Source organism: Dipteris shenzhenensis, chromosome 21 (assembly GCF_047967505.1).
Source record: "Dipteris shenzhenensis isolate YYH24624 ecotype China chromosome 21, Dip_SZ_1.0, whole genome shotgun sequence".
Lineage (NCBI taxonomy): Eukaryota > Viridiplantae > Streptophyta > Polypodiopsida > Gleicheniales > Dipteridaceae > Dipteris > Dipteris shenzhenensis.
The window spans coordinates 48,223,223-48,295,311 of record NC_141616.1 but is presented as its reverse complement, the minus strand read 5'-3'; positions in this window follow the sequence as shown (position 1 = coordinate 48,295,311).

Genomic DNA, 72,089 nt, shown 5'->3' with positions numbered 1-72,089 from the left:
TGTGACACTATTGCTCTGTCATAGATTTTGCTGAAAATTATTCATTTCAAGAACAAGATGAGATACAAAGTGCTCACTGGTACAATAACTGTAGATAACAATTCTGATGCATATCACGTATAGTCATTTGCTTGATTCTTCCACGCTTGATGCCAATATGCTTGCTGACTCACAAGAGTCCAGGTCAGTGCAACGCACATACCTTTTCTACATTTCATATGATAGGAAACATGACACCTTATTTGTGCAGCATGCTTTTCTACTGCATTGGGAATGGCTGAAACATGAAAATCCCCATGCAAAAAATACAAAACAACATTGGGTGTGGTCAGATGGTGCTGCCTCTCAATCTAAATCAGCCCGTGGATTCTACTTCGTCTCAAGGTTCAAATCCCTAACCGCGGTCTAGACATGATGTGAAATTTCTTTGGGTCTAGCCATGGCAAGGGTGAACATGATGGATGTGGTGTTGTTATTAAGCAAGCTCTGTTTAAACACCAATTAGTATGCCCTCAAGAAAAACTCAATGATGCCCATGATGTTGTAACATGGCTTACAGCCAACCTCTCCACAGGCACGTATTCAACACATAGCAAACAAAGCCTTAAAATTGTAGTACGGATAGTGTTCCATGAAGTGAAAGTGGATGAAGTGCAAAGGAGAAGCCGGCACGATTGTGAGGAAATTAAAGGAGTTCATGGTCTGCACAGCATATGGGGCTTTTCAAACAACCAACTGATTAAAACAAGAAAACTTTCTTGTTTCTGTAGTGCGTGCATCATAGGGGATCATGAGGATTGTGAGAACATTGCAACTGTGAAGACATGGGAGTGAGTTCAAGTTTTCCCTCTACGTTCAAATGGAGTGACAAACAATAGAGAGACAAATGACTCGCCATAGTTTAGGGAGAGTTTTGATGACCTCACTGACTGTCTGGAAGAGGGGGATAGCTGTGCAGTTGTCGCAGCATTTGGGGAGAATGAGGAAGATGACCCATACTTGCATAATACCTAAGCACAAGGTTGAGGAAACATTTAAGGATAATTGGGGAACAACCTATGAGAAGTGGGATGTAGTGGTCGGAGATTTTTGGTACAAAAAAACATCCAAAAGAGGCCGCAATTACGAACTGCTACATAAGAGTCCACAAACATGTATGTACTCTCATCTAGTAAGAGCTCTTAAGTTCCAACTAGATGCAACCTGTGCCACAATGAAAGAAGGGTAAGAGTGTCTTTAAATTGGATTTAGACATGCATGAGCACATCTTGGGGTGTCTTGGAGTGATGGACGAGGATGACTGAGATAGAACTAAGAAAATGTAGTCTCATTGCAAGGAAACAATATTCCACTTGTCCTAGAAAATGGAATTGTATTTGAGACTATGCTTCTTTTAGTATATCCCAAACAACCATGATGCTGGTTTTATTAAATTGAGTTTTTGTAATTCCCAAACAGTAAATCCCAAACAGTAAATCCCAAACGGTAAATCCCATGCTTGTTTTTAGTATATCCCAAGAACCACTGTGCTGGTTTTGCATAACAAATCCACACATCCACAAATCCATTCATCTTGTAATAATAGAATCAAACCACCATGCTGGTGGCTGTTAATATCCTAGTGTAACCAACCACCACATTGGCGATCACTTATCCTACACTACTGCTATGCTATCCTAAAATTTGTTGCACAATACTATACTAAAGGAGTCCCCTTTAGACTGTTTATCATTTTGTTAACCGTCAGATTTCATCCCATGCTTGTTTTTTGTATATCCCAACAACCACTGCGCTAGTTTCCCATAATGAAACCACACATCCATAAACCCATTCATCTTGTAATAATAGAAGCAAACCACCGCGCTGGTGGCTGTTAATATCCTAGTGCAACCAACCACCGCGTTGGCGATAACTTATCCTGTACTACTACCATGCTATCCCTACACTACTGTCGTGATATCCTAAAATTTATTACAAATTGCTATACTAAAACAGTCCCCTTTATATTCACTATAAGACATGGGCCTCTTTTTAACGTTGTCTTTTGACTCTTCACGAGCATGGGCACGAAGATCGTCGATACGGTTGGCGGATGGGGGAAGGTGTCGGTGTAGATGTCAAAATAGCCATTGGTATGGTCGTTGGTATATCTATCGGTATAGGGGTTGATATATACCAACCCCTATATAGACATATATACCGACTAACACCAACCCTTGCATCGACGCTTTCACCAGTGCACGGGTGCATTTTTCCATACTGATGTTTTTACAAAACGTCATTTCCAAGGGTCCCAAAATAATTTTGGACCACAAGTTTGGTCATTTGAAAGATAAAAAATATAAGAGTATGTGCACCAGAATTGAGATCAAAACACTCATATATTGATAGTAAACTTAATAATCATGCATGCAAGCCTAGTGGTGGTAACTGGAAGGTGAGTAATTATGGGTCACTACGGTGGCTGGTAATTAACTGCTAGCCCAGTGGATCTTAGCCGCCACCACAGATGTCACTAGGAATCTTAGATGCCACCACCTCTAATCACTCATTACCATGCAAGTTAGTACTTCCGCCTTGAATTAATAAAAATTTAGGCCAACCACCACAGTGGCTCTCACATTGACAGTGTAGTCGGGCTACAACCACCGCGGTGGCTCTCACCTTGACAATGTAGTCAGACTACAAACTACTATTCCATTCCCTTAACCATTTTGTCTTCTATCCCTCTCGACCATTTCGTTCTCCCTTGCAATCGGGCTACAAACTCAAGCCTCCACTATTCCATTTCCTTAACTATTTCATCTTCTATCCCTCTCAAGCATTTCTTTCTCCCTTGTAATCGGACTACAAACTCAAGCCTCCACTATTCCATTTCCTTTATTGTTTCATCTTCTATTCCTCTCAACCATTTCTATCTCCCTTACACTCTTCTTGCAACTTCTATCCCCTCTCGTAATGTAACATGCACAGTCTGAGAGCTCTTCTCACACAATCTTTCCTCCCCCTCTGTAGCACAGTGCAAGAGCCTCTCCTCCCCTGGTCTTGAAATCATGACATATGGGAGCTCCTCTTTCGCTCTTCAATTTAGCCCAATTTGGATGCTCTCCAAAACTTCACTAGGTTGGTACATGAGGTGAATGTGAAGGGGGGCAACTACTCTGTCAAGGTTAGAAGATTACCATTAATGAAAGCGTGATTGAAAATGCTCTAGGAATTTCTAGAGGCAATTTGCGACCAAGCACACTTTTTCGAGAAGTAGGGGAAGAGACAAGATATTCTAGATGTATATCCCAACGCTCGGATTACTAAAGATGGTGGAGTCAAGCTTTCTAGCTTGCCAATAGACCACCAAGATGTGCTGAAGAAGACCATTCACTTCTTTCCTGATATGAGAGGAACCGTGAAGTTGTAACAAATTCAAGCAGCAGTAGAGCAACTGAAAGGACGTAATGTATCTTTCTCAAGGGAGATCTCCAAGAGCGTGCTAACCAACCTAAAGAATTGAATGGATGGCAAATCCCAATTATCATCTCAGTCCACTGGAGTTATAATGCACCTGATGTAATCTACCTTCAAAGGGATTTTTGAGCAATACGATAAGCAGATGTCTCAAAAGGTGAATTTTCTACAAGGGAAAGCCACCAATGCAGCAAAGGCACCGCAATTTGAGAAAAGTCTCATGGAAGGTGCAGAAGCCAAGGTAGAGGAGGCACTAGCGAGGGCCTTGCAGGCACAAGAGCAAGCTAAGGTCACTATAAAAATGGTCGACATGGAAAGGCATAGAAGAGAAGAAGCAGATAAGGGTATGAATGAGCTCCAAGATATGCTCAAAGAAGTGAGAAGTGACAGGGACATCTTGGACAAGGAGCTTGAAGATCAGAGAGCCGAAAAGGAGGGTCTTTACAAATAGCTTTGCAACATGCAGAACGCATTGAACATTGAAAAAGACCAGATGATGGAGGAGCTAAAAAGGGAGAATGCAAAAACCAGAAAGGTGATGCAAGAACTGTGAGAGAGCTTCAAAGCTACGAAGGATGGGACTAAGAGTAGCCAGGGTGGAGAAGACATTGAGGCAACTCTCTAGGCTAGGAAGGATGCAGAGAGCAGCCACCGTGGGTGGAGCAATTTGCAATAGCCACAGTGAGGGTTGTTTTTTCAAAACACTATTGGAAGTCCAAAGACTACAAGACCCTACAATAAGATTACGATAGGGATGTGCACGAGCTTGCCGTGGCTTTCGACAATTATGAAAAGTAGTCCGTCGTCTTGAGGGATTTCCAAACTAGAATGGGTCTTAGAAACGGACCATGTTGATGTTTTGAGCAATTTAAGCAGCTTCAACAGACATTGAGGGATTCAGATGAAGTTGCTGCACAGAGTGAGCAAAGAGTGGAGGAGATGAAGGAGAACATTTGCAACCTTAGGATGAGGGAGGAAGGAATCAAGAAGCAACTTTGTCATGCACAGAGCAAGACTGTGGTATTGACGGCCACAATAGTTAAATCGAATGCTTATCCTGCTATGCAGTAGGGTCCGAAATGCATGGTTTTCCATACCCCCATCATAGATGACTGCATGATTTGATGGCCTGCGTGCTACCACCCTGTGCACGTTTTTTACTTTGGGGTGTTTGTGCATACAAAATCGCTATGTAGAGAATGCCATTTGCCATTGCCCAAGTCATGGACAGATCAAATGTGCCTGCCTACTACTACAGCTATCTATGATGAGAAAGTAGATGTTGTAGCTCAATTTGCCATTTGGGCAAAAGATGCAAAAGACAAGGAGCTCAAATTGAAGAAGGCCGTGCAAGACCGCCGAGCACAACAAGACAAAGCACCCATAGACGCGCACACAGACGCGTTTATTGAACTAAATAAAAAACTTACGGGCACGTCTATTTGCACATCTATTTTTGCATCTAGAGACCCGCATCTACCAGCGCATCTATATAGCAGACACATGCGTGTATAGACGTGCATTTAGATGCTTAAATAGATGCTCTTATAAACGCATTTATAGATGTAAAAATAGACGCTTGTCGAATAGACAGACGCGTATATAGACGCATTTATAGACGCACTGATAGACGCGCTTTATAATATTTTTTTAAATTTACAGAATGCTGTGTATGTTGTGTATGCTATATAGTTACAAGAATCCCATTTCCACATTGTGTAATTCAATTCTTATAGCCAATGCAATCACATTTTAATTACAATTCTAAATAAAACATTACAACTCCAAAACACAATAAAATTGAAAGCTCAAAAAGTGCTTGTATGTACATATAGCACGAAGCTAAGCCACATCATGTGGCTTCAAGTACAAAAAATAAGGAAGCTAAGCCATGTCATGTGGCTTCAAGTACAAAAAATAAGAGGAGTGTATATACAAGAGGCACGAAGCCAAGCCAGTGGCTTTAAGTACAAAAAAGAGTAGCTAGCACTACTTCTACTCAAGTTGCAAAGACGACACAATTTGCGGAGGGATTAGTACAAAGAAACAACCTCCTAATAAACTACATAAGCAATATAATTTAAGATCGATACTTACAAATTGGGCCTCCCATGAATCAACACCCCCTGCTCCAAAATGCGCGCTTTCATATTCCTCCATCTAGATCCTTCGTGCCTCCACGTGCTGTAGACCGGGGTCCTCCCTCGCTGACTTCATTGCTTTCTTCCACTCACGCTTGTGAGCAGTGTGGGGCGGGCCCCTTGGTGGTTGACCTCCCTCAAGCCTGGCAATCTCCGCTAGTGCCTGCCTCTTAAGCGAAGATCTTTTATTGCCAAGTATCGTAATCTTTGACTTGGCCCATTTATCTGTGAACTGGCGATTGGGGGGGTTAGGATACCTAGAGCGAACAGCAGCGAGGGTCTCATCAGCCAACCTCTTTGGCTGGTCTTTGAAGTGGATAGAGCAATCTCTGTAATTGTTAGCAATTATAGAGCGCATGAAGGCCATGTCCTTCCCCTGCACATCCATCAAGATGCCTCCTGTCTGAGTGATATCATAGAATATCATACCATCACCCGGAGGCACGTCTAAATCATCTGAATCATCATCATCCCCACCACCACCCCTCCCAAAGCACTGTGCCATGCATCCCCCACCGCCTGCTACCGTGCCATGTCGAGCTCGTATGCTAGCCACTCATAGCTGGAGACTGCACAGGACTACGCGGACCACTCGTAGCTGGAGAACCGAGTCTCGACTGCACAGGAGTACGTCGACACCTCTGCGAGACAAAAGGACCTCCTGACGGCATGGGGGAAGGGGCATAAGATGGCATGGCAGAAGGGGCATAAGACGGCATGGGGGAAGGGGCATAAGACGGCATGGGAGATGGGCCTGCGTTGTGTAGCCGGCTGGGCTGTGCTGACTCCGCTGGGGTGATCTCAGTTGGTGTGGGGTGGTTTGGAGTCTGTAGTGCTGACTCCTGGGGGTGTTTAAAGTACCCGTCATATACCCGTATAACTCTGCAGGACTAGGAGGGTGCCCTAAAAGGTTATATAAGTCCTTCCAAATAGAATCCCGAGGATCAGGTGAGCTAGAAGCACTTCTTGGCCACATGTTGAACTGGAAAAAAGAAAAAAATTCTATTACTGATGAGCTGAGAAGAAAGGGAAGGGAAGAGAGGATTACTGACTGTCGAAGTGCATCTATAGACACGTCTGATTAGCGCGTCTATTTTTACGTATGTGAGCGTGTCTATAGATGCGGCTGTCTGTGTCTGCAAATAGGCAAGATGCGCATTTAGACGCGGTTTTAGATGTGCTCTGAGATGCGTCTATAGACGCGCTCCGACAGACGGACTTTTCTAAAAAGTAGAAAAGGACATTGCGCCCGACACACAAACGTGACACTGATACCCAGATCATGCATTTTTTGGATATGAGAAAGTACAAATCCAAAGAGAGTAAACTTCCAAAAAAGATCAATTGCAAAAAGACTTACCTTGGCTAGAGATATGGAAGGTTCTTCTACTTTTTCAAAGTTGCTTCTCCTCCTTGTTTGCCCTCCTCTCCTTTAAGCTTAGAAGTAAGTGTGGGTGCCTTCCTCTTAAGTGTAAGCTTGGAAGTAAGAGTGGGAGCCTTCCTCTTAAGCGTCAAAACTGTGGATCTGCTAATAAGGAAGCAAGCAAGCCGCGAAGTATAATAAGTAATGTGAAGAAAAGCGAAGTGAGCGTGCTAAAAGCAGGTTTAAAAGCCGCGCCTATAGGCACGTAATGTGTGATCGACCATGAAAAGCATATGTGATGGTGACAATACTTTGCACGTCTAAAAGCGCGTCTATAGGCACATCTAAATACACAGAGTAGACACGGTTTTAGACGCGCTTTTAGACGCGCCTATAGACGTGCACCATAGAACAAACAGATGCACTTTTAGACGCACCTTTAGACGCGCCACAGAGTTTAAAATTAAACATTTGAAGAAGAGCAAATTTTTTTGGGTTGTTTGTTTGTAGGATGTCTTCATCTTCAACAAGTAGCTCCAGTGAGGATGAATCCCTCCGTATCCACCATCGCGAAATGTGATTGGAGCAAAAAATCAAATGTATGTGTGATCGATGTCGAGGAAACATGTATCGTGCACGTAGGATTACACTCAATCACATGTATGGAGAATCGGATGTGACCGTAAACAGGGTAAGAGCTTGTAAGTTAAGGTTGATTGAGATACCTATGGGTGTTCATATGTTTGAGTTATGATCCCGTTTTAATTTGATACAGGATGCAATGCCACACCCACATATGTTGCCCTATGCTCACCATGAGGAGGCAAAGCGTCGGTGATATGAGGTGGGATCTTCAGGAGGGACCGTTACGGATGCATGGAGTGATGGTGATAGTAGCCCTCCGCCATTACCTCATGAAGCCATGGAGGAGGAGGTGTTTGATGATATGGTGTGGGATTTATATGTCCATCAAGGGAGGGATGATAGCATGGAGCAGGATGATCTTTTTACTGCAGCATCGACTCCACTGTTTGAGGGGTGCACATTCTCTATTCTACGTGTCTCCCTTGATTTACTAAACTTGCAAACCATCTATGGATGGAGCAATGCAAGTTTGAATGCATTACTCAAGTAAGCTTTAAAGTCTATTTTGCAAACATGGTGAATTATGCTAGTGGGTCAATTACTCGAATGCTTTTCCTCATTTATGGTCTTCACGTGTAGGCTATTGTGTAAAATGCTTCCAAGGGAGAATAAATTACCGACCTTAAGAGATATGGCAAGGCAACATGTGACCTCTCTTGGAGGATTAGATTACAAGCGCATCCATGCATGCGTCAACGATTGCATTTTGTTTCGTGGACTACATAAGGATGCAAGAGAGTGTCCTACTTATGGAGAGGTAAGATATAGAGCAGATCTCAAAACTTTGGACGTGCCTCGTAAGGTTCTGCAACATTTTCCCATAATCCCTCGCATCCAACATATGTTCAAGTGCAAGTCTATTGCAGAGCTCATGTCATGGCATTCCTCCCATCGATCAACCGATGGCAAGTGGAGAACTCCCACGGACTCTCTTGCGTGGAAGCATATTGAAGACACATGGCCAAGCTTCAAGGAAGAACCTAGGAGCTTGAGACTTGGATTGGGTATGGACGGTGTGAACCCATTTGGTCTCAAAAGCACGTCTTATAGTGTATGGCCAGTGATATTGGTGAAATATAATCTTTCACCCTCTATGGCTATTAAGAAAGGACATGTTATGTTGTCCCTTCTAATTCTAGGGAAACATAAATTCAAAAACCCTGATGTTTATTTGGAGCCTTTGATTGACAAGCTAGAGATACTTTGGAGAATTATCGAGGTGCATGATGTGAGCAGGCCTCCCTCGTCACGAGACTTCAACTGCAAAGCAATCTTGATGTGGATGATGCATGACTTCCCAGGCTATGGCGAGTGTTCAGGTAAGCATTGCACTTCTAATTATGAATAGGTAAAGGATGTGGCACCCTAAACCCACCTTCAACTCTTAATTGCGTCTATTGTTGAGATCTCACTACATCGGGTTACCATGCATGTCCTGTTTGTGGTCCTTCGCTAGTTGCCTCATGGGCAGATGCATTGAATAAGGTCATCTATGAGAATCACCATCGATTTCTCCCACCTGATCATCCTAGATATGTTGCCCCTTGGAATGAAGTCCTCCCACAATCACTCACCGCAGGAGATTCGGTTATGGGAGTAGGTGTTTAATGCCTTATTTTCTTATGATTCTTTGTTATTTAACCATGGGTGACATGGAATATCTAGGATTGTCCTTCCTTATATGTAATAATAAGTCTACAAATAGTGCCAAATTACCATTAATGAGCCAAGGTACATGAGCTCTTTCTCCTCCATTGGGATACCCCCTATATACTCTAATGGTAAGTACCTTGCTCCATTGTCCTTTAATATAAGGTCAAGCTACCCCCCCACTCTTGGCCTTCTTCTTGTTGCTCACAATCTTGGCTTCAATTTGACATTGGATAGCAAGATGCCAAAGCTCCTTTATTATTGGACAAGCAAGGACTATATTCCCTTGAAAACTCAGGTTATGGGCACTAGGCCACTTGGCATTGAATAGAAAGACACCAAAGATCCTTTATTATTGGACTGGCAAGGACTATAGTCCCTTGCAAACTCTCATTTTCTCCTCTTTCTCCATGCTCTCCAACTCCAAGTTCCTCATGTGAAGTGCTCTCTGACATTAATGTGCTTTGTCCTAGAGTGATTTACTGGATTCTTGGCCAATGCTTGAGCCGATTGGTTATCATCGTATATTGTTGTTGGCTTTGACTCATCAAAGTAATCTATTTATGACAATAGTCTTCTGAGCCATATAGCTTCACATGCACTTGTACTGAGTGCTCTATATTTTGCTTTAGTCAAAGACAAAGAAACAGTTGGCTATTTGTTTGAAAACCATGATATAGCACCTTGACCAAGAAAAATGCATATCCATGTGTTGATCTCCTGGTCTCATGATCTCCGACATAGTCACTATCATAGTATCCATGCAACCATGGATGACTTCCTCTGTATTTTATTCCAAACTGTCTTGTACCTCTGATGTATCTCAAGACTCTTTTGGCTACATTCTAATGAGACTATTTTGGATTTTCCATAAACTGTGCTAGTGAGCTTACTACATAACACATATCTGGCCGTGTGATAGTCACATATATAAGAGATCCAATGAGCTGCTTGTAGTACCTTTCATTGACTATAGGCTTTTCTAAATCTTTAGTAAGTTTCAAACTTTGTTCCATGAGAATGGCTGCAATCTTGTAATCTACTATATGAAACTTCTTCAGGAGACTGTCGACATACTTAAGTTGACTCATAAAGGTGCTATCTAAATCTCTCTAGAACTCAATTCCAAGATAATAGTGCATAAGTCCAAGATCTTTCATGTCAAACTCTGCAGATAATTCTTGTTTTAGTTTTTTGATGAAGCTATCCTTGCTTCTAGATCATCTACGTACAAAAGTGCAATAGTAATATCTTCCCCTTGAACTTTGTAGTAGAGAGTATGATCTGCATTGGACTTCATGTATCCTAGATCAGTAAAATACTTGTCAATTTTGTTGTACCAACTTCTGGATGCTTGCTTTAAGCCGTAGAGTTTCTTTTTGAGATGGCAAACCTTATTCTCCTTTCTTGGTTCAACATAACCGGCTGGTTTTTGCATGTAGACTTCCTCGTCTAAGTAACCATTGAGAAATGCATTCTTGACATCGAGCTGGTACACATTCCATCTGCTGAGTGTCACTAGCAATATCAAGAACCGTATGGAATCCATCTTTGCTATTGGAGCATAAGTCTCATCATAATCTTGACCATATTGTTGTGCAAATCCTTTTGTAACTAGTCTGGCTTTATATCTTTGAATACTGCCATCTAGATTGAACTTCACTTTGTATATCCATTTGTTTGCTATGGCCTTCTTTCCTAGTGGAAGGTCACATAATTCCCAAGTATTATTCTTATAAAAAGCATCCATTTCTCTATTCATAGCGGTTTACCATTTTGGCTTGTCTACTGCATCTTCAGAGTACACTGGCTCTTCTGTTAGCCATGATGGTAGTCATGAGAGCATAGTTGCTGGTTTCAACCTGAATTGCTTTGCCTTTTTGAGCATATGGCAATATGGCTGAAGGTTTTCTTTTTCTAGTAGACTGTCTGAGCTATTGTGGCTCTGCTTGGGGTGTTTCAGGAAATTCTTACTCTTCTTCATCAATCTTTTCTATAGATGATTGTGAAATCGGTGCGTCTATCTCCTGTGTATTTGAGGTTTTCCATTCTGATTCCTCATCAAATATTGCATCTCTAGAGATAATGACCTTGCGGTTGATGGGATCATACAACTTGTATGCTTTGCTTTCTTCATTGTAGCCAACCATGATGCATTTGTGTGAATTCGCATCCAATTTCCTACAAGATGATCATCATGTATGTGGGCATATGGTATGCAACCAAGCATGTGGAGATGCTCAATGTGTGGCTTTGAATGCTTCATAAGGCATCATACCCTGAATCAATTTGGTAGGAAGCCGATTAAGCAAGTAGTTTGCAATGGCTATTGCTTCTGCCCAATACTGATTCAGAAGATGCTTCTTACTAAGCATTGCTCTAGCATTGTCTGCTAAAGTATCATTCTTCCTTTCTACTCTTGCATTCTGCTGAGGAGTATCTGCACATGTGAATTGTCTTTGAATTCCGTGACTTCTGCAAAAGCTCATGAATCTTGAGGACATGTATTCACCTCCTATGTCTGATCTCATGACTTTGATCTTTCTACCTGTCTAGTTTTCTACCATGGCTTTGAATTCTTGAAATCTGGAAAAGACTTCAGATTTCTCTTTTAGAAAGTAGACCCAACAATATCTGCTGTAGTCATCAATGAAAGTCAAGTAGTAAAGTGAACCATTGATGTTGCGGGTTTGGGCATAACCCCATACATTTGTATGTATCAAATCAAGAATACCTCATGCTCGAGAGGTACTTCTTCCGAAGTTGGTTCACTTTTGTTTGCTGAAGCAACACGCTTCGCAAACTTTTCCAAGAAATTGTAGCTTTGGAATCCTGATTGGCATATTCTAATTCTTGAGATCTAACAAAAGTACTTGTAATTGACATATCCATATCTCTTATGCCATTTTGCAGATAGTGGCATCTGTTGCAGTTGAGCTGACATGGCATGCTTTTCTAGTACTATAGCTAGCATTTTGTACAAGCATCCTTCCTTGACACTTTTTCCTACTAGCTGACATCTTTTAGATTTATCTCAGATAGTGCATTCATCTCCGTCGAAGATGACTCGGTAGTTGTGTTCCATCATTTGACCTATTGAGACAAGAGGTTTTTATTGAGCTTCGAAACATAGAGTACATCTTTCAACAATCCTTTCATACAAGTGAAATTGTTCATAGGGATAACACCTATCCCTTCAACTGGATTTGGTATATTATCTGCTATGTAGATGACATTCTTTTGTCCTTCTAATGGTTTCATCTCTGTGAACCATTCCTGATGATTTGTCATGTGAGATGATGCACCATTGTTGATATACCAAGGATCTTGATCTACTTGGTTGACTTGATCGCTAAAATCCTCTTTTGGATTGCAATCCATGTCTAGATACACTGTCTCAGTTTGCTGCATTTCCTCATTTGCAAGAAACATATTCCCATGTTCATTTGCAAAATGACTATGACTAGAATGTCCACCACGATGATTTCCTCTGCTATTGTAGAAATTTCCTCGATTATTGGATTGATCGCCTTGGTCATACTGCTTCTTGAAGCAATCTCTTTCATAGTCTCCAAACTTATGACAGTAGTGCACTAGATGTTTGACACATTAGTGGATGCATTCCCTCGTCCTTGGAATCTTCCTCATCAATAGGAATGATTTCCTCTTTGCTGATGCTAATGTTGCTTAGGATGATGCTAATGCTGACTTTGCTAACTTTGTTGCTGATGATAACCACTTCTCTAGAATGATCTACCTCTACCTCTGTCTGAAGCTGTGAATGCCTGATCATTAGAATGACCTTTGCATGCTTGAATGACCTGAGCCCTGAGTTCTTCACTAAGTAAGACTGACTAGAGCTCCTCCAGTGTCGGAATTTGCTGTTGGATGGCAATACTTTGGACTAGATTCTCGTATCCCTCTCCTAGTCCATTCAGGATGACTTCAACCATTTCTACGGGATTCATAGTCTCTCCTACTGTGCTATAAGTTGATTGTTATAGTCTTTGATCCGGAGTATTTAAGCATGACCGATTTCATTGCTATTGTGGAAACTCTGGTTGATTTGGTTTCTCAATGTGAGAATCTTGGAAGTGTTATTGGACTCGTAGAGAGCTACGAACATATCCCATGCTTCTTTTGATGTCTTGATGGTGTTGAGCTGTCCTAGCATGACATCTTGCACATTCTTCTTGATCAAATGATATGCATACTTATCTTTCTTATCCCATTATGCCCAAGCTCGGGCAATGGTAGGATCTACTACAGGTGCGAAAACTAATTGTGTAGCTATAGATCCTATTGTTGGTGTTGTGACAATAGGTGGAGTAGAGCTATTGCTAGCTGGATCATCCAACGGTCTAGGTGTAGATCCATCGACATACTCCCATTTGTCCTGAAGTACAAGAATGGTCTCCATTCGGTATTTCCATGTGCCATGATTAGAGTTTTCTAGTTTAGTAGATCCGTCCAAATTGAGGTTGCATCATAGACATGGTGCAAGAAATGTACTTAAAGTGTCGTGAAGATCATTGTCTGAATCAACTGCAAAACACTGACTGTGGCAAGTGAAATCTAAACTATTGGTGAAGATAGAACTGCAATATATATAATCCGATCTCAATTACAAGGCTTGTGGCAAATGATGTTGGGAATAGCCAAGAGGCTTTATAAGGCTGAAATGATGTGCACAATGCTATGAAATAGCCAAATAGGCTTTACAATGATGGCATGTGTGTGTGAAATCAAATCATGTGCTATCTGCCCACTGAACAATCAGACAATGCCTTTAAACACTCTGAATTCTACTCACTGAACTGATGAACGTCAGGTTTTAGTTAATGTGATGATGTGAAACTGTATGTGAGCATATGGACTAAGTCCGAGTAGGTACTAGTCGGGAATTTTGAGCATGGCTTAGATTGGCAACTTGGGGAGATTCAAAGACTCCCCTCTATAGTGATCTAGTCTACTCTGATCTAGATCTATACCAACTGTCAATTGATGAAAGAACAGCAAATAATTTCTTTTCTTTTATTCTTTTTATGTGCTAGGTCAGATGTGTCAATGTAGAGGCAAATGTGCATGTAGGAAGTGGATTTGTCTCGACGAGGCTCAAAAGTGAGTGATACTTGTGCCAAAATGTGCATGTGATGTGATGAATGCATAGAGCATGAAAAATCGAGTGATTTTTCTTTTTGGAGTGCCCTCAACTTCTTCCTGGATCAAGAGATACGACTTGATCTAGGTGCAGGGGCAAAAGGAGTGCAAATGTGCTCAATGATGTGGTAGTCAGGGGGCCACATGCAGTGACTATGCCTAGCAGGGACTCTGCATGTGGAGCAGTGTGTGAGGTGGTAGGAGTGGTCACATGTACAAACTGTGTGTGCTTGCCAAGGGGTAATTGTGCCTAACAAGAGACTATGCTGACTGGACAGTTGAGGTGGACAGTCCACATGGCAATCGTTGACTTGGCAATGATGACTCAGCTTTGATTGGTCAACTATTAATTGGTCAAGTGTTGACTAGTCAACTATTGACTGATGAGGTGGATTGATGACATGGATGCTAATGTGGACTGTTGACCTAGTAGTGTTGACGTGGTTGCCACTGTGGCAGATAAGGATGATGTGGCACCTAACCAGTCTACTGATGTGGAAAGATAGGATAAGGTGCCACATGTTAGTTTTGTGGCCAAGCTCAAGTGTGGTGACCCTGACCAAATCCCAAGGGAGGAGATAAGGTGGTTAAATGATTGCCATGTGTCCAATTTTGACCATACTTCTAATGTTAACTTGGCTAACCCGAGGTTTTACTAACTATCCCTATCCTCAGAGAATTTTGATTGTGTATAGCCAGATGAGGCTGCTAGAGTCGTTTAGAGTTTGGAGGTGATGCACTTGTGAAAGCTATCCTTCAACAAAAGCACCTCCTATCGTTGGTTAGGGTGATCCACTGTGGATGGATTGTCTTCTCGTGGAGTTGCGCTTTGGAGCATCGGGTGCCAGGAGCAGGTCATTAGAGTAGCCCATTGGATGCACATGTATAGAGGAGCTTTGGAGCCCCATTGAAGGTGGCCACACAGGTCGGGCGTGCAGTTTGTGAAGGAGCCTTCGATGCATCGTTGGAGAGACTTCGTGGCAGAGATTAGCCGTCGACATTGGAGGCCTGCAAGCGTGGGTACTTTGGAGCTACGAGGCTATTGGTAGGAGAGGCTGGTGGGGCATCGATGGCATAGAGAGGAGTCGATTGTCTGCTATAGTTTACAAGATTGGAGGCTATAGTTTCGTCGAAGCTTTCCTCCAAGGAGCTGCTGTTGCAGTCCCAAATTGTTGATGAGCTCATTTGTTGGCACGGCTGCTATTGGCTGTAAGCATGGCCATTGCTACTATGGCTTGGCACTCAGAGAGCTTATCACCTTTGTTGTAGGAATGCAGCCCGTGGTTGTTGGTGGAGCAATTGATGGTGCTGCCATAGGCGTAGAGGGTGCCATGGGCACAGATGGTGCTAAAGTTGAAATGAGGCACTATATGTGAGGCTTGGCTTACCTTGGAGGGGAGCCAACCGAGCGCTTTGTCTTTGAGGATCTGCAGGTTGCGGGCTTTACTAGTCATTGGGCACTGTGTACTGCAGGTCGTCTGAAGCTATTGGCAGTGGCTGGTAGACTCATGCCGAGGCACTTTTGTTGTTGAAGGAGACTCTTCCTCTCAACAGAGATAGGATAGTCACTATGAATTAGAGCTTTGAAAGCTCTCTATCTCTCAAGCATCATGCCAAAAAGAAAAAAATCTCTCTCTTTCTCTCAAAAACTAGTAGAGCTTCGGGCTCTCTCTCTCTCTCAAACAATAGGATAACCATTCACTCTCTTTCTCTCGAAATGAACGCTCTCTCTCTCTCTCACGGAATGAATCTCTCTCAATGAAGAATTCTCGAAATAGAGTTGAATGGATGGAAATTTTCTTTCAAAGAATGGATCTTCGAAGATCTCTCACCAAAAGTGGACTCTCATGAAGAACACTCAAGAGAACTCTCGATCTCTCAATCACTCTCACTCTCTCAAGAATTGCAATGCCTCAGCGGAAGGCAAGGGAGCACTGATACCATGATAAAATATGAAGAGGGGAGAGGAGAAGAGTGGAGATGAGGACAGAGGGCACAACTAGAGAGCACATCACAAATGACTAGCTGTACACTAGATTTAGTTGAAAATGTAGAATATATACAAATCCATTTAGGGTTAGGGTTAGGGAATCTAACCCTTTCCTTTATAGCACTCTATTGGGTTAGTGCTACGCACATATGATCACACACATGATGGTGCTATGCACACATGATCACATGATGTTGAGCGTGAACTCTCAACACCACCCCCATTCTCTATTTGGTTATCTGTACAAATATTCTCATAAAATCTTCACAGTCTTACTTTTCTTTCCTTTATCTTTTTGTTTTTACAACTAACACTACCTTGCTACACCTTTCTTACCTTTACAATAATTAATTTTACTCCATTGACAAACCATCCTTTATATTCAAGCATGCCGCTCATTGAGCCCTTGTACCCCACTAAAAATAAGCCACTATTATCTATAGTGGCTTCCTACAAATTACAATCACTCAACGTTTATCTTTTGGCCTTCCACCTTTTATCCTCTTAACCTTCTATCTGCCTTTTCAATGACCTCTCCTCTCTTATATATACATACTATGCTCCCCTCCTACACCCACCTTCCTCTTGTCAAATTGTGTTGCATGCACTAGGAAAGTGAGTTATACTCAACCTTTGATGTGGAGAGTTCCAATGTTGGTAGGTTCTTGCTAGACCATGGCACATAGTATATTGTAGTGAATAATATAAGATAAGGTTTACTCCCACTAAGGTGTCTAAAACCTTGGTTTGCACCATTCCAATGGTAGGCATATGGCTTTGCCATAAATTGGTTGGTAATAGCTATTGCAATGTAGAGGTCATCAATTAGATGATTTTCCCACTGCTTATATGAGATAAAATTTAGATCTCAAAATGGACTCTCCATATTTTTTCATATCATGGCAAATCCCCATGGTTAAACTAATGGTCATGGCATCCATAAACTCAAATTGCTATAGCAAGAAGTCAATAGAACAGACTTTGAATGAGAAAATAATTTTTCCTTATTTTGGTTGACATGAAGTCCCAAAATATGATATAGAAACATGCATCTCAAACAACTTGTTGCAAATATTAACTTCCTTGATCGAATTGTTATTGGTTCTAGCTATGATGAGGTCATCAACATAGATTGTCCCTAGTAGACTGTCTGAGTTGTTGTTGCTCTTCTTGGGGTGTTTCTGGCAATTTTTGCTCTTCTTCATCAAGTTGTTTTGTAGATGACTGAATAATCGGTGTGTCTATCTCCTGTGTATTTTAGGTTTTTCATTCTGATTCCTCATCAAAGATTACATTTCTGGAGATAATCACCTTGCGGGGTTGATGGGATCATAAACTTGTATGCTTTGCTTTCTTCACTATAGCCAACCATGATGCATTTACGTGACTTAGTATCCAATTTTCTATGATGATCACCATGTATGTGGGCATATGCTATGAAACCAAATTTGCAGAGATGCCCAATGCATGGCTTGTGTCTAGTAAATGCTTCATAAGGTGTCATACCTTGAATCGGTTATGAAGTGGTGATGAACCTCAATGTGTTGCCTTGGCATGAAGCACTAGATTCTTCACAATTTTTAAGTGACTCTGGTTGTCGTAGTAGATCTTCACAACTTCATCACTTTTGAAAGACCTTCATGTCTTCCAGGATCTAGCTAAGCCATGAAGAACATCACACCACACATGCTGGCTACTATGCTTCTGTCAAAGAAAGAGCCATAGTGCTTTTTTACTTGGTCATTTCATGGCCCCAATACCTAGCACGAAGTAGTATTAGAAGTGGACCGCTATGTGTCCACGTCTCCAAATCACGATTCTTAGGGAAGTTGATTCCACCCCTATAAGTGATTCCATATTTGGTGGTACCCCTCAAATACCAAAGCACATGAAGACAAGTTTTCCAATATGTATCCCTTGGTGGAGATGCAAACTAATAGAGGGATTATAACAAAGAATGTGATATTAGATTGACCAAATACAATAGACTCTTGACCAAGTGACCATATTGGGTCAAGTAAACCCCAACTGAGTTGCATTTTTAGTGTCAGCCTCATTCCGGCCTCCATTGGAGTAGCTGTTGCCTTGCAATTCTCCATCTAGAATCAATTCAATATTCCTAAGTAGTATTTCACTTGCAAGATGTGATTTTCAGCTCTTGCCGAACTTCGAGGCCAAGAAAGTAATGAAGTAGATGGAGGTGAGTCATATCAAACTTTGTCTTCAATATAGTCTTCACTTCTTCGATTCCCCATTATCAAATAGACAGAGGCCAATCATATCAAACTCTTCAACATAGTGTTCACTCTTCAATCTTCTCTTCGTGATCCCTCCTTATGATCAGATTATCGATGTATAGAATTACCATCGATTTCTTCTCCCCCTCTGAATAGAGATTCAGTTTTGCATTGATGCACTCCGAATCAGAACGATTCTTCCAAAGTACTTGTCGATCCTTTCTCTATTCCGTAAAATGATTTCTTGGTTTGTATAGTGTGTCAACAGGTGGCTACTCCATGTAGACCTCCGTCAAGGTCCTAGGGGTGGCGGTCACTAGCAGAATCGACCTACAGATGTCATTGTCCATCGATGGAAGATCCACCCAGGTCACCATCACCCTACAAGGAAGGACAGTCCACGTCCTCCCCTGGTGGCTTGACGCTCGATAAAATCCCCTAGTTGGTTGGGAAGCTCCCGGTTTCCGTCGGTCGCTTCCAGCCTCCCGGGGGATTTTCCCTTAGAGTTTGAGATCCTCTGGATCGTCAATTCTTGTCATAGTCAAGACTCTTCTGTGGGCAAATCCCATGGCTACCAATACTTCTCAAGAGTCCCGTCAGACTTCTGTTTGACCTTGTATATCTACTAGTTCCCTATGACCTTGCTTGTGGTTGGCCTTAGAACCAAATTCCATGTCCGATTCCTCTCAAAGGATTCCTTCACGACTTCCATTGTAGACTACCAATGTGGATTATCCTTCGACTCTTCCAAGGACCTTGGCTCTTTGATCATCTTGAGCTCAGCCATCAAACCAAAGTTTTATGTTGGCAGGTTTCAAAGTCGTCTCGACTTTGCACTCCCTCAAAATTTATCTCGAGGATGTTAGCATTCTTGGAGTTTTCCAATGTCTTCACAAAGTGGTCTATGATGTTTCTTCACTCTTCCTAGGATCCCGATCTGGATTTTAACCTACACTAAAGCTAGAACATGATTTGGTTCTACATGGGAGTGTGATCTCGGGCATACTTTACTATTCAAGGAGTCAATGTCTAGGTAGATCACATGGATCATACAACCCATAAGTTTTGGATGCTTTATTGTAGCCGGCAGAGATGCACCTCTTGCTCCTTGAATCTAGCTTGGTCGTCCTGCTGTTGTGGACATGAAATCTAGCATCAAAATCAAATACTTGGAGATGCTTGATGATGCGCATTGGTGTCTTTACTTCTGCCCTTGGTGCAGTTAGTTTAGAACATCAGCAATTGCATTTATTGTCTATGCCTAGAAAAAAATGTGCTCATCTACACAATCACTTAGTTCTTTCATTCTGCCACTCCTTTTTGGCCTACCTAGAAGGGTAGGTCTAATTGGAGATTTGGAATTCTAAGAAGCATAGTTGGGATTTCAATTTCAAAAATTCTTTGCCTTTTTATGATTGGTCCAAGTTCCACTTGCTATTTCCTTCTGTGGAAATCCTTCATCTTTACTCTCTCTCTCTCTCTCTCTCTCTCTCTCTCTCTCTCCCTCTCTCTCTCTCTCTCCTCTCCCCCCCTCCTTCTCTCTCTCTCTCTCTCTCTCTCTCTCTCTCTCTCCCTCTCCCTGTCCAGTAGTTCTGGGACGCCTTTAACCCCTAGTAGGCTGAACTCATAGCCTTGTCAGGGGGTTAGTTTAGCCTAGGGTAGCAGTAGACATGGCCAGCAAGGAATGGCCAAGCGTCTCCTCAAAATTCCCTCCCTCAACCTAGCAACATCAGCCCCAACAAGGCCTGATATGCTACAACTATAGTGATGACACTCTCCGTATGTGCAGGCTCGATATACCACAACCAAGACACCCTCTCCATATGCTCACACATATGTACAAGGAGGTCTAGATTCGACCCATAATTGGCTACCATGAACAGATTTTTTATCCACAGCAGCAGGTAACAGAGTTAATGATGCACAGTTGGCAGATGCAATAGCTACAATTCAGGTTCTTGAAGGACCTACCAAGCAGACAATAATTGATGAGGCTGTAAAGTCTTGCAAGGCTTCTCCCCTACTCCCTAGCTAGTCTCTACAGTCAAAGATCTAGTTCACACTTGTCCTAATGATATAGAATTTGTTCAGGAACTACAATTTCATCTTCATCCTCGACATCGAGTTGAGGCTCAGGAGTAGATGTAGTAGGTCCTTGATAATGCTTAAGTAAGCTAACATGGAAAGCATTATGAATCTTCCAATGTGATCGAAGATGTAACCTGAATGATACATCATTTATCTTCATTGAGATTTGGAAAGAACCATAGTATCGCAGCACAAGCTTGACATAAACAACTCTATTCTCAACTTTGGATTTGAGTCTTGCTTTGTTGAATCTTAATAAAACCCATTAGCCTTCTTCGAACTTAGTAGCCCCTCATCACCAATCTGCTGAGTTCCTTTGATGCTCCTGAGCTTGTAGTATGTGTTTGGGGACATACTCATAAGCTGATTTTTGGTCCTCAATAAATTGATATGCTATAAAGATTTCATCTTTGGTGTACAACATAGGTAACGCTGATGGATTTCCATAAAAAAATCTCAGCTAGAGCTCTACCTATAGATGAGTGAATAGTATTGTTATATGCAAACTCCACCATAGGAAGGTACTTCTCCCATAGTTGTCGGTGATCATGGGCATAGCATCTCAAAAATTCCAGCAACACTTTGTTTTCTGCCTTGCTTTGTCCATCAGACCCTAGATGGTAAGATGATGAATATTCTTGATTTGTTCCCAAGTTATCAAACAAGGCCTTCCAAAAGCTAGTTGTAAACTTGTTGTCCTAGTCTTAAACAATTGACTGAGGAATCCCGTGATGGATGAAAATGTGTTTGATAAAAAGTGTAGCTGCTTTTGTTGCTTTAAGAGTCTTCTTGCAAGGAATGAAATGAGGTTTCTTGCTAAATCAATCAACTACTATCCATATCATATCATGTCCCTATGGTGACTTAGGGAATCCCGTAATGAAATCCATAGAGATATCTTGCCAAGGTGCTTTAGGAACAAGTAAGGGCTGAAGTAAGCCTTGGGGCTTTTGCCGATCATACTTAGCTTTTGACAAATTATACAATATGTAACATATTGAAAGACATCCTTTCTCATTTGAGGCCAATAGCAATACCTTTCAAATTGTCCGAGGGTCCAAGGTAGTCCTGTATGTCTAGTAAAGGGAGGACTATGGCATTCTTCAATCACTTTGGGTCTAAGGTCCCTTATTACACAGATCCAGTTTTGGTTCCATAAATATCCATCCCTAAGATAATAATCCTTATGGCCACTGCCTTGGCTGAGCTGTGTCCATGTATTGGAGAAGTCTTGGTCATCCTTGTATTGATCCTTCATAACTGCAAGCTCTTCATGATAGGATGTTGCAATTGAATTTATGTGGCCTTCGTGAGCAATGGCAACCACGGTATCTTTCCTTGGAGTATGCTGAATCTGAGAATTAAATGCAGCTAGGAAGTTGGCCCATCCCATGTACTTCTCACGTACTAGGGGTTGAGTAAGAAAATACCGGACACTCTGGTGGTCGGTCTGGATCAAGAAATCAATGCCCAAGAGATAACACTTCCAAACTTTTAAAGAATAGATGACTACAAGCAGCTATTTCCTAAATATCATCATTCAACTTGGCATCTCTAAATCTCCTACTTTTGTAGGCAATTGCATGTCCTTCCTGCAAAAGATTTGCTCCAATGCGACCATCACTGGCATCAGCCTGGACTACAAATTGCTTCTACAAATCTGGCATCACCAAAGCTAGAGCTGAAGTTAGAGCATCTTTAAGCAATTGAAAAGCTGATTTCTCTTTGTCTCCCCATGTGACAGCTGCATTCTTTCTTGTCAAATCATGTAGTGGGAAAGTCTTATGAGATTCTTGAATCACTTTCAACTTGTTAAGATCCATCTTTATTTCACCATCACCATCAGTTATGATATGCCCCAAGAACCTTATCTCATGAATGAAGAATTCACTCTTCTTTGCATTTATATATAACTGTTGTTCTTGCAAGAGTTCAAACACGATTTTTAAATGCTCCCTGTGCTCTTTTCTTCATCTTTATTGAATACTATAATATCATCGAAAAATGTACCAAGAAAAGACTTGTACTTTTGAAAATTTTGATTCATCATTCGATTGAAAATGGCTAGAGCATTACTTAATCCAAAGGGAACTACCAAATACTCATATTAGCCTCATGCTGTTCGGAAGGCAGTTTTATGAACATCCTATTGAGCAATTTATACCTGGTGATACCCGCTTTTCCTGCCAAACATCTATGCTCCCCTAAGGTTGTCCAAGATGTCATCAAAATCCTTGGAATGGAAAAGTGAATTTTGATTATCATCTTGTTAAAGGCCCTATAATCAACACACATCCTCCAAATGCCATCGTTTTTGAGTGACAAAAGGACTGGGGAACAAAAAGGAGAATTCCTAGGCTTGATTAGACCATGTTCAAGTAGTTCTTGATCCTGTCTTTGAATATCGTCTTGTTGTGTCTTATTGACCCTATAGGGCGGCTTGTTAGGCAAAGAACTTCTCAGAATCAGATCTATAGTGAGGTCCTCTCACCTTTCTGCAGGTAAGGACTTAGGTAAATCTTGAAGAAAATTGTCGTTAAACTTCTCTAAGAAAGCTCTCCTTTCAACGATAAGCTTATCTTCATTCCCAATTTTATTCGATTCATGAACAAAGATCAAATAAGAGAAAAGAGATTTCTTAAATACCTTCTTTGCTTGGATCTGATTGACCATGGGAATGAGGCTGCCAAAGACTCCTGTATTAATAGTGATTTCATGTCCCCCTTGCACCACTATCACTATCTTCTTTCAAAATTGAGGTTGGGCTGCATCTTGTAATGCATGTCGATGCCTGCTATGTTTCCCACTTGGAAACCCAATTGGTCAATATAATGATATAGATGAACCTATAGAATACTACCTATTGGTGTGAGTACGTTCATCGAGGCATCTAGGAAAGCTACTGAAGCTCTCTTCCCTTGCATAGTAGTCGGAATAATCCCCAAGGAAGAAGCTAACTATGAAGGAATGATGTTATGAGTGGAACCTGGAAAAAATGAAATAGGGCAGGTTTGTCACCAACCTGACCCCATGTATTCAGGAGCTGATTTTGGGGTCCCTCATCATGTTCAATCTCTTCCAAAATAGCCTTACTTTTGTTGGCCCTTTATCTCTCGTAGGTTGTCCCGATTTTTGGTCGTTTCCCTTTCGTAAGGGGTATTTTAAGAATTTATGAGCCCCATCACATCTGATACACAAGCCTTCTTTTCTATACTTGTCAATAGTCTCTCGATCTAGTTGCTTCTTGCTGGATTGATTTAATCCAAACCTCTCCTTGCTGGAATAGGATCTTAGTTGATTCCAATGGTCTCTTTTCCTCCTAGACTCCGGTCTATTTCTTCTTGTACCAAATCTTCCTCCATTCTTCCTCCTTTCCTTAATCCTCTTTGCTAAGGGAATTATTTCTTTTAAAGTCTTTGGATTAAAACACTTAACTTCATCATAGAGTATTCCATTTAGGCCATTGAGATACTTCTGTGCTTGTTCTTCTACATCTTCTTCTCGATCCCTTGCACTTTTAGTAACAATGTCTAAAACCTATCAGTGTAGTCTTGAATAGACTCTCCTCCCTTTTGTCTGAAGCCATCCCATTCAAGAAGGATTTGTATCTCAAAATATGGAGATAGGAACTGCTCATTCAATTGCTTTTTCAACTCTTCCCATGTCTTGGCCATTGTCCCTTGCACTTCTTGAGTCTGGTGCCATAGGGCAGCTAACCCAATACGAAGCAATGTAGCAAAATTTAACTTTGCATGTTCCCTCATCTCCTCTCATGCAAAGTATGTGTCCAAGATCCAAATCCATCCAAGTAGTATCTTGGCTTTTGATTCTCCTTTATACTTCATCATCTGTACATGTTTCTCACCAAGCTTGATCTTCTTTTTAAGTCAATGTTGTCACCCCTGTGACTTTGAATCGGATGCCTCGTGTGATTTTTGAGCATGGTGCTTCTTTGAAGTTCTTTGGGGTGACTCCTCTCGTACCTCATCCATTGGTTCCTCTAGACCCTCATCATCATAATCTTCAAGCATATTCTCAATTCTTTTAAAGGCCAAACATCTTGGTCTTTGTACTTCCCTATTCGGTTAATTCATGGAGTCGTGGTTCACGTCCTGTTCTCAAGCATCATGCTTGCCTTGGCTTGAGCCACCCTTGTGATTTTTTAGGGCTGCAAACCTTCGCTAAAAATTTGCTTCCATATTCACCTTAAGAGAGAGAATCATTTGCTAAAGTTCTTCCAATTTCTTATCTCTTCTCTCATCTCAGGTAGAGGGAGTTGTCTTCTTCTCGTTTCTTGTGGGCTTTGAATTTTGCAACCTACTTTGCTCTCGAGCTCTCTATGGCTTAGTGGCAATGGACTTGTTGACTACCAGGGTTGCTTCTTGGCTATCTCGACTTGGAATTTTCTTGTATTCACCATGATGATAGAAGGCTGAACAATGGCAATGCTCAATCAGGCACACAAGCTATTTTTCTTAGAATAACCTAAGATCAAACTGTAAGTATTACCAAGTTCTTCAACTAGAAAATACTATTAGGCTATGATACCTGTTATAGTTGTGCTTATTTGAAAGTGTGATTTCCAGTCGAATAACTTAATAAACTTAGAATTTTTAAAAATTTTTTGATACCACAGCTTAAAATGCATTCACATCATATTCATCCACAGATCAAAAGAAAATAAGAGATGGAGACAAAAGCACCAACACCCGACTGGGTGAGAATGAGGTTGCTCCCCCCAACTGGGTAATCCTAGTTGTATTTTATATTTCAATAATTCTTAGCCTCACTACAATGGTAATATGGATCTTTAGGCCAAACCCACTATGGTAATCCTAGAATTCTAGACTAAGACTCAAGTATAAGACTTATACAAATATGCTGTTGTCAAAGATAAAGCCCAAATATACATATGACCCAGACTAATCTAAGAAAGTAGCCACTGGCAGTTCCAGGTGAAGAAAGCCACATGAACAACTTCAGCTTTTTCCTTTTAACTTTTAGACAAGCATCAACTTTTAATAATTTAATGCTTCAATAACTTTATGAATATAATTATTATTATCATTGTTATTTTACCCATTCACCAAGGTTAATTAATCTAGAGGCTTAGGACTCAATTAACCCTAGAACCTAGACAACTTGTATCTAACTCCAGACAACTCAGAATTCTACCAAATGAGACCATCTTTTAGCTCTCGAAACTAGATACTCAAGGACTGGGTTTTGAGATCACTTCCAAGTCACTAAGCTATTGTCCTCATTCACTATACAACTTTACTGGTGTGAATACCACCCCATGCACTAGCTTTTGACATCCTATCACTAAATGTGACTAATGGATATTGAAGATCCACGACCATGCTAAAGAAGGTAGAGAAAGACCAAATTGAAGATGGTGCATCACACTGAAGGTGATTGGTCACACTAAAGGCGACAGATCACATTGAAGTTTATAAGAGCTCTAAAATCTTTAAAAAGTCACACTAAAGGTGACAAGTGCTATACTAATGATAGCATGCATGGTGATCAGGCATGAAAAGAGAGTCCTCAAAGTTGCAGAAAGACATGTCCACATGGTAGTAGAAGATGCCCGACTGGGATGTGAATCTTGCAATTAGAACCCACATAGAAGAATACACATGTGTGATTAGTAGAATGAGATCTCAATAATGGAAAATGAAAATGTGGCCAGAAGAAGGAACCATGGTTACAAGAATTAGAAGATGTTAACGGTGATGCTCAATCCATTTGCATTGACATTATGATTATATCCTTTAGGTTTGCATTCTTGGATATCTTATTAAATCGATAGTACTATTAAGCACAATGATTCATGCATTGGCAGCATAGTATAAAGAGGAGTTAAGTCTTTGAGTGGTTTTTGATTGTGACAGTGAGGTGGTAATTTCTTTTGCTATATGTAAACCATCTTGAAGCTATTATGTGTACTTCTAATTATTAGAAGAGTGTTTCTTGATTTTATGTATACACAATCGTTTCATGGGCCTGGTTGGTCCATTATTCTTGAGCATGTGCTTGATGAACATATTCTAGAGGCTTTTGAAGGGATAATTATGTATAATAAGTTAGGATTGGTTTACCGAGGCTCCATGGGAGTTTATTTTTTAATATTGGTTTTTTCCTTATCTATTTCATCATGGTGAAGATTCTCGTGTTTAGAGGGGTCCAAGGGAAAGACCCAAAGTCTTACCTTTAGGATTTTGTTTTAGGATGTTGACTTTCTGAGTGGTCCATGAAGGGTTGGTTGAGATCGGGGTTGATTTTCTAGAAGATATAGCCTTAAGTTGGCATGAGACCGTACTAGACTTTACCAAGGAGGAGTAGGACCAAGTAGTGGCTGTAATTGAGTTGAAATGTTGGGCAATGGAGATGGAAAATTCTTTGTTGTTGTAGTTGGACCAGTTTAATTAAGGAGAGGGTGAGACAGTCTCTACATTAGCAATTTGATACAAAAGCTTTGTGAATAAATATGAAAGGATAGCTCTATGAGCCATGGCATCTTCATCATCAGTCCATAAATGGATCATGAGCATGGTAAAGCAAAAGAAGAAGAAGAGAGTGAGGAAGTAGTAGATAACAAATATCAAGAAGAGGAATGCCATAGTAAGAAAAAGAATGCATCTAGGAGAAAAATTAGCTAGTTAGACTTTCTTTTAGAACAAGGTACCAAAGGTTATAACTTGTTGTCTAGCCTTGAAAAAAAGGAAGCCCATATCATTTTTGGCTAGTTGCTTGCTTGGTCTCCAAAACTACAAAAAGAATGGATAATGCTAGCAAGCATAAGGATATCAAAGAAGAAAAGGAAGAACGATGTCATTCCAGTTGCTCTAAAGACAGATGTAGATGTTGGCAATGATGTGCGTATGGTTGATGTGGTCATTGATGGTCAAATAATTTCTAATGTTTACATTAATGGAGTTGTCTTAATCAATGTCATGAGTGAGAAGATTATGAAATATGTCAATTTAAAATACTATAATATTATCTCTCCTTATCATATCAAATTGATTGAAATATTAGTGTAAAGACCATGGGAGTTGTAAAGAACCTAGAAGTGGATCTATGTACCAACTACTTTTCAGGTGATTTCTACCAAGCTAAATGCATCAGCCTATCCATTGATTCAATAAAGGCCTTAGTTGCACAAGCTGGAAGCCATTCAAAAGTGAGATATTGGAAATTGATTTTGCAAGAAAATATAAGATGTGATACAATATCAGACATGAAAAAAAGGAAGTGATCAAGGAGGAGTCTTTAGCATTAGAGAGTTTGAGTCTAAATTAATTGATGAAGAAGAGGCATGGTATAACTCTTGGGAGTCTAGTTTAGATGTAAGGTGGAAGGATTGGCCTTTAGTCTTTGTCTTGGGTCTAATTGGTAGGAGCTCAAAGGGAACAAGGTGGTGGTGCAAGATGATTTTGCAATGGCACTTTCAATGAAGAATGTGGAGCACACTGAGCTATGTCAATGAATGAAAAGCTTCTTGGTGACTCTCTATCAAGTTGTGGCTTTAGTATTTGACTATGTTAGATAATTTTTCATATCTCTTGCAACATGCCATTCATAGGTTGGATAAGTCTTGCTCATGAGTACAAGATTGATTGGAAGCTAAAAGCAAGCTAATTGTGCAGTGCTTAAGGCAATTGGGTGTAATCCAAGTTGACGTACTAAAGGGATACTAAAGAAAGTGGTAACACAACTACTTAAAACATTATTCATCTTTTCTCTTGATGAATTAGAATGGATTTCTCTAGCAGTTGTGTCACACCAAAGAAATAAAATAAGTAGCATTTTTGTGTGGACTTACATCCTTTGAATACATGAATAAAGAGGGATTATTTTTCTTTTTCAATTCCAGATGAAATATTAGACCAATGAGCAGGGAACGGTATGTATTCTATATGTAATGGGTGTTTTGGATACCTTTAAATTCGCATTTGGGAAGACTATCAAAAGAAGACTTCATTTATTACACCTTGGGGAGTTTTTGCTTATAGGGTGATGCCTTTTGGGTTGACTAATGTACTGGCCACATTTCAAAGGTCCATGACTCAAGTATTTTGGGAAAGATCATAAGGCTATTTTTGGATGACTTTTGCATCTATTGTCAAAGCGGAGAAGGTAGAATTAGCTTCATAAGGATGGATGAAGCAAAAGGGTGTCTAAATCCCATCAAATGTCATTTTGTTCAAACAAACGTACACTTGTTGGGATATATTTTGTTTGCAGAAGGCTTCCCAATGGATCTCAATGCTATTGTGACAATTTCACAAAAATAGTGTATTCAATGAACTTTTTGATAAGAAAAGTAGTTTCTTTCCAGTGGGGTATGAAGTAGTAAGAGTCTTTTTAATAACTTAAGCAATTCATGAGTAAGGGTCCAATATCGAAGCCCCTTGATTGGTCAAGGCTTTTATGTAAATCCAAGTACATCTTTGCATTTGGTTAGTGGTGCATTGTTATTGAAAAGAGAGGCAAGGAGAATGCAACCCTTGTATTATGCTAGTTACCAGCTTACAGAGAATTATACCAAGAGCTTGTTGCAGTCCTCTAGCAAGAGGATCATCTTGAAGGAAGCATACGCATACTCTGGAAACACTTGCAAATCAAAATGTTACATGCAGTATCTAGTCTTGATTGGACTAGACCAGTAAGCACAAAGACTCTCCAAGATCTATGCCAGCATATGGATGAAGACGAGAAGAATGTGTTCTGTCTCTTAGTGCATGCAAATCTCATACGGTTAAAGGCTGATGCAATACTACTATATGAATGCTTGATGGGAAGCCCCCCTCTTCGGGTAGTAGCCAGACTCCTGCCCCTAGTGCAACAATCACCAACAACTTCCATGGGATATAAATCCCAGAAAAATCCAACATTAAAATTGTGAATGCCTACCAGAAGCGACAAGGATCTACTAGAGGAATATGTGGTCTACCTTCAATCTAATCTCCCCTATCTTGCCACTCTCTATTCTGATCTACTCACATCTCTCCCTAACTCCAGTACTATCCTACATACCTTTCCAGAAATCCACGCTAACCTATATTCCTTGCCATGCCTCTTTGCCCATGCCTCTCAACACTATTGCCTAATCTAAGAATCTAACTCCTATCATCCGGCTATACCTAACTTTTTTCCAACACATGATAATCCATCCCTTGAGGATTATCAAGTTGCTAAATCAATTTGCCCTGCTCTCCCTCCACTTTCCACCAACATCCCTACTTCTACCTTCTCAAATTCACTACTTGCTTCAAACTCAAGCTTTTCCCCTATAACCTCTTCCTCTCCCCCAAGACCACATATTCCTCCAATCTCCCTTGAGTTTTCAATGGACGACACCATTAATGATTCCATCAATGAGCTTCAAAAATTGGATAATCGAATTCGCACACCCACACGGGAGTTACAACAAGATACAGATAGGATTCCCATGCTCGGTAATCCCATTGGTGATTTTTGGAGGCAATACCCAAACATGCAAGCAAGAGGAGGATGGGACCTCTTTGGAATTTCAATGAGTATCCGCCAAGCACAAATCACTCCAAACATCAGCATGAAATTGGAGCCACAGACTACTTGGCGTAGACCAAATCTGCTCAATGAAAAGTACCTCCTTGAATACATATAGGCTCCATCTTCCTTTTGTAAAGAATAAGGGAGAGAGATAGGAGACTCAAGTTCAGCTTTCTTCACAACACACAAAAGAGAGAGGACACAAGGTTGGAGGGTGAAGCCTTTCTTCACTTTTGCACACAACAACAATACAATAGAAGAGGGAAATACCCTATATGTCAAACCCTAGAATACGTGGTTCATATGTGAACCCAAACCAAAAACATACGTGGTAGTCTAACTACACCACGAGTACAACTAACATAGGCGGTGACATAAATGATAGTCATCCACCAGGAGATATATCGGGGGTAGAGCTTGATATCTCAACACTCCCCCTCAAGCTCAAATCCATCTCACGTACACCAAGCAAGCTCCTAAATCTGCGAAGCTTCTCGGTACCCAATGCCTTAGTAAAAATATCAGCCACCTGCTCCTCAGTGCTGACATAGACATGCTGACATAGACAAGATCAATCTCACCAGCTAGAACCTTCTCTCTCACAAAGTGATAATGCACCTCAATGTGCTTCGTTCTAGCATGATAAACTGGGTTATTAGCAAGCATGATGCTGCTAATGTTGTCACAATGAATGACAACTGTTGCATGAATTGACTGTCCCATATCTGCAAGTAGCTTCTGTAACCAAGCTACCTCACATGCAGCCATTGCTGCACCCCTGTACTCAGCCTCTGTGCTCGACAAGGCAACTGTTGGCTGCTTCTTGCTGCTCCAACTGATGGCAAACATAAAACCACTAGTAGATCTCCTGTCTGAGACACTACCAGCCCAGTCAGCATCTGTGTATCCATGTACCTGTAATGCACACCCAGCTTCATAAAACAGTCCATAATGCAATGTGGACTTCACATACCGTAGTATGCACCTAGCCGCATCCAAATGTGGCTTCCTCGGTGCCTGCATAAACTGACTTACCAGCCCCACAGCATAGCTCAAATCTGGTCTGGTTATAGTCATGTAAATCAAGCTACCTACTTTGCGCCTGTACATAGTAATATCTTCAAGAAGCTCACCTGTCTCTGCATTGAGCTTCACATTCTGCTCCAATGGAACAGAGATAGGCTTACAGCCTGTCATCCCATATTTGGACAGCATGTCCAAACCGTATTGCCTTTGCAACAGCCATATCCCACTCGGGGATCTAATAACTTCAATGCCCAAGAAGTAACGCAGCTCTCCCAAATCCTTCATCTCAAATTTCTACTTCAACAGCAGCTTCACTTCATTAATGTCTGCATCACTATCACTTGTAATAATCAAGTCATCAACATAGATGACTATAAGCACAATCCCTCTGTTTGTCCTTTTCACATAAAGTGAAAAATCTAAATTGGAAATCTGAAATCCAATAGTGACAAGATATTGCCCTATCTTGTCTGACCATGCCCTCGGCGCCTGTTTTAAGCCATACAAGGCTTTGTGCAACCTGCATACAAAATCGGGGTGTGAATTATCCTCATAACCTTCTGGCTGCATCATATAAACCTCTTCCTGCAAATCACCATGCAAGAAGGCATTTTTCACATCCATCTGATGCAAAGACCATCCCTTTGCAGCATCCATAGCAATTACTGCTCTCACGGTTGCCATCCTTGCAACTGGGCTGAAAGTTTCCTCATAGTCAATTCCATATGTCTGTGCAAAACCTTTGGCAACCAATCTTGCCTTGTACCTACTAACAGACCCATCAGCATTGTGCTTTACTTTGTAAACCCACTTGCAGCCAATAGCCTTCTTATCATGAGGCAATGGCATCAAATCCCAAGTGTGGTTTGCATCCAAGGCAGCCATCTCTTCATCCATAGCTGCTTCCCAATTTTTATGCCCTGCTGCATCCTCAAAACATGTGGGCTCTGGCTCCTCTAGAACCTTGACCATATAAGCATAGTGATGTGCTGTATACCCATCATATCTCAGCCTGTCAACTGGATACTTAATACGAGTGGACCTCCGTACAACTGGATCAGTTGCAGGAGTCTTTAAATCATGCCTGCTTTTCCTTGCACCAGGTGTAACAACAGAAGGAATCCCAAGTTCCTCATCAAGGCTCATTTCAGAGCCGCTTGACTCTCCATCAACATGAGAGCTACCAGCAGACACATCAAACACTGGAGCATGGTCTACTTTTTCTTTTCCCTTATGTGATACCTGCACAACACTATCAGGGCTGCCATGTGACGATTCACTAGATCTCAATCTCCCTGTCCATGCATTAGATCCACTAGTGGAGGACTCTCTGGGTCCACTCAAGGCTTGAGATTGCTGCTCTGCATTTATTGCAGCATTCCCGTTTCCTGCATCTGCATCTCCTACCATAACAGTTGGTGCATACCAGCTGCTCATTTCATCAAAAACAACATCTCTGCTCACTTGCATTTTGCGGGTGGAAGGGTTATAACAGCGATACCCTTTCTGGTGCAGAGCATATCCAATAAAGATGCATTTTTCTACCTTTGGATCCAGCTTTGTTCTCTTCTCATCAGGAACATGAACATAAGCTATGCAACCAAATACCTTCAAGTGAGAAATATCTGGTTTTTGGCCTGTATACATTTCTTCAGGCGTCATGCCATGGACAGCTGCAGTGGGGGTTCTGTTCATAATATAAACAGCAGTTGCTACTGCTTCAGCCCAAAAATAATCAGGCATGTTTTTCTCATTTAGGATCGCCCGTCCTACTTCTGCAATATGCCTGTTCTTCCTTTCTGCAACCCCATTCTGCTGAGGGGTAGACCTGCATGAGTACTTCCTTTGAATTCCCTGTTCTTTCAGATATTCACAAAATTCTTCTGAAAAGTACTCTCCCCCTCCATCAGATCTTAGCACTTTAATATGCACACCTTTCTCTTTTTCAACCATGGCCTTAAAAGCCTTGAAATGGCTGAACACTTCACTTTTGTGCTTCATAAAATAAATCCACACCTTCCTAGTGTAGTCATCAATAAACGTCACATAATAATGGCATCCACCAATAGAAGCAGTTTTGGTTGTCCAAACATCTGAATGGATCACTTCCAAAGGTCTTCTGCTCACCTTAGCATTTTTGGGAAATGCATGTCTGGCCTGCTTACCCATTTGGCATGCTTCACATACCTTTTGCATTCCCTCAACTCTGAATTTAGGCAAACCTGCAACAATGTTTTTCGTTTGCATAGATTTCAGCCTTTGTATATTCACGTGCCCAATGCGCTTGTGCCATATCTCAATATCTGCAATGACACCTCTCCCATGCACAAACATAGCAGCTTTCACCTCAGGCATATCAACATCCAAGGTGAACATTCTGCCATTTTTGTTACCTTTCGCAACCAAGCGGCACTTATTTTTCAAGTCCTCAACAAAGCATCCATCAGGATTAAATCTAACCTGCAAACCTTACTCAACCATCTGGCCAACTGAAACCAGGTTCTTAGTGATTTTTGGAACATGAAGTACATCTGCCAAGTACTTCGTTTTGCCATCCTGCATAGCCAATGGCACTTTACCAACCTGCGTAATTGGGTGCGCAGTATCATCACCTGTTTCAACATAACCTGGCTTATCCAAATTTCTAACATCATGAAACCACTCACCATGACTGGTCATGTGGTTAGAGGCACCTAAATCAACATACCAAACATCATTGCAAGCTGCAGCATCTCCTGACATGGAGTTAACCATATGCTGCATCACAAAAAGGTGCTCATTTCTGTCGTCACCATGCCCACTTGATGATGCATAGTTGCTTTGCTGCAACTTCCCACTTTTGATGTCATTCTGCTTTTTATAGCATGTATTCTCCTTGTGTCCAGGCTTTCCACAATAATAGCATTCTATGCTGCTATTTACTTGCTGGTTCCTTTGCCATGAACCACGGCCTCTTTGGCTCCCTCTGCCTCTAGAACTACCACGTCCTCCTCCATAGGACTGGTTTTCCTGTTGTTGCTGTTGGTTCTGATTTCCTGCACGGCCACCAAACCGATCTCTTCCTCTACCCCTGCCTCTACCTGTATTCGAGTAGAAAGCAGTCTCTTGAGAAGTTGAGGTGGCTGAACCACCATTCCTTTGCTCTTCACTCAGCAAGAGAGCAATAAGTTCCTGAAAATTAGGAAATGTTTCTCGGACTCCAATGGATGTCCGAAACTGTGCATAATCTTTCCCAAGACCATTCAAGGTCACGGACACTAAGTCCTCATCATCAACAGGTGCTCCAATGGAGGCAAGAGAATCTGCAAGGCCTTTCACCTTCAAGGAATACTCATTTATATTCAGATTTTTCCTTTGCACATTATGCAACTCCTGCTTTAGCTGCATCTTTCGTGCTTTGGTATTTGTGCTATACAGCTTCACCAATGTATCCCATGCCTCCTTAGGCATCTCTACATCCTGTATATGCACAATCATAGAATCTGAAATGCTAACAGACAGCCAATACAGGCATTTTCTGGCTTTTTCATGCCATTCTTTAAAGGCCTTCAATTCAGCAGGAGTGGGAGCAGCACCCAAAACTGGTTCTGCAGTTTCACCACTGATGTACTCCCAAACTCCCTTTCCCATAAGGAAGTTTGTCATCCTGAACTTCCATGCTTGGAAGTTGTTCTTGTCAAGCTTCTCAGTGATAATGGTAGACAGATTCTCACACATTTTACAAATCACGAATTGCAACAGCAACTTATAAACACAGCAAATGCCTCACAAGGGCAAATAGCAAAACTTCTGCAAAAAGCCTCACAGGGGCAGATCTGCAACACTGACGAAAGTGGTATTTCACCACACAGTCTCTTCCTAGTGACGATTTTGCATCAACAAGCAACAGGCATGAATCTGCAACTCCCAATATCTCTGCACATAGGCATACGATGCAATTTCTGTGGCACCTTTCCACCGACTAGCCGCACAGTGGTCGCACAGGGAAAAACAGGGCCTTTTTCTGAGTGCCTGCGAAGAACTTCTGCCTTCAAAACGGGCCCTGAAACGGCCTAAAATCAGAAAAATAAAGTCACCAAGGGCTTCGCCTTCTCCCGCAGCATATACTGCACTCTCGCCACACCGCGAAGGGCCTCTCAATCTGAAACAGTGCACTCCTGCACTTCTGGCTGTGCTACCTGCAGAGATTTGCTCCCAAACTCGAAATAGGAAAGCAACACTGGTCCTCTTACCAGGACACCACAAACTTGGCTTGCTTTCTTGAGCTCCTTACCACGAACAAGGCTCTGATACCATGTAAAGAATAAGGGAGAGAGATAGGAGACTCAAGTTCAGCTTTCTTCACAACACACAAAAGAGAGAGGACACAAGGTTGGAGGGTGAAGCCTTTCTTCACTTTTGCACACAACAACAATACAATAGAAGAGGGAAATACCCTATATGTCAAACCCTAGAATACGTGGTTCATATGTGAACCCAAACCAAAAACATACGTGGTAGTCTAACTACACCACGAGTACAACTAACATAGGCGGTGACATAAATGATAGTCATCCAGGAGATATATCGGGGGTAGAGCTTGATATCTCAACACCTTTCACACACATCCCACATTTGATGTAGTACCCCGTCGCTACCAGTGGGATGCCAATCATCATGATCCGGATAATGCAGATGCTCCTTGCAATTGGCCATTGATCAATAGAAACTCTAAAATCAAATGGACAAGCTAGGAAACACTCATCAGATCCTTGGACAAACATGCATCAATCATGCAAGGCAGTTATGACAAAACACTCAAGGAAAGTGCAAACTACAATGAAGCCTTAGCAGTCATCCAGGAGGTGTCCCTCACCATTGATGACCATTTGCCCAACCTCAGCTTCAATCCAAATCAATAAATAGATGCTCAAACAACAAGTCACCTCTTTCAAAGAGCCATATCTCTTCAAGGGCGTTATGTGTGTTTTTTTTTTAAGAAATGGTTGAAACCGGCTTCTTAAAAATTGAGCAAGCAATCTACGATGTTCGTGGATTACAAAGAAAAGATCGACAACAAGCTCGCTCCATCTATCACCACCACCATCTTTACCATACTCATTGGGTAAAGATAACTACAGCACAACATCATCTATAGACTCAACCATAACCCAAGGATGGGTAATCAAATTAGTCTAGGGGAGTTGTTAACCCTGTGGCAACAAGGGCCAGAAGTGCAGTCTAGGACAACAACTATAAGAGCATTGTGTGTGTAGAGTAGCAGCAAAGCTCCGCTTATAATATCTTGAGCTTGAAAGATGATATGATAAATATTAAAGGATGAGGATACCCAAAATCCTCTCTAGAAAATATCCAATCATACTTGCAAAATCAGGATCTAGAGAGAGGGAAACTAAATCTAGAGAGAGAAAGACTAAAAGCCTACACTTTTTGAGGTCCCTCCACTTTGTGTAGAGATGCAAAAGGTCCCCCCACTTTGTGTAGAGACCCAAAAGGTCCCCCTCAAAAGTGGAGGGACTCCTGTCCAAAAGGTCTCCTACAAAAGAGGTCCCACCACGGAGGTACCTTCGAATTGTGTAGAGACCAACATGTATAAATATCTCTCAATGGAATGAAGCTCCCACTCTTTGGGTTCAGTGTTCAAGCTCACTATTGTGTTCATGCAATTGATATCCATTGCGTCCATGCTCTCTTACACTATTGTGTTCTAGCATGCCCTTACCCTTGCACTCTCTACCCGTGTACCCCCTCCTCCTCCTCCTCCCTCCTCCTTTCTCCCTTCTCCCCCTCCTCCTCCCTCATCCTTCTCCTCCATCTCCTCCTCCTCCTCCTCTTTCCTCCTCCTTCTCCCATCTCCTTCTCCCTTCTCCTCTCCTCCCTCCTCCTCCTTCTCCATCCCACCTCCTCCACTCACCTCTCTCTTCCTCCTCCTTCCTTGTCCCTCCTCCTCAACCCTTACCCTTCGAATACGCGAAGGAGACTAGCTCTCCACTCCTCAACCTTGGACTCCTCCTAAACCTTGCAACCTACTCTGAACCCTGAAACTCCTAGTTAGCTCTCTCAACCCTGTCCCCCTTTCGAACCTTGAAATCCCCTTCTAAACCCTTGAACTCCCGTAGAGGCAAGAGCCTCCACCAATCATTGTGATCGAACCCTCTTTCTCACCCATGTGTGCATGAGATCTGCTTTCCACACTTTAGCCTACACCTCTGACCGAAACATGACCCGAGGACCTATGCTACACTTGTGAACACCTATGCTACAATAAGCAACGACATGACTGTAGGTGACCAACACCCTCGGAACCTGCACTTGGGAGAAATAGAGACAACAATCTTCAATTTATTCCCTCTTTACATTGCCATACCCTTTCATTACTACTTTCATTTTCAATGATTTCCTCGTTACATTTCCATCCTAGTTCATCACTAATTTCAGTTATTTTCTTTCTTTCTTTTATACGTTGTATACATGTTGGTCCACAATGGAGAGCATACATAAGGTACTCTAGCATACATGGACAGGTTTGCATATTCTATTGACAGTTGTTGGTATCAAAAATCTACACTACTTTCCTTCATTAAGAAGTCCCAAAGGAGGGATCTCCTTGATGGGCAACGGCATAAGGCTACCTCCAGTTGGAGAAGAGCCCAAATGGGTTCCACTACTACTATATTTCCTCGTTCATTCTTGAGAAGTGGCCCCAAACTTGGAAAGGTATGGGCCCACTCCCTTATTTATCAGGTGTGCAAACCTGGGTTAGGGTGGGTACACACACACACACACACACTTACATTTCTAACCCGATTAGCACACATTGTAGTCTTTTTGGTCCTCTTCCTCGTGCTCATGATCTCAGCTGTCGTAACTCTCATGCTTCTGTCTTCCCTTTCCTCCCCAACTTTTCTCCACCTAGCTCCCATATTCTTTCCTTTCCTCTCCCATATACCTCGAGTTTTGACTCATGAGGTTGACCCTGCAAGACTTCCTAGTTTCCTCCAATCGTGCTCGTCTTCTTGCTTGCAAGCTCCTCTTGTTGTTGTTGCAAGCTCTTCCTTCCTCACTTTGTCCCTCCTTACTATCTACAAGAGTAGGATGGGGACCGCAACCCTATCCTTCCTTTTAGCTCTCCTACAAAGTTTCTTCGTGGAGTCTTCATTAGTTGGCTCCTCCAACCTCTCTATCTTATCCCTTGACTACTTCTCTCACAAGGGGAGCATCTCTGTCTCTTCTCTAGCACTCTCTCTTTTCCTTGGCAAGATTATCTATGCTCTCCTCCCCTTTTCCTTTCCTCTTCCCTATGATGTGTGAAAGGTTTCTTCTTGTAGTTGGCTACCTCCTATTTCATAGGTGCCTCATCTACACACAGCTATTTTCTTAGCCAACCCTTTCTTGGAAAAGGCAATGATGCATGATGCTCCATCTTGGCAGAGTACTTCATGATGGACTATGCTGGCCCTACCAATCAGGAATGGTTTTCTATGTCCCTCCCTCGGATGCCCTACTCTGAAACCTACTTCCTTCAAAGGTACTAAGGCAGTGCTACACACATCTATGCTTCCTTGGAGAATTTTCCATTAAGCATGCAAATTTGGCTTGGCACATTTGACTGGAGCTGTATCGCGAGTGGTCATGGGTTCTGTCTGCTACCCTCGGCTAAGCTTTTTCTAATTGGTTGGCTTAGGCTCTGGGCTTATTAGCATACTACGTCTGCAACACCCCTAGTTTCATTGAGTATACTATCATTATCTCTTCTTGTCAACAAAATCTCTCTGCCTTTGCATGTTCATATGATAGCTGAAAGGCTTTACTAACCCTTTTTTCTATATCATTAAATGTGTGCATGATGAGTAGTTCCTGGCTATGCAACTCTATCATGGTTTATGGGTTGCTGAAATTTCATGTTTGTTCTAATTCCAACTGCATATACTGTGGAACTATGGAAGACTATAGCCTCATATCTTTCCTTCCTCTATAAAATTCTCCTTTTTGTCTTACTTTATTTTAAATAGATCCCTTTAAACTAGTCTATCATGTAATCCTTCTTATGTTGTAAGTGGAAAAGTGTAGCAATTCCATTTGTAGTTTCTAATACTTGTACTTTTGAAAGTTGGATTCATGGTTTGATGAAGTTTCCAATACTTATACAGTTGAAAGCTTGGTTTATTATTTTTTGAACTTTTGATTCTAGTTACCATCCTTAATCTATGTTCATTACGACTATTTTTCCTTACATGCTTTTCATTCTCAATGATTTCATCCATTTATGATAAATAACTTGACAAAGAATTCATGTTTGATCTCATGAATAAAAATGGAGCATGCTTTCTTTTTTGTGGATACATCTCATTACATTTCATCATTCTTTTCCTTGTCATGTTGCAACTTATTATATTGAATTGTTCAATTTTAATGTGTAGTCCCCTTTTATGGGCAATCTAGCTTAGCACCTTTAGTTAAGAGTTTCTTTTACAAGGCTACAAATTTCTAGATCTCTTGGATGACTACTGGTTCATATTCTTGATTGCAATAACAAGCAGTCAGGGTCTATGGCACTTGCAGTCCCAAGCTAGAGGATGCCTATATTTTAACATCACCTTCTCTTGGATGGATGCAGGTAATAGTCCCCGACACTAGATTATGCTTCAATGTAGCTTCCAATGAGATCAAGCCTTTATTTTTCTTTGCTTGCTTGTCTCATCACCCCAAAGTGGGGTTGTCTTCTAAAGTGGCTTTGCCTTATTGTATTTCTCATCTTTCATTCTAAATGTATTATCAAGAATTGCAAGAAGTTTTTTCACTTCTATTACCAAGTCTAGGACCACTACCTATTCCCAGGGCGGCAGTTTCCTATAGGCCTATTACTCTCTCTCTCTCTCTCTCTCTCTCTCTCTCTCTCTCTGTCTCTCTCTCACACACACACACACACACACACACAACCTTACACCTTAGGTTACACTAGAGTCCCAAAACCCACAACCTAACTCCATTAACCAAACTATAACAACAACCCTCCCTTGTTTACCTAATGCCTTCTTCCCATGCATGTACCAACTGCCCCTCCGTTATCTTTCTTTTCACTTTTATAATTTGTTCGTTTCTTCACTTTGCTACTAACTTCCTTTTGAGATTTCCTCTAGGCTTTTCACTACTTGGTGCTTGGTCTCCCTTCATCACTCATGTGTGATCTAAGCTACAAGGTTACTCGTCACTACTTGTTCACCTTCACGACTCCTTCATCTTCGAGGCAACAAAGTTTGTTGCAATTGTCTCGTATCCTTACTACGTCATGTTGTGCCACCTTCTTCTCTCGAATAGTCCAACTTACTCGCTCAGCACTTGATGCACTATTTCATTGTTATTGATTTAGCCCTAGTTATTTACACACACACACACACACCAACCCCCCCTTTTTTCCCCCTTTTTTTAAATCTACATTTTGTAATTCCTTATTGTTCATTGACGTGGTTTTTAAATTTAGCTTCTTATTTCCTATATGTTCGACCAAACGGCTTTTAAACATCGCTTTTTCTTAGTTGCTACACTTGGACATCACAGTTCCCTCCTTCCTTGTGGATAGATAGAGGTAGTATGATCTAAAATGGAATAGTTGACATTCTATTATTACAAAAAACATGGTTTTCCCTAGCTACCAATGTGAGAAATGTTTCTAGTTTCTATCACGTTCAACACTGTATAAGAATTTCTAGTCCTTTTCCATATTTTGGCAAGATTTATAGTTATGTGAAGAGCATTGCACCCAAGATGATGTCTATGTTGGAAAGTGGGTTGCTGTATCCTGACACTTTATGCTTTGGCTTTCTACCTGAATGTTTAACCTTTGAAAGTTTTCTACTTTGTCCATGGGTATTACATGCTAAGAAACTACATGAAGGACCTTATAAGCTAAGGTTAGAGCCATGCTTGAGATCATATGTCTCAAGACTCGAAGGGTTTGAAGTGTTAGTATATTCTTATCATGTACTTGCGGCATGGTATTATACAGGAATATATCAAAGCTATGTAGATTCAAGCTCTGTGATTTTGATGTTTCCTTTTGAAAAACTGATGACATGGTCCTTGCCATGATGACTAACATATGATGGGATTGCTTTACAATTGCAAGGAGCTTGGGCTATTTACCTTGGGAGTTTTATCCCAGGAGGTATAGCTAATAGTGATAATTAAGATCGTGCCTTATGATTATAGAAAGTAAGACCTCTTTGTAAAGATATTGGTTTGGCTTTTGATAAATATTGATTTTTCTTTTGTTATAAAACAAGGAAGGTAAGACCATTATGACTACTGCTTTGGCAAGGTGTTATATACATTGGAAAAATGTTGTTCATGATCCCATGTCATGATTTGTGTTTAATCTTACAAGCCCTTATTATTGGGGTTTCCATGCATTCTCTTAGGAATTTACTTAGCAGTATATAAAGCACTTTATAAAATTATCAAACTTCTACATTACAAGAGGTCAGGAGCATTTTATTTGGGATTTTTATTGATTATGATTTATTGGAGTGGAAAGATCTTGCTCCCAGGTTAAACTGCGACGAAAAACTATGAGGGAAAGATTGCATGTTTCTTCAAGCACTTATGCAGTCAGATAGAAGAGGAGATGATGCTTTCTGGGTTACAGGTCAGCTACCTGACTAGGAAGGACAAGAAGTGCCCTTAATTTCAAAAGTTCAAATCATGAGCTCATTACTTCAGCCATGGAGAAGAGCAGAATTTTGATGATCATAAATAATGTGGCACAATTATCTGTGCCATTAGATTTTAAGACTATGCATCGTATATTTCTTTGTGTGTTTCCCTATATAGATGTCTACTTGATTTATGATTCTCTAAATTGGCTAGTTGCTCTACTCGATAAGCTAAAATTGCTTCGCCTTCTACTATAAGACCACAACAGTGGATGGTGATGGTCTAGGAGAAGTAGAATAACTCACCAAAAGTCTCTATGACTGGGATGATGTTTCATGCCCTACCTCTCTATGTGGACACTAGATCGTAAAGTTGATCGTGATACTCGCCACCCATGACCCTTTCTATATAGATGATTAAACCTCATGATGACATTATGAGACTTCACTTTTTAATCAAGAGACTTATGAACATTCATACAAGACATGCATGGTATGGGGTTAAACGTTTTGGATATATTTATGGTCCTTGTATGACTACATTGGTTGTGCAGCAAATCAAAAACGAGGACAAAAGTATGCCATTTGTGCTTCCTTAGAGCTTCTTTAGGACCATTTTCACTACCAAAGTAACAATAATAACAATTTTACAACTGGTATTTCCTTGCAACCAAGATGCTGGTTCTTGGAGCTATTTTAGTGCTGCTTGCAGTTAATCCTAAACTAAGGAAAATGTATTTCCTTGTGCTTGTGCAATGACCGCACTGGTTGCAGTAAATCCTAAACGAGGGAAAGTATATCCCATTTGTGCTTCTTTGGAAATATTTTCACTACCGAACTAACAATAGTAACACCAATTTTGTAATAAACCATAAACGAGGGCAATTTGTGCTTCTTTAGAAGCACTTTCACTACCCCGAAGAAATAGTAACAATAGTTTTTGTGATAATAATATTATATTAAGGTTGAAACAAAAGAGATTATATCAAAGCAAAAGAAAGAGAAACTAGTGGCACTTCTTTTAGCAATTTTAGTGTTGTCAACTCAACACCATCGCGGTGGCGGGACCTGTGTCACTTTTTTTCCTCACAATGAAATGTAAGTATCTCATTTCCCTTGCCTTCTAGGACACTTTATCTGAAGTTTCTCAGTGAAACATAGTCCCAAGTTGTGCAGCCAAAGTGTCAGCAAGTAAGGGAAATGGAAAAGCCTTGGCTCAAGCATTCCAACACATTCATGAAATCTATCCAAAAGTAGAAAAATCTTGATCAATTGTCTCAAAAGTGGAGCCACAATGGTATGAGAGATTATGTAGTCTCGACGGTGACTATGTGTCGTGGGGATCTTGAAGGAATGCCAATGGAGCCTCCACTCCAAGCTACTCCTTGTGAGAGCAATGCAAAGCATGAGCCGTCCACTCTTGGATTGTTGCAATGTGTTTCCACTAGAGGAGGGAAAGGGGAGAGAGGTGAAGAGAGGGAGAAGGGAAGGAGAAGAGGAGAATGAATGGGGATGGAGTGGCAAACACAAAGGCACTACAAAGGAAACAAGAGAACACCCAAAAACACTTTTGGAAGAGAAGAGGGAGCTTGTATTCCAAACTTGTGCATCTAACAATGAAGACCAATTCAACCACTTGGCCTTTTATACATGTCACCTTTTGAAGGGAGGGCCAACCCTAATCTCTTTATACCACTCTCCTTCCTCATTCTTTACAATCAACTTGGGCCTATTTCGCTCCAAGGCACAATCCTAGCTCTATGGACTTGCCACTATCCATCAAATGACGTCATTAACCAGTGGTGACATATTGTTAACCAATCAGTTAACATGACCCCATTTTTTATCTCGATCCACCAATCCTATAGATCATGCAATGTTCATGGTTGTTGGAGTGTTGTCAATGAAGATCATGCCTGGTGAATACCTGTGTGAATTTTTGCCATTTACAGTGCTTCATAGTCTTCATTGGATCTTTGTGGTGGGATTATTGTTGGGAAGATTAATATTACATCTAGTAGCATTGGATTCCATTATAATTGGCATGGCATGGATTGATTGATTGCAATAGCTAGACATAAGTCAGTGCCCTGTTCTATTTTGGATATGCTGATGGGATTTGTTGTTGATGTTGATTGGTGTACTAACTTTCCATAGTGTTTGTAGCTTATCTTATAGACCAAGGAGCCCTTAAACTGATGTAGATGTGATTTGCTGGGTGTACTTTGCTGAGGACCTAAAGAGGGCTGATTGCCTATTTTCACCTAGGACTTCCTTGAAGCAAGTAGAGAGGAAGGACTCCCACATGTTTTATCTTTATTGATTCTTCAGGGACACACTAAGACCTAGCACTTGGAACTGAGTTCCTATTCACCTAAATGGCCTTAGTACCTAAGAGTGCATTAGTATGATAGTGTGTGATACATTGACCAATTGTGACCTAGACCTAAGAAGGACATCACTTTGTAGATCACCATGAAGAATATGAATTGTATCACTATTTTGGTCCTCATATTTTTCTAATAATCACTGGGAAGAAGTGTCACTAAGACATTGATCAAGATCTTGTTGTTGGTAGGTAATTGTCTTCCCATTGGTAGCAACATTGCTTGAAGTCCTTTGATATCTTTCATTATAGTAGGTTCTTGTGGAGCTACTCTATTTTTAGGAGTAGGTTTCTGTGGATATACTACCAATGTGTACTTGTTCTTGGTGTTGCCCCATTGAACATTGCAATCTCCCACATGTACCACTTCCATGATACTCATCGTAATAAAGTGATATAGGCTCTATGTATCAGAGTAGGATCACAATGTCTTAGAGATCTTTTGTTTTGGTTGGGCCCAAGTTTCTGTTGCAAAAGTTTCCAGTGAAAATAGTTCATCATTCTCATTGGAAGGTTCTTGTGTGACTTCCATTGTGCCTGGCATGGTTGGTGTGACATAGGTAGTTGTCACGAAGCTTACTAAGGAAGGTTCTTGTGTAGCTCCCAAAGTAGATTCCCTTATTTTCATGGCAGGTTCTTGTATTACTGTCTCTTTTTTGAAGATAGGTTCTTGGGTAACTACCATTTGCCATGAACATGATGCAATGAATTCAAAGGCATTTTGGTAGACCGGTCGAGTAGGTTCTTGTGTTACTATCTCTTTCTTTGAGACAGGTTCTTGTGTAGCTACCTGATAGGAGGTAGAGGATGATCTTTGTGTGTGATCCTCTTGTAGTGGTTCTTTTCCCTTGTCCTTGTGAGTAGGTTCTTGTGGTTCTAACTTTTCCAAGGTAGGTTCTTGTGGTTCTGCTCTCCAATCTTTGCCTTGATTTTTCATAATCAATAGGCCCAAAGTTGTTGTTTGCCTCTCATTTGTTGAGGATGAAGATTTAAGAGGCTTGGGCCTCCATTCCTTGTTTTGCTCTTTATTGAGCACATAGTCGTTGTTGCTGGAAGATGATGGAGGTCCTCTTGTTATACCTAGTACCGTGGGTATCCAAGACCCACACTTGATTAGTTGCTCTTCTTCTTCATTTTCTTTGTTGGTGAGGTGCTTGTCAAGGTTGAGAATTGGAAGTGGATATTGATGTTGATGCTTGAATGTTGGGCAGGTTGATAGCTCTTAGCACATATTTGTGGGTTGAGTCATCACCAAATAACCCTTTGTGAGTGTCTTGCATCCAAGTTTCACTAAGAATTGCAGTTGTCGTCAAGGTGCCTGCAAGAACTACAAAAAACTTACAAGACACAACATAATTATCCAAGGAAACATTCAACATAAAGGTGCCTGAAGGAACTACAAAAAACTCACAAGGCACAACATAATTGTCCAAGGAAACATTCAACATTAAAGAACCAATAACCTTAATAGAGGTACCCTCTATGGATTGAATTTTAGAATCACATACTTGAAGGCATACTTGGCTGTCGAGATGTTTTAATGTTTCCTGAGAGATGAGGTTATTGCTTGCTCACCAATCTACCATGGCCTGTATTCGACATGTTGCACTTGCTGATGTTAGCTCTACCCAAATTTGAGATGGATCATATCTATCTCATTAGGATCAATAACATTATCAATTTTAGTTTCAAATTGATTAGGTAGTACCGTTCTTATGGTGTAAAGATGTGTAATGGTAGTAGGTTTATCCTTGTCAAGGTGCATTGTCTGAGTGCCTTTAGTAGTTGGTAGATCAATTGTTGCCCATGTATGCATCCCATTTAGTGAGTCTTCTAGTTTGGATAAAGGAGCACACCAAGAGTCTTCAAGACCAAAGTATTGGCCTAGTTTGTTAATTGGCATTCCACCAATACTTGATTTAGGGGAGTAATTCATGGTGGTGGTGGTGGTGGTGGTGGTTGAGGTCCCAGTACTAGCATGGGTAATTGAATATTTTGAGCCCTAAATTGCCCTTGATTGGCTAATGTGGCTCCTTTTATTGCCAATTGTGCCTAATTGGACGGATTAGTTAGTGCAGGCAATGTTAGCTGTAGCCTTTATCGATACATGGATTGGTATTTCATTATTTTCTTCATTTGTCACTAGAGATACTTCTGCTTTGATTTGTTGTAGACTGAATAGTTGTAATCTCTTAAATCCTTGTAAATGACGTTCTTCTGCAAGTCCTTGGCTATGTGATATACATAGCGTTTGTACTTTGGAGATGCTTGGTACTTGGGTAACCTGAAATGTTGAAATAGAGTGAAAATATTTTGTTGTATTTACAGAATCATGCAAAGAAACTGTATTTATTTTTGCCTTTGTTGTAGGATCTTCAATGTATGGTTTCAACTTGAAGCCATTTACTGGTTTGTCAAATGGATTACCATGGAGATCTGAGAGAAGAGATGTTCCTTGTTCATATGCCTCAAGTATTCTAAATGGACCATCATATCTGAGCTTGAATTTTCCTGGCATTTTTCCCAGTTTGGTGTTGAACATCAACACTAAATCACCCTTTTTGAAAAGCTTAAACTTTATGTTTCTATTTATCCATGCTGCTCTTCTTCTTTGAATAATGTCAACTGTATGAGAGCTTGTCAATCTATCCTCATCCAATTGTAAAAGTTGCTTCAATCTTGCATTGATGGAGTCTTTTGGTGAAATTTTGTTGTCAATTGCTACTCTCAGACTTCCTGCAATGAATTCGATGGGTACTACTGCCTCACATCCATACACTAGCCTGAAAGGTGTCAATCCTATGGCTACTTTATGAGCTGTCCTTAGTGCCCAAAGTCTTGAGTCTAAATGTTGATCCCAATCCTCTAGATGATCAGCAATGGTTCTTCTATAAACCTTTTTCATTAACTTGTTTGTACTCTCAACCAAACCATTGGCTTGTGGGTAATATCTTGTAGACTTTTTGTGCAACATCATGTGCATTTTTGTCATCTTTCTGATTGTTTTGTTTATGAAATGGGTCTCTCTATCAGATATAATCTCAATTGGAACACCAAATCTGGTAACAATATTATGGTATAGAAAATGTACAAGTGTCCTAGCTTTGCATGTTTTGAGTGCAACAGCCTCAACCCATTTTGTGCAATAATCAGTAGCACCAAGTATATATTGATTACTGGAATATTTTGTTGGAGGCTTGATTGGTCCAATAAAGTCCAATCCCCACTTTTGAAATGGACCCAATGGAAGGATGGGTTGGTGTGGCATCCTGTCACTATCCATTGGTCTATCATCTCTTTAGCAAGGTAGGCATAATTTTGCATATTTGTGGGCATCCTTTAACACTGTGGGCCACCATAATCCAGCTTGCAAGATTTTCTTGCTTGTAATATCTCCTGAGAAATGTCCTACTGCACCTCCATGTGCTTCTGTTAACACAGCTTTTTGCTCATGGTCCTGGACATATCTTTTGATGACCTGGTCAATGCCTCTTCTGTACAACACTCCAGCAATGATAAGAAAAGGTTTGCTTTGTAACACCAACTTCTTTTTTTGATCTTGATTCATTGTTTCTGGGATTAGTCCATCAATGAGAAAAAATAACATTTTGTCATACTAGTTGGGCTGCTCCTCAATTCGTACCATGAATAAATTTGCACCTGGAAGTTCATTTGGTATACCTGTCGGAGGCTCTCCTGATTGCAGCCTACTCAGATAATCTACAATTGCATGCTACTTCCCTGGTCTATGTACAATTGTGTAGTCAAACTCTTGCAACAATAGCATCCATCATCTTCTTGTTAGATGCTGTTTGTTGACCAAGTAAATTAAAGCCTCGTGGTCAACATGAAAATGTACTTTGTTAGCCAAAAGATAATGTCTGAATTTATTCAAAGCATACACCATACCAAGCACTTCTCTTTCTATTGTTGCATAGTTCTTTTCATGTTTTGTCAGGATTCTACTTGCATAATATATAGGTCGAAACCACTTATGCAATTGTTGTTGCAGGAGGACTGCTCCCACTGCCGAATCTGATGCATCCACAAAGACTTCAAAAGGGAGAGACCAATTAGGGGGCTGTAATACAGGAGCAACCGTTAGTATTTTCTTGATAATGTTGAAAGCTTCTTCTTGAGGAGTTTCCCAGATGAATGGTTCACTATCCCATGTGAGCTTAGTAAGAGGATAACAGATATCAACAAGGTATCTTAGAAATATGCACTGCCATTTTATTTGGCCAATGAATCTCTATAGTTACCTGACATTTTTGGGAGCCTTAGCATTTTGGATTGCTGAGACCTTGTCAGGGTCAAATCTCCATGCCTTCCTATGAGATAATATGGCCGAGAAGAATACCTCTACTAATAGCAAAAGCACATTTTGCTGGGTTTAAGCAAATTTGCATTTAGCAAAGCATAATGATAAGTGATGCAAATGATCTATCCGTTTTCCAATTACTGAGAAGTCATCCAGAAATACCTTCATGAATGAGGTCAAGTACTCTGCAAATACCTCTTGTATATATTTTTGGAAAGTGGGTGGTGCATTTTTCAATCCCCAAAGGTCATGATATTGGATGCAAATACACCCCATTCTATTACAAATGCAGTTTTATCTCTGTCTTCTATGCTATTCTGATCTGGTTATACCCACTGAAACCATCTAAAAAACTGTAAATCTCATGTCCAACCACAACATCAAGTAATGAATCACAAAACAAAAGAGGGAATGGATCAGTGATGGTTGCTGCATTCAACTTTCTGTAATCAACACATGTCCTCAGTTTCCCATGTTTCTTTGGAACAATAACAATTGGGGATAACCATGTCACATGTGTTAGTGGACATATGAAACCAACCCTCAGCAACTTATCAATCTCCTCCTTTACCAACTTGGCATAATTTGGATTCATTCTATATCTCCCTTGAATGATTGGTACTCCATCTTTTTTGAGATTTATTCTATGTTGACAAAATGATGGATCTACCCACTTCATATCAGTGTAGTGCCATGCAAAAATTTCCTTGTAGTGTTCTAATAACTTTCTGAGAGCCACTTTGAATGATGGGGGAAGATTTGTACTTACCATTTGTCCTCGTCCCCCAAATTCATTTCTTCCAAGTCATCTTGTCTTACCCTCGCACTCCTTTGCATTTGCTCTTCAAACTAAATTTATGCCTCTTGAATTGCTTATTCTGGTGATGTAGAAGCAAGGGATCTTTCTGCATTGTTGTTGTCTGCATTTATAGTCATTTTTGTAAATTCTCCTGTCAGAAGCTTTTCTAACTGTGTTCTGATTCTGTTCTGTCCTGTAGCAGCTGGAAGTGTGTCGGACTGCTGTTTTTGTCCATCCGGGTCAACATATTGATCAATAATTTTCACAACATCAATTTCAAAAATAGGGAAGATAGTGGGGTTCCTTTTGAGAAAAATTTCTTCCTCATCTTCATCAATATCGGAAATCATATTGATGCCTTCTGCTTCTATTAGCTGTGTTTTTTTGGGAAGACTTTTTGTAGAAGATAAGTTAACTTTGATTTTCTTTTTTCCCTTCCTGATAGTGATTCTCTCTGAGCCCCAATCTTGCTTGACTTTAGTAGCTCTGAACCATGGCCTACCCAAGAGCATGTTGTAAGCAAAATCTTTTTCCTCCATTCTGAGTACCACAAATGTAACTGTGAAGGTCATACCCATGACTGTAATTTCTTGCCCTCTCAAGATTCCAAGAGGTTGGATTCTTCTTTGGTCAGCCATCCTCACTTGGAATGGTGCCAGCTCATTATAGCAAAATTTTTTTAATATATCGTCTGATAGGATATTCATGCCTGAACCTCCATCAAGTAAAACTTCTGGAATTTTTTGCCTCTTGTATAGTACATCAATGAGTGGTACTTGATAGTCCCCATCTTCAATTGTAGATGTATAAATGGCTGGAGTTTCTTCTTCATCATCACTTGCTTTATTGTCTTTGCATGTATCTGACTCTTGTGTTAGAAATCCCTTGCAAATTTGATGTTTGAAGGCTGGGACCAAGTTCAATAACTGGTCAAGAGTGATTTGAACTTGTGACTCCATAAGCTTTTGGTAAAAGAGTGTATGGTCCTCTTGTTTTGTATTGAAGCCTTCTTTCTGCTCATTGTCCGTCGTCACAGGCATCTGACTTTTTTTTGCTACGATGGAATGTAGTGCATCTTGCAGTGCTGGTTTTATATCTTTGTTTTCCCTTTTTGGTATTTTTGATCGTGTTCCTGTTTGTAGAATGCATATGTTGTTTTGCAGATGTGCCTTGTTTTGAGGAAGATTTTTCTATGTAGTTTCTCTCTATTGCAATCTGTTCTAATGTCTTTTGATTGCTTTGAGGAGCTTGAGCCTGGTTGCCCTCTTTGGTTTGTAGTGCAGACGTATTGCTGTCAGACTACTGTCGGATCTGTTTATATTGACTGATGCCCTTGCCTTTGTTAATGTGATGCTCTTTTTCGACATCCTATGAAGCATTGTTGGCAAGTACTTGTTGTAATGTTTTGTTTTTTGTCTCATTTTGATTAGGACAATTCATTGCCTTGGCATTTTCTCTTTGTGTTTGTCCCAATCCTTGTATAGGCTTTGTATTTTATGACCTTGTAACTACTAATGCATGAGTAGTATTCGGACTTTACTGATTGTTGTAACTGCTATCCAGATTATGAGGAGTGATATATACCATATTCACTCCTGGAGGTTGTTGTTGTTGACCGTTTTGATTGTTTCTTCCATCTATGATGGATGATTGGCATACCTCTTTCCCCATGGTGTTTACACCAAAGTTCACATTGTGGGCCTTGCCTATGGCCATCCATTCCACAATAAGTGCATGCCTGGGTTTGTCCTTGCTATTGTTGTTGTTGTTGTTGATGTCCCCATTGTTGCTGAAATTGCCTTCTAGGGGCTGCATTTAGATATCTTTGTTGGGCTGGCCTTGCTACTGCTACTTGATTAGTAGGTACAGCTGGCTCTTGATTGTGTTGTTGTTGTACATAGGGTGGTACCCTCCCTCTATAGTTTAGGTTGTACCAATATCTTTCTTTGTCATGGTTATGTTTCTTGCAAAATTGTTCTTGAGTTTGAAGCCTCGAATGATGCTCTACCTATTATGACTCCATGTTGATCTGGGATTGTAGTTGTTGTAGTTTCTTGTCATTATTTCTGATGTTGCTTGTTGCCCGTTGTTTTTCCGTCGGTAATCCAACTATTGTTGTATTGATTTGTTGTTGTTTGTTGTTGGTCTTCTTTTCGTCGATAATCCGACTGTTGTTGTCTTGATTTGTTTGTGTCTATTGTTGGTCTTCTTTCCACTGATAATCCGACTGTTGTTTGCGAAATTCTGTATTGATGCAGTCTAGCTTGTTTGCCTCGCCTCGGTGGTCTTTTGCACCTAGCTATTCGATTTGAATGAATTGTACACGGCTTTTGTAGTAATGCAAACTACGTATATTTGGTGTGTGAACTATGAATGACTGTTCACCGCTCCAACCTCGCTACCATATTCGGTTGGATTGTGGGTCTGTATGAATGGCATACTCACAGGAGAAGATTATCTAGTAAATCTGTTTCTTCTTTGACTTGTTTTGGTGTTTGTGGAGTTGTTTCTTTACTATCTCTGCTATTGATATCAGTGTGAAGCAATGTGAACCAGAGACTCTAGGAATGAACATTGTGAGGATCACCAAATGTGTTCAGGATGCATTTAGCTAATGAAAACATAGAGCACACATCAACTCAAATGTAATAGGTGCAAGGAGTTGGACAAGAGACTGATAGGAGTCAGATTGCATGTAGACTAAACTAAACAACATAAGAACAATAGAGAACTCATGGACTTGCAAAACGGATATTTTGTATTATGCTTTAGTAGAGATAAACAACAACTCAACCTCAAAATGGGTTGTTACAGGACTTTTATAGCTGTCCAAATCCCTTCCGACTGTTATAAGTCTGCAGTGAGTTATATTTTTTAGTAACAGCCCTTGTTACAAAACATCATACCATTGCATTAGCCCACTACTTATCAGTTACAGACAGTGGTATCCACTACATGCTTAGTAACCACCTTGTGCCATGGGACTGACTTATCCTAACCTATGCTGACCTTGGGTTATTGGCCACGTAGGTGGAGACTAAGTCTTCAACACCTCCAAAATATCATGACCTCCTCATGATTCTAAAACAAGGGAAAACTATATACATACATACCTAGTTGTCTTTAACATGCCCTTCTATCATGGGGAGTTTGCTTGATAAATGGACCATGAAGTCCATATATAGAAGGGGAGAATAGTTGTGCAAAGGTGGGGGGTAAAAAATGTAAGAAAATAATATAACGTCTGTGCTCAACAGATAAGAGGATCTCATATACAAGAGAGAAAACCAGATAGTATGGAGAATAAAAAATTTGATTACTGTAGAACTGATACAATAGATGGCGCTGCCTCCCAACCGTGTGCTCCTATGAAAGAAGCTTCGATGGCATGCTGGAAACAGTAGAAGACAGAGGCTGGATGCTAAGGAATCAGGGTTATTGTAGCCAGTGATGAAATGGGCTCCACGGGCTTGCTTTTATATAGCCACCAGTTGTAGTCGGTTAGGCTCAATTGGGTGGTCGACCCAATCTGCCCAAAACGATTGACTGGGGGTCGGTCCCGAAATAGGCCACCGATCATACGATAGAACTGGTGCGCAAAACAGAGCAACTAACCTATGGTATCCGTTCGGCCCATAGCCATCCAAGATCATCTGAGGCTCCAAACGGGCCCTGCAACCCAAGAGTGGGCTGCCCCAAGAAATGCTCCATCTACCCTCAGTGCGGTCAGTCAAGGGATGCCTTCCCACACTTGCATGTAGCCTAGTTGGCAGTGTGCCAACTCTATCTAAAGCCATCCAGCCATCAAGCCACACATGGCCCCCATCTGGTGTCTAAACCAGGACCTACCGGATAACCGAGCTACTGTTCAAGGAATATATAGGAAGGAGATTGTTGGTCAAGTTGGTCATTCGTAAAGCAACATTCTTATTCATGTGTGACTGAGTGAGAGTGTGATGTGAAAGAGCTTCTCAAGAATCCTTCTATGTAAAGGGTTGTGATGTATTCAGGTTCTATTGTGAGAAGCCATGGGCTGATTGAACTTGGCCGTTTGGCATCAGTATAGTTTATGGGGTAGTCAAGCCTATAATTGGGAGACATAGAGGGCATGAAGCCCTTGGCTATCTACATGTATCACGAAAACCTATTATGAAAAATAACCAAAACAAGAAAGTACCATCTATTAAATGTTTTGAAAATAGTACGGACTGAAGGTAAATCCTGCATGCCTAATAGCCTTCTCCAGGTGCTAGTGTGCCAAACAACCAATGGAACAGGCGATGCAACGAATGGATATTTCAATTTGTAAAAATATAGAAGATCCCTGCAAGCCACACCTTGCAGAAGCATTGTTGCTGCTAAATGGTCTTCTTGGAACTGTCTAGGCATTGCTCCCACATGGCATGCAAGGTGTAGATAATATCCAGCCATTGGCAGGATGACGAATGTGTTGGAAAGGTCACCTCCCCATCTGTAAGCCCCCAAATGAGGAGAGCATTGGAGAGGGAGACCTAGGGCAGATATGCTTAGAAAAGAGAGAAGAGAGGACAAGGGTACCTGGCTGATCCACAGGAGCATAAGGCGGAGCAAAGGACAATGTTGCATGGACCCAAGAGAAGAGGCTATGAGCTCACGGGTGGCAGCAGCAAAAGTATGGAGCAATACGGGATAGAGGCACACACGTTGTGGCATATCATTGTCTATTTATGAGTTTGCACATCTAGTAGAAGCACATAAGTCAAGAAGTTTGTGATTCTACACACCACACACATTGAGGGAGCTCCTGGGCTATTTCTATCAGTCGTCCGTTGTGTGGATCTCTGTTGGTTGATTTCTAACATGGTATTAGAGCTCAAGTAGGAGGCTCACAAGTGTGGGAGCATTAAGGCAAGGACCTTGCTAAAGGATGACCCTAATTCAGAGGCTCTTGGAAATCGACTTTCATGATTGGAGGACAAGGCCCTTGTGAGAAGGAGGGTGACTCATGTGCAGTCAGGTGTGTACAGAGTTCTGGTCTATAGAAGGTTGAGGTTGCTTTTCAATTTTGCTGTGTGGTTTAGCAACAGAGATGTCGATTTCAAAAGTAGAAGCCTCTTCAGCCCCTTCTCTTCCTTCCTCCTCCCCCAGTCGAGTTCTTTCTGTCACCATCCCTAACTTTGGAGAGTTTGGGAAATTGGATGGGACTAACTATCCTATCTAGAAGGTGAAGATACAGAGTCATTTAGTGGCTCGAAGACTGTGGAAATTGGATGAGGCAAAGCTGGAGGATGTGATGGATAACAATGGGAGGATACTTATACCTGTAGATGGAGAGGAACTCGAAGCATGGGAAGATATAGATGCCCACGCCTTGGCATTGATCATAGGGACTACAACGAACTCTATGCTTCCTCACATCTAGATGATCGACACGTCAGTGGAGGCGTGGGCCATTTTGAAGGATCAGTATGAGACATATAATATATCTTGGATTTTGCTTCTTTAGCATCAGCTCTACAACTTGGATATGGATGAGGGAGATTCGGTACATGACCACTTGATGAAGGTCAAGGTGGTGAGGATCAACTAGCATCGGTTGGTCAAATGATAGACTGGCCTTGATGGTACTTCGGAGGCTACCACGGAGTTTCAAAAGCTTCGTTATGACTGTGACAGCAAGACAGAGGACCAAACCTCTAACTTTTGAGGAGCTGGGTCCATTATTGCTCTAGGAAGAAGCTAGGGAGAAGCTCTACAACAATGACAAGGCATTGCAAGCAAAGGATAATGCTGGCAAAGGAAGCCCAAGAAGGATAATTCTGGAGATGAAGAGGATACTTCCAAGAAGAGGAATCAAAAGAAAAAGTGTTTCTATTGTGACACGCCAAGTTATTTTGCAAAGGATTGCAAAAAGAAGATCAAGGAGGAGTCCGCCGACTCAGATTCAGATGGTGATACAAAAGCCAAAGAACTATTCTTGGTGACATCTCCATGTGTTACTGAGGTAAGATATGCCGACCTAGAACATTGAGATGTGGGTCAGCTGGGACCTTTGTGAAGGTGAAGGACAGCATGGAGTGCTTGGAATCTTTCAGGTGCATGGTTGTTGATACTGACAGGTAGGCTTTCAGGTTCAGCTGATTGCTATCATTGATTCCATAGGGAATTGGTATGTGCCTCCATGAGGTGCATGGTTTGCTTTCAGAGCAAGCACACAGACAGTACGACGGTCTGGTATGTACTTGATGTTCTTAGTTTATGCCTTTATAGCATGCTGTGGAGAGAATCTACTCTTCATATGTCTCAGGTAATGCGAGATTGGAAGGAATGGGCCTTCTTTGAAGGCAGAAGGGCAAGTGTGTCAAATGTCAGACATAGATTGCTAGAAGGTGTATTGAAGCCTTGCTTGAGAGCTCAGTGAGAGTTCATGGTCCAGGTTATCTAGAAATATTTTTGGAATTTCATTTCTCAAGATGGTTCTTCTATTGTGGACGTTGCCAAAGGAAGGACGGGTTGAAACATGCCCTGAGAGCGGTCGCCTAGGAGACTCCAAGTTATTCACTCATTATGAGGGGGACAACTGGAAGATCATGGCGTCTAGAGTGACTGAAGCTAATTGAAGGTGGTGGCGCCATAAGGTGTAACACTCTTTGAGGGCTCTTCTAGATTGTCCACCCAGCCACGGATTCCAATGTGAGCTTGCTCTCCCCTCCTGTGGTCTTCCTTATCAACCTTCTTCAAGCTCCCTTTGGAATCCTCCCTCTAAGCCCAACACTTGCCACTTGGAACCTACTTCAATGCCATGTGTCCATAATAGTCCTTAGTATTTCCATGTCCCCTTTGGGCCTTCACATTGCACTCCATATTATTGCCTAGTAAATCTAGACCCAAGCCCTTGAAGTTCCACTTATTGCAAGTGCTCTCGAGCCCCATGGTTTCCTGCATCACCAAGCATACGCTTTCGTGATTATGGCTGACATAACATTCCCTTCCCCTTAGAATGGTTTACGTCCTTGAAAACAAAATTGGGAAATCTCTTCTGGAGATTACTTAGTCTTTCCCATGTCGAACTCTCTTCAGTTCTATCTTTCCACTTTACCAGACATTCTTGCCATGTTGTATGTCACGTTCTCTTTTCTTGTCTATCTAAAATTCTTTCCGGTTCATGTGGTAAAGATGCATGTTCAAAGAGTACAACTAGGACTTCATTTCCAATCAGATTATCATCATCTCGTAATTTCCTTTTTAGCCTACTCACATTAAAAATTGGATGTACTCTTCATCCCTCCGCCGGTAAGGCTAATTTGTAAGCAAGTTCTCCAATTCTTTTAAGTATTGTGAATGGTCCACAATACCTAGGAGACAACTTTGGACATTTACCTATCTTTAGAGATCCTGAAGATTCAGGTACCTTGAGATAGACTTTCTCATTTTCTTCAAACTCCAACTTTCTACGATGGGGGTTTGCGTAGCTTCTTGCTCTATCTTGAGCCCTTTTAGTGCTATCTTTAGCTAATTTAAGCATTTCATTCATTCTCAAGAATGTCTTTGGAGGGAGCCAGAGGGATGAGGCTCGTCCTCTCGGTCAGCAGCTCCTAGCCTCCAACTTGGGCGTCCCTTACTGCGGGACTTCTGGAGGTTGGGACCCTGGAATTATCTGGAGATTCCAGACTCTCATCCTTTACTGCTAGAGGTAACGCTTATGGTCTTGTAGCCTCAGAAGGGAGGTTTGATCAACATAGTGGGCTCTCAGACACACCCCGTTTGGAGATTCCAGTTTGCCTCCACACGCTTTGGAGAAGCGGTCCCCAGAGGTGTTTGATGCTATTGTGGGAGATCAGATTTTACGCATGACAGACAAATGGATAGGGCCACAGGGACTGGACCTTTGGCACGCCCACGATGCAGAGGTCAATTTTCAGCTAAGCTTCACACGAGAGGATCCGATGTGTGGTTTGGTGGTAGAAGTTATCAGATTGCCGCTTGAGGCAAAGGTGGATCAGGCATACTACTGGCCCCTCCAGAAGTGTACGGAGCTATTCGGGGTGGAAGTCTCCTTCATGATGAAGTGGGCACGGAAGACCAGCATTGAGCCAGTATCCACCCTAGTATGTCGATGCAGAGACATGGACTATCCACCCTCCAAACCCTCGGCAAAGTCACATAAGGCAATCTTTCTAGAACACGCACCCACTCATAGGAGAGCCTTGTTTTTTGCATCCCCGTCCTCATGAGCTGGACCATAGTGAGTTGGAACGTGCACGCGCTCCATGACCATGCTCGTAGTCAACCGCAGTACCTAATACTCTAGCAAAAGTTGTAGAGGGCAGTGGTAGGGCGGATAGTGGGCATCCTTTTAATTCAGGAGCATATGTTCTCAGCATCATACATCAAACGGCGACACCACCTTCTCCCAGGGAGAGGTCCGGAGGAGTGGTCCCCTATAGTGGGACGGAGCGGAGGGGTCTGCATCTTGGTCTCACAAACTTTGGCTCCATAGGTCTACAATCAGGGCAAGCTTATCCCAGGACAGCCAGTTTGGATGGGAGTTAGGACAGGAGAGTCTAGGATTGGGATCCTAAACGTGTATGCCCCAGCGTGCAAATAGCACTGCCCGGCCTTTTGGAGGAGGCTATCAAAGTATCTTCCAAATGTAGAATCTTAGATTGTTGTAGGGGACTTCAACAACCTAGAGTTTGGGGGCAGGGCGGTGCCTCCTCTAAGATGCCAGCAGCAGAGCGTAGCACCTAGGAGCAGTTCATTTTCATGATCAGTGGTAGAGACCCATGGCGAGAGCCAGATTTCAGCAAGATACCTAGTAGCCTCCTCTTCTCCTTTGGACAGAGGAGACACACTGGACTGCTTGAGAGACTAGACCATTTCTATGTTGGGGACCGGGCACTGCACAGAGGTGGCTCTACCAGGATTCTCGTAGGTACCACAATGTCAGACTGCTCTCCAATAGTACTTCACTTATATCAGCCCGCCGAGGTCTTCCCAAAAAGGGGGTCCGCATTCCAGAGGACCTCTTGTAGGATGAGGAGATTCAGCAAGTCATGGCAGGGATTTGGGAGCAGTTAGAGACGACACCATGCAAGGGCTAGGCTTCGTGGGTGGCTGATGCGATCCAGAGAAGTAGTGAGGAGTTGCAAACTCATGCCCTTAGGCGGAGGACTCTTCAGGAGCGCGAGCGGGCTTTGAGGAGAGACCTCACCTCCATTGAGCGGCTCACGGAGCAGGACCCACGTTCTCAGTGGCTTAGTGACAGGTTCGAGAGCGCTCACCTTGAGCTTTAGGACACGGAGATTCAGCAGGCTGAGTTCTCCTATCACTCTTCCCAGGCTCGGTGGGTACAGCAGGGGGACAGGATGACGAAGCAATTTTTTCATATCACTGGGGCCCCGATCGGCAAGCACACAGTTGCAACGTCTCTGAGATCCGCAGGGCATCATACACATTAACCCGCAGGAGATTTTAGACCCGACCACAAGTTTTTACAGCCAACTCTTTCAGACGGCGAGTATGACTCTAGCTGGTCTTGTGGCCTAAGAGGTAGTTTAGGATCACATTCCGACAATAGTCTCGTGAGATTTATGCAGCAGATTGGAGGAGCCTTTCACGGATGAGGAGCTCTGGGAAGCCCTCAAGGCTCTCCCAACCCAAAAGTGTCCTGGCGAGGATGGCTTTTGGCTCCAGCCTTCTTCCGAAACTTCTGGGAGATTATCTCCACCCCTTTCCGACTAGCTTGCCAGGAGATATTTGACACGGGTTCCCTCCCCAGCCCCTGAGCAAGGGGTGGATTTGTATGATCCCGAAAGGGGGAGATAGGTCAGACATATGTCAATGGAGATCGATCACTTTGCTTGATAATGCATACAAGATCCTCGCCAAGGTCTTGAGCTTGTGGTTATGGCCCCATCTTACTGACATCATCCACGAGACACAAACTGGGTTTGTCTTGGAGCGCAGCATCCTGGACAACATGTTCACATTTTGGGAGGCAGTGGATTGGTCCAGGGAGGAGTCACAGCCGCTCGCCATCCTTCTCTTGAATTTCGAGAAGGCCTACAATAGGGTGGAGTGGTCCTTCCTGCAAGGTACTATGCGGAGATTGGGTTTCTCAGACAGATGGGTCATAGGAGCTTCTGCACTTTATGTGGGGAGCTCTAGCTAGATGCTTATCGGAGGACACATGGACGAGGCCTTTCCTCTCTCTTGCTTGGTCCGCCAGGGCTGCCCACTCCCTCCCTTCCTCTTCTTGTTCGTGGCTAAGGCTTTGGGCTATTACTTGAGATTACACGTGGTGGGCCTCACAGGATTGAGGCTCCCAATTAGACAGGAGGAGGAGCTGCTTGAATCTAAGTTTGCAGATGACACGGCCTTGTATGTAGAAAGCACCACAGTGAGTTTGGAAAGAGTCAAGGGAGCCTTGGCTATTTACTGTGAGGCCTCGGGTGCGCAGAACAACTGGACAAAGTCCATAGGTTTCTTCACATGCTATGAGGAGACACAGGAGATTCATGAGTGGGGGAGTGACTTTGGCTTCAAATGGATACCGCGGGGCCAAACGGCAAGATACCTCGGATGCAGGTTGGTATTGACATTACAGAAGAGCAATAGATCACCCCGGTCCTTGAGAGTGTTCAGCGTAAGCTTCTCTACTGTAGCTCGGCCAAACTCTCCCTAGCAGGTCATGCCTTAGTGGCAAACTACGTCCTTCTTGCCACGGGTTGGTATATCGCCTCCTACTGGTGTTTTCACAAAGGATGCATTAGGTAGCTCCGACGGTGGGTTTGGAATTTGGGGCAAGTTCGGACGACACGAGGAATACTAGAGCCCGGGTCGCTTGGCAGACGGTGATCATGTTGGAGGCTTGGGTATCATTGATCCGGAGATGTAGAGCAGAGCCCTCTTGGGCAAGTTGGTTGTTCACGGCCTCACCCCAAGTGCAGAGCCTTGGAAGCTCCTCTTACAACGAGGGCTTCTTAGGAACACCCAACACACTGGGGGGCAGTGGCAGCTTTCACACAGATGGATCTTCTCAGAGGCCCCCCTTATAGGGAAGGGTTCCCCATTGATGAGGAGCCTTCACAGGGTCTGCCAGAGAGTAGCAGGGGGTCTCATTCATGCTCCGCCTAAATGCAGAGACGAGTTCGAGCGTCAGCCCCTTATGTGGCACCCAGAGATCTGAGATCAGGAGGGGCATATGCTCAGACAACGAACTCACATTGATTGGGCACAGTAGGATAGTGGTCCGGCCAAGTCTTTTGGTAGATGGAGCAGACTACCCATGGAGGCAAAGGCGCATCTGCGAGGGGCAAGGCAGCAAATAGAGAGATTGACCTAGCCATCCCTGATTCCTGGTGGGAGGGACTTCGCGTATGGAGGGACACTAGATGGTTGGGGTAGTTTTCTCGGACTAGTGTCTCCTTGAGGATGATGATGCAGCGAGGCAGCACGTACCCCAGTTTCTTCCGTGTAGGACCTGGAGGCCTACTTCAGCCACTCACTGAGAGAGACCCTGAGATGGATGGGAGTCTTGATGGGATTCACTGGTAGATGATCAGAGTGGTGGGACGTTTGGGAAAGGAGAGGCACATTGACCCTCCCAGAATCTTAGAGCAGGATGCCCCCAGATGGTGCCTCTGGCTGTGGGAGGGTAGACCCTTGAGGGAGGTCCAGTGGGATTCGAGAGAGTTGTTCTGGCCCTCCAGGGGCATCCTTGCTGAGCAGGTGGACGAGGTGCCCTTCTTTTCCTACACCACACAGATTGGCAGGAGGCTTCAGATGGACTCTTTGATGTGGACCCCCTCAAGGGAGAGGCATTGGGTGGCCCAGAGAGTGCCCTGGGATGTCTGTTCCAAGTTTTGAACGTAGTTATGGTCCAATTTGCGGCCGAGGAATATATCCTACTTTTGGTTGGCCACCCATGGAGGCTTGCCCATCGGATCGTGGTTAGAGCAGATGTGAGTGGAGGGGCAGTGCCATTGCTGCTCTATTGGTTTCTTGGAGACAATCCCACACTGCCTTTGGAGCTGTCGTAGCACAACGAGGATCTGGATGGGAGCCCTCGGGATCATGACCCGTATGTGAAGTCTTCAGAGGGACTACACCTGGGGGATGGTGGCCTGGTTGACTGAGGGAGGGCACACGTTCCAGATTGATGAGATCTCCCCAACTTACTGGATACAAGGTTAAAGCTTTCAGAGGATACCGCTCCATGAGGCAGTCCCTCCTGATAGCCTACTCCTCCTCTTCCGGAGGACAGCATTTGGGAGGTGATAGCTAGTATCACTGCATGGAACATTTGGGTGGCTCACTACAGTCTCATGATGGGTGAGGATTCGGGCTGTCCCAAAATTACAACAGATAGAAAAGGGTGTCACAATAGGCATAAGCAGCCCATAATCAATAGTAGTACATTGCATGAAGTACCAAAAATACAATGTACATACAGTAGGACTGCAGATCCATCTGTATGGCAGTGTATCAACCAACTGGAGTGTCATGATCCTAAGGCACAATCACCGGCTCCTCCTAGCCAAATTGACAGGTCCACCTCACGACTTAACAAAGCCTCTAACATTCTTAAGGACTTGAAACCACCAATTTTAAATGGGGAAGAAAAAAAATGCAATAAAGCCACAATAAATACATTCTTGTAGAAATGGCAAGACTTCCATCAACTTAGGAATACCCCTCTTGAAAATCAAGTCCTGGAAACGAGTCTTTCCATTGAAAATAAGGCCTATAAATGGTGGATGAGCCTTAGGGAAAATGATAGAATTCCTAGATATTGGGCTGAATTTGAACAAGCCTTCTTAAAAGAGTCTTTACGTGAAAATAAGTTAGAAAGAGCTTGGGAGGCTAGGGACACTTGTACTATGGGTAAAACACTCTAGTCTAGTACATAGCAAACTATAAGGAGGCAGTCCTTAAGCTAAAAGGATGAATAATAGAAGATAAGGGGTTTCATGAGAGGTCTGAAAGACACCTATAAGGTCGAGGTGAGAAGAAATTCTCCCAAAACCTTTGAAGAAGCAATTAAGTATGCCTAAATATACAACAACATGAAGCTGAAACTTCGAACAAACAAGTTTTCTTCCGACGTTCAATAAATTTTCCAATTTGAAAAGGAAGGGGCACTTCAAGAAGGAGGCTTCTCAGGCACTGCCTAAGAAACCTCAAACACAAAAATATCATCTCCTGAAAAAAGAAAGGGCCAAGCAGGAAAATCTTTGCTTCAAATGTTTGGGCAAAGACCATGTTGCTTGAAACTGTCCTAAAAACAAACAAGCGAGAGCTAAAGCCCCAAATAAACCTTCATAAAAACAAGTACATGCGGTGCAGGTGTTGCCACTTAATGGTACTAAAATTACACTGAGGTAAGGGTTTATCATGAGTATAGCACCCACATGTGCTGTCTATCATCAGCAATGTGGTAGCTCACTTTTGATCCTCATAATTTAATGAGGATGCATGGATTTTGAAAAAAGGATAAGAATTATGGTTGATGATAGCGCAACACATTATTTCTTAAACTACTCGCTAGTTAAGAAATTAAAGTTGCCAGAGAGTCTAAGTGCCCATAAATATGTGGTCTCTCTAGTGAAGGGCAGTGATAAGAAGGCTTGGGACTCCATGATTCATGGTATAGAGGTGGAATTCCAAGATTATCAAGATGCCTTGGATTTTCAAATTATGCATCTAGATCGAACAGAGGTTCTTCTTGGTCGAGAATGATTGTATAGTCTTAGACATAGCTTACAGCGGAGTTATCTAAATAACTCCATTATGTTTCAAAAAGATGGTAGAGTCTTTCTGATTCAAGGAGAACATGATGTGCCCAACTCTGTTTGATGAAATTGGAACGACTTCTACAACAGCAACAATGCAAGGTTTACCTCTGTGAACTTTCTTTTATTGGTGATTTTATTTCTGCTACAATCTACAAAGAATAAATTTTCTCTTGATGTGATTAAAAAGTATGATTCTTTGTTTAAAGATTTAATGGTTGAATTTAAAGATGTTTTTTCGAGTGACTTGCATGATGGTTTACCTCCTGAGCGAGATGTAGATCATAAAATAGATATAATTCCTAGATCTACCCTTGTTTGTAAACCCCCTATAGACTTAGTCAAATCGAAGAATGTGAGGTCAAAAGACAACTAGTTGAATATCTTATAAAGGGCCAAATTCAACCTAGTAATTCACCATGGTCAGAAAAAAGATGGCACTATGCATTTATGCATAGATTATAGAGCCTTAAATAAAATCACAATAAAAAATAAGTACCCTATGCCTCGCATTGATGAGCTCTTTGATCAATTGCAAGGGGCAAAATATTCTACTAAAATCGACTTAAGATCAAGATATCACCGAGTGCAAATTAGAGAAGAGGATGCCCCTAAGACATCATTTCGTACTAGATCCGGACATTATTAGTTTAAAGTAATGCCATTTTGTTTAATAAATGCTCCAGTAACTTTTATGACACTTATGAATAGTGTCTTAAGGCCATATTTAGGAAAATGTGATGTGGTATTTTTAGATGATATCCTAATCTATGGTAAAACAAGAAAAAAGCATCTGGAACATTTGAGGAAAGTGTTCCCAATTGCTTAGGGATAATTCTCTTTATGAAAAAGAATTCAAATGTGAATTCTTTGCAAAAGAAGTGAAGTACTCGGGACATATTATATCCTAAGAAGGGATTCGTATGGATCCCGAGAAGGATAGGGCCATATTGGAATGGACACATCCTACAAATCTAAAAGAATTGCAAACATTCTTAGGTCTGTCTAGATTTTATAGGAGATTCATCCAAGACTATGTTGACATTGTGTTACCCTTGCCTACTAGTAGGGGTGTCGAAGCAGGGGAGGGGAGGGAGGCTGAAGAACTTGCTACGAAGGTGGAGAGGGAGGCAGCGGGGTAGGGAGGAGGGAGGGAGGCAGAGGGAAGGGGCGGGTGGTGATATTGATCATAGCAGGAGGGGCGAGGGGGGAAGGAGGGGGCGGGGAGAACCCAGGAGGGGGGGGGGAGTGGAGAGGAAGAGGGGGAGGGATCTGGAGGGGGAGGAATAGGGGCAACCACATGCCCCCCTATTGATCAAGCTCGTTGGGGCTCTGGATCTGCTCCTCCTCAGCCACTACCTGGCTAACGTTCACCATTGCCACATCAAGAGCTCTTGGGGCTCGTGCTGATGCAAGGGTGAATGCGGGCGCTAAACCTCCAACACGGGAGGATCATCTGGCTTGGCGGTGGCCCCTTCTGCTTGGGGAGGTGGGTCTCCACGTAAGGGCTCCTGCTGCTGCTCCTTCTCAGTTGCCTCTTGGACAACCCTGTCTCTCTCTTTGAGTTTGGCCTGCCTGCGGTGCTTGCGGACCTGTTTGCTTGGTTTCTTTTTCTTTTTAACTTGGGTCCCAGTCCCCTTCTGAGGGGGTCACCCAGGGGGTCTGAGACTCCTGTTGCTCTTGTTTGGGGGGGTGCTGGACTCTCGCCTGTTGACTCTGCCTGCTTTGCGAGGGTGGGGGGGAGGCGCTCGGCCATGGCCACGGGGGCGATCTCTGGCTAGGTGACCCATCTGTCTGCACCGAAGACACTGGCCTGGTAACCTAGAAATCTCCACTTATTGGCAAAGTGTACCCCCTTCGAGGGTCTCTAGGAGAATCAACTCTTGGAGAGACTCTGGGCTCTCAACCACCAGTCTGATCCTGGGGACCTTGTCATTTGCTACCACTGCTTCGGCCGAATCTGGAGGAGACTCGAGCACGGTGCCAAATGCCCGACCAATGGAGGGGAGAATGGCTCTATACTCCTTTGGGAGCCCTGGGAAGTAGGGAACATGGTGTGTCGTGTCCATGTCCTCCACTGTAAAGCCATGGTACCAAGGAAAGAGGTACACCAAATGTGGGCCAAGGAGGATGGGGCTTTGCTCCACAAGTGTCAAGGCAGTATCAGGGGAGCTCAGCTGGATGAGGAAGACGCCTCTTCCATAGATGGTGACCTCCTGAATGTGGTCACCCTCTAGTGCCAAGCTCGCCTGGATCCACTCTCGCACCTGTTGCCTTATGGGTGTGAGGCCCACAATTCTACCCACAATCGCCTTGTCCTAGAGGGACTGAAGTGCTTACTGTACTTGTTGTTTGTTGGCTGGAGAAAGGACCTTAATGGCTATGGGATTTGAGGGTGCTACCATAGAGCCCCTCTGGCTAGACCAAAGGTCACCACCAAGATCTTCCTCCTCCTGACAAACACAAATGCTCCTATTGCGAGGGAAGTAGGGGAAGGAAAAGAGGAGGAGGAGCGCAGCATCGTCGCCGCGCCCCCGTCCCACGGTGGCGGGGGGGAGGGGGTGAGGAAAAGAGGAGGAAAAGGAAGCGGGAGGACGCGGGGGGTAGTGTGATGAGGTGAGGTGGAAAAGCAGCCGAGGGGTTGGGAAAGGGGGGCGCAAGAGGGCGAGAGGGAGGTAGAGGGGGAGGAAGCATTGAGGGGGGGGAGGAGGAGGTGGAAAGGGCAGGGATGGAGGCGGGGGTGAAGGCAGAAAGGAGGCGGGGAGGAAGAAGGAGGTGGAGTCGGGGAGGGAGAGCGAGGTGAGGGCGGAGAGGGGGCGAAGGTGGAGTGATTGGCGGAAGGGCGAGGAGGGGGATGGAGGCAGAGCGGAAGGCGGGAGGGCGAGGAGGAGGTGGAGAGGGATGGCAAGGATGGTGGAAGGGCAGAGCGAGGGATGGAGAGGAAACGAGGAGCGGGGGCCGAGGCAAGGGCCGAGACGGGGGGCGGAAGCCACAGAGGAGGCTGGGGGTGGAGAGGCAGCGGAGGCGGGGGCCGAGAAAGAAAGAAAGAAAGAAAGTTTATTAAAGTCTTCGAAAGACCGATGGGTCTATGAGACTATGAAAAACGTGATACAATGAGTTGTGGTAGTGGAGCTACTAAACGAGCATCCACACCAATGCAAAATGACAGTACTAAGTCCTAAGTACAACATAGTACATTATAGTCATGTCGATAGTCGACTATATATCAATCTCAGCATCATCATCAACATCATCATAATCATCATCATCATCATTAGCAGCAGTAGGACATTAGGATGGATGAGGCGGTGGAGGCATGAGGTCAGCAATAGAGCATTGTCAGGCCCTCAAAGGTGCAGTCTTGGTATGTCTCCTGGTAGTAGCTTTGCATCTAACCAGGGCCACTGTGACCCCTGTCGGTCGGGCTCCGACGCTAAGAAAGGAGGGGATGTCCCCAAGTAGGATCTGTGTGTCAAACCTCTGTCTAAGCTGTCGGGTTGTGAGTTGTAGAGGGAGAGAGAGCAGAAGAGCAAGAGAGTCAGAGAGTGAGAGCTGAAAATGATAGTTGCAATAGAAGAGTGTGTTACAACTGAAGAGAGAGATAGGTTTTGTCTAAGTGATAAAACCTTATCCTTCACTAACCATAGTTAGTGAACTAACTATGGTTAGGGGGAAAAACCGTGAGGGAAAAGTGCCCCTAACCTACTTATTACATTACATTGGTCACTGCTAAATTATAACAATAATTCTAACACCCCCCTACAGTGCCAATGTCATGTACAAGGAAATGATCAATCACAAAAGGAGATAAGTTCAGGGCACTGCGAAATGCCTCAAACTTTTCACGTGGAAGTGCTTTGGTGAAAATGTCTGCAACAATGTCATGTGTTGACACATAGATCATACTGATCTCTCCTGTATGCAACTTCTCTCTGACGTAGTGATAGCGAACCTCAATGTGCTTCGTGCGAGCATGAAACACAGGATTCTTTGCCACTGCAATAGCACTCTGACTATCAGTGAGAATTGGAGAAGGACCCTCCAATGAAAGATGAAGATCAGCAAATAAACGACGCAGCCAAACACATTCAACTGTCGCTGTGAAAGCTACCCTGTACTCAGCTTCACATGAGGAGGTAGCCACTGTAGACTGTTTCTTGCTTAGCCAAGAAATACAAGCTTTACCTAAAAAGAAACAATTGCCACTTGTGGACTGCCTAGTGTCATAGTCTCCAACCCAATCTGAGTCACTGTAGGCATGCATCTGCAAGTCACCCCCCCTGGGAAACATCAAGCCAAAAGACTTGGTACCTTGCAAATAACGGAAGATGCATTTTACAGCCTGCCAATGCATAGTCTTTGGGCTGTGCATATATCTGCTCACCTGAGAAACTGCAAACTGAATATCAGGTCGTGTATTGTAGAGATAAATGAGGCATCCAATAGCCTGACTGTAGAGTGTGACATCAATTGATTCACCTACATCATGCATTGTAAGCTTCAGCCTCGGCTCCATGGGAGTAGCTATGGGCTTACAATCCTGCATGTTGAATCTGTCCAAGAGTTTCTGTACATACTTGGATTGAGACATATCGATGCCACTTTTCTCTTGACTGAACTGGATCCCCAAATAAAAGTGTAGCAGCCCCAAATCTGACATGTCAAAAGTGGTCTGCAATTCAGCTTTAAAATCTGCAATACTATCCTCATTTGACCCTGTGAGTAGTAAGTCATCTACATAAAGAATGATGACTAAAATATCCCCCCCATCCTTCTTGATGTAGAGGGTGCTTTCAGTTGGACTATTGTGCAGCCCCTTGCTGGTCAGAAAGGCATGAATTTTGGCATACCATGCACGTGGGGCTTGTTTCAGCCCATACAAAGCTTTATTCAGCTTGCATACCTGAAGTGCATTTCCTAAAATTTCAAAGCCTGGAGGTTGTTTGACATAAACCTCTTCCAACAAGTCTCCATTAAGGAAAGCTGTTTTAATGTCCAACTGATGAACATTCCATTCAAAATTTGCAGCCATGGCTATAATTGACCGGATGGTTGTCATTCTGGATGTAGGAGCAAAAGTCTCCCCATAGTCTATGCCCTTTTTCAGAGCATATTCTTTTGCAACCAGCCTTGCCTTGTACCGATCAATGGTCCCATCTGGCTTTCTTTTAACTTTGAAAACCCACCGTGTACCTATGGCATGTTTACCTGGTGGCAAATCGACAACTTCCCATGTTTGATTTTTTTGAATGGACTGCAATTCATCGTGCATGGCATTCATCCAATGCACATTATCCTGTGCCTCTTCAAATGTCTCAGGCTCCTCCTCATCAAGAAGACTACCTGCATAAGCTGATTCAATTGAAAGTGCTCCCCCCCCATGCCTTACTGCACTCTGAGTTCTGCCAGGTGATGGAGCATCAATTTTACTCTCCCTGAGAGTTTGTAACAGCCAATTTGGGACTATTTTTGCTGCATGTATATCTGCAATTTCTTGCTGAATAACCTCTTCCACTGCTTATGGAGGTGGTAAGACATCCTGTGGTTGAATCGGTGCATGTGGAGGTATCTAAAAATTTTGATTTGCATCAGATATATCAGCACGGGAACCCAAGGCAATGGGTAGTAATCCCTCAAAGACATCATCGGAAGAAGTAGGCAAATCAAATTCAGCTTGAGTGTGAGCTGAATTTTCTAAAAATATAACATCTCTACTGACAATAATCTTGCGTGTGACAGGATTGTAGAGACTGTAGCCCTTGCTCTCTGCACTGTACCTAACAAAAATACATTTGATTGCCTTATCAGACAACTTATGCCAAAACTCAACGGGCACATGAGCATATGCAAGGCATCCAAAAACACGAAAATGATCCACAGAAGGCTTTCTCCCTTGCCAAACTTCATAGGGAGTCTTGGTCTTCAAAGCTTTTGTGGGAGCCCGATTCAAAACATAATTGGCACACATGAGACCTTCAAGCCAAAATTTGTGAGGCAATCTTTTGCTTTTTAGCATGCATCTATCCATCTCGATAAGAGTACGATTTTTCCTCTCAGCTTTGCCATTTTGCTGAGGGGTTAGCCTCACTATAAGCTGATGTGCAATGCCCTTGTCTTTCAAAAATGCATCAAAATCTGCAGACAAATACTCCCCTCCTCTATTTGTGCGTAATGTCTGTATCTTGAGTCCTGATTCATTTTCAACCATGGATGCAAAGTGTTTGAAAACCATAAACACTTTTGATTTGTGTTTCAGCCCATAAATCCAAGTGTAGTTGGAGTAGTCATCTATAAAAGTGACGAAGTAAAGATGACCACCCAATGATGGAGTCCTCATGGGACCATAGACATCACTATGGGTAAGCTGTAATTTTTGAACAGCTTTTACTGATCCATCTTTCTTGAAAGGAAATCTGTGCATTTTACCAAGAATGCACCCTTCACATGCATGTGGAGGAGGTGTTTCAAGAGTAGGCAATGCATCAACCATGGCATGTTTTTGAAGTGTCATCAAGCTGCCATAATGCATGTGTCCATATCTGGCATGCCATAACTCCACATTCTGCATAGCAGTAGTAGGAGTGGAAACTGCAAGAGCATGTGCTGGTCTTTTCTCATACATGTCAAGCTGAAAAAGACCACGTAACAAAGTGCCAGACAATCTCAAGGCATAGTCATTCTCTCTGTCATGGACTGCACACTTGTCATCTTCAAAAATGACCTGAAATCCAGCTCTGTTAAGAGTGGACACTGAAAGTAGATTTTTTGTGATACCAGGCACATACAAGACATCAGAAATTTTGAATGTTGAGCCATCAATGGCTGTAAGTTCAACTTCTCTTGTACCACGAACTGAATTTGTTGGCACATGTGACCTTTTTACCAACAAGAGGTGGATGCAGAGATGTGAAAAGACACTTCTTGGAAGTGATATGCTTTGAGGCACCGCTATCAAAATACCATGTATTTTGTGTCTCATTGACACTGAAGGTTGATGCATCCTTGGAAGAATCATAACTGCATGTCAGAAAAGCATAAGAGTCATCATTACAAGTGGCTGTAGTATCCGGAGCAGCCAACTGAGAGTCTGGAAGAAGGCATAGTCGTGCTCCACAAAGTTGGCTGTAGCTTGCTCATTGTCAGATGCATGAGGAGCTGAATCTGAAATAGCCATACCGGAGCTGTTTTTATTTTATTTTGCAAGCCTTTTCTTGCATTCTCCAATGTAGTGACCTGGCTTTTTGTAGTAATGACATATTCCCTTCTTCTTGGGCTTACCTGCATCACCCTTAGCCTTTTGAGAAGGCTATCCTGAACCACTGGAAGGCTGATTTGCTGATGTCTTTGCTTGTCCCTTTACTTTAGGCTTGAATTTTGAAAGCATGGCATCTTCACCTGCTCGTGAAGCCATGTTTTTCCTGGTCTGCTCTTCCTGCAATAGAAGCCCTATCAACTCGTGAAAATTTAGAGGATTTGCACCCCCCCTCAACGACAAATTCAGTGAGGTATGAAAGCTGAGATAAGACTCAGGAAGAGAATTCAGAGTAGTGGTAATCATCTCTGAATCTGATCTCATCAATATTCAGCAATTGCTCTCGTAAATCCTATAGCTTTGTGAGGTTCACTGACATGGAGTCACCCTCTTCCATATGTGTATGAGACAATTCTCTTTTCAAAAAAGACACCCCGGCATCATTCCGAGCTGCATACATGCTCTCCAAAATATCCCATGCTGCCTTTGAGGTCTTACACGACCGGATATGCGAAATGATAAATCTTTTCACTGAAAGAGAAATACACGACAAAGCTAAAGCATCACGTGAATCCCATCTCTTTTGCTTTGGAGTGGTAGGTATAACTGCACCAATAACTTGTGCTGCAGCTGCAGCTGTACCCTGTGCACGACCTCTGCCTCCTCCTTGCTGGGGAGGGGTATTAGGTGCCACATTTGCTGGCCGGATCTCATCCACATTTGCATAGTCCTACAAATTACGAGAAATCAGAATATTGCGTACCATAAAACTCCAGAGGGAGTAGTTGGTACCATCCAGCTTATCCTCTTGTGAGAGACCACTGAACTAGAAATCATTCTGATTTTGCTGGGCCATGTCTAAGAAAGAAAATACAGCAAATGCAAATCTGAATTCCCTTGCTGGGAATGCAGTGCACAATTCCCAAAAAATACAGCCAAACACTGGCTAAAAATGCAACTCAAATCTCTATAATGTCTCTGTCAGAAATCTGCCAAAGCATCCAATCTCTCCCAAAACCTGCCAAAAGTGCTTCAAAACACTCACAGAAAGGCAGTGTGAACTGAAACCTGCAAAATTGCTCTCCCAACATAAAAGCCCCAATTTGTGGCTTGAAATTGCAACCAGAAAGGGGCAAATGGTCTAAAAGCCCCAAATGTTGCACAAATTTCTCTCTGCCTACAAAAGCCCCAAATTTCACTGCAAAATTGCAGTGTGATTGCAAAAGCCCCAAATTTTTGCAATCTCTGCAACAAATGCAAAAGCCCCAAATTTGACAAAATTCCCAATACACAAAATGTGTCCAAATCTGCCCACAAAATGGCTTGCAAAGCAAAAATCTGCCTTGAATTTAATTTACCAACCAATAGCTCCCTTGCTGTACGGATGGTACCCTCATGTGTATGGATCTATATGGATGTACGGAGCTGTACGGATGTACGAAAATGTACAGATGTACGGATCTGACAGCGACTTGTACGGACGGAGCTGTACGGTTGTGCAGACGACGACACTCTGCAGTACAGATTACGGAGTATAGAGTACAGGATGGAGCAGTGTACGGGCACCGCTTCAGATCCGTACGTATGTACGGATCACGT